We start from the raw sequence: 70,819 nt of genomic DNA, 5'->3' as shown, positions 1-70,819 counted from the left end.
CAAGGCTGAGGAAGTGGCAAAAAGGGAAGAAATGCCGTAGCATAACTTTGGGATGGCAGGTGAGGTTTCCATCAGTGTTCCTCAAACGTAGCAGCCTCATTTGGTTTGCGGATGTGGTATTGAACTCAAACTGCGAGACTGGTTTCCTTTATTGCGGGTGGTACTGTAGCGCACGTACCTTTCATGTCCCAAGGAAGTTGCCAAGGCTGTAGTTAACCTTCCGCAGAACCACCTCAAATTTTCCGTAGCGCGTGATTTCCTTCAACAGTCAAGTCCAGGTCTGTGGCATACAATAACCCCTACCCCGTTTGGGATCTGGATGTGGTTGATTTTTAATTCAGACTTATCTGCTGTTAGAGATGTTTGGGTTTTGGTCCAAATAGGGAAATGCTGATTGTGTGCATTCTTTTGCTTTTTCCATAGTGTTGTTCCATGTTTAGTCATTTGTTCCTTACAAAAATAATGTATGGGTGTCTATGAAGCTGGAGGTGTTTACGTTCTTGTGGCTGAATGTAGCAGTGGAGCTATCTTGCTGTATTTAAAGCAAGAGCAGCTTAATGTAACTTCACTTAAAATCTGGTCTTGGTAGGCAAATCCTACCCTGATAAGCATTTAAAACAAGCAAACAAAAAATTCAAACCTGTGACAAGGTATAGGTGGAGCACCTGAACTGGTGCAAGGCAGCAGTTCTCTCGCTGATACCCACACATTGCAGGTTGCCATCACGACCTTGAAATAGTGCGCCATTAATGTTAACTACTAGCAGCGACCTTGAAATAGTGCGCCATTAATGTTAACTACTAGCAGCGACCTTGAAATAGTGCGCCATTAATGTTAACTACTAGCAGCTTGTGAACCTAACAGTCAAGGTAGAAAATAATTTCCCACTGCCACCTTTTTTTAGTTTTCTTTTATGTTTTAAAGTGTCTGATTTGATACTTTCTGATGTATTTGAAACCTGTGTCATATCCTACGTAGTTTGTGACAAGTGTGTGGCAGATGGGACTTTTCTGCTTGGAGAGGTGGTGAGATGGAGAGTGGAGAATGGTTATATGGCACAAGCGCAGAAGTATAAAAAGGGATTAAGAGGCTTGTGTACCTTGCTGCCAGTTCAGTGGCATGAGAATTCCTGTAACAGACACATGCATTATGGTTTGTGATGCAATATTTACTTGATTCTTAAGCCGTACTGTGCAGTGCTCTTCTGGGCTTGTCGTAGTCCTTTGAAACACAGCCCTGTGCATCAAGGGGGCAAGCTGTGTCACCTGCTTTCCCCCACAACATAGAGCAATGTAACTGTCATGGCTGAACAAAACTAGTTGAGGCTGCTGTTCAAATCATGGTGGGCCAGGAATCAGCCCATGCTTACTAGTAAGTTTAATTATCCTATGCCACCTGAGGGGCAGGACAGTGTCAGGGCACTTTCCCAGGGAATAAAACTGGACGTGTCTGCTTCTCTCCGAGGGTCCCCTATGTACAAAGCATCCTTCAGCACAATCTGGGTGCCTGGTGTTCTCAAAAGGACCCAAAGGGATGAAGTTCACTCCCGCTGCCTGCGTGACAGCAGGAATTATGTCTGCAGCTGTGCTTCTGTGCACTTTGAAACTGCCTCCGTTTCTTTGCTTAGCCAACCAGAGAAAAAAGCCCAAAAAAAACCCTAAGCTTAGTTGGCAACAGTGTCTTGCTGTCCTCTCTGAAGGAAGTAATTTACCATCATCTCGCAACTTGTCAAACGTGCACCAAGTGTGAAGAAGAACATGACGTGCACTGTCCTAAGCTCTCAGCAGGTCAGGTTTTGCTGTCCTCTGGAAACTGTCTAGCTCTTCAGTTTTTCTCCACAAAGGACACATTGTTTGGGGTAGTGATGAGGTGGCCCCCCAGATGCCCCAGCTTTGTTTCTAAGTGCTATTAAAGTATTTTGCCTCCTGGAGAGACTGTGTTCCTCATGAGGAACGGTTACTTCGAAATAAAGTGACCCCCTTTCCGTCTAAAGGGATGGAGCTTGAGACTGTGGCGGTGGAGGTGCTTGGTGAGGGAGGCAGTCAGGCAGGGCCAGTCTGGGGTGCGCAGCTGCGCAGGGCAGTGACGGCACCTGTCTGCCTGGCGAACGCTTCTCTCGCTGTGTCGCAGGGAGAAGGTGTGAGGGTGCTGGGAGAGAGCCGGCGCCCCTGGGAATGACAGCAGCTAACGGTGAGGGCTGGCTGCGTGGGCAGCAAAGGGTGAGCCAGCCACTCCCTTTGCAAATGCAGTGGAGAGGGAGGGAGCCCCTCCATCAGCACAGCAACGTCTGCTGGGGCAGGGCCAGAGGCACCAGCGCCCAGGGCAGGGCTGGCAGGGGGTCTGAGAGAGCCACTCCGCCACCGCCTTGCTTACTGACCCTGTGGGGAAATCACTTTGGGGGCAGCGATTAAAAAGTGCGAGCAAAGTTTTTAGGTCCAATTGGAACACTGAGAAGGGGTTCGGGGCCTTTCTCAGAGCGCCACACGTTGCATAGTCATGTGTCATACACAGGTTTGGTGGCTGGTTTCTGGCTTCTAATGCAAACGCGTACGCATCCTCAGTAGCACTGCTGAAGTGTTTTAGGGACTACACATGCTCCCCAAGTGGGATTTTGGCCTCTTTGGGGCAGAACTATTTCAGTTAGAGGTCACCATCTCCCACTGCCACAGTTATCTTTGTCCTATTTTAAACTCATTTTCTGTTGATGTCAGTGGATCCCAAGACCTGATCAGCTTGTGTTCTCTTGCAGCCAGAACTTTCCTCATTGGAAGTCTTCTTCCTGCGCAACTTAGATAATGGTGCTCTTTTCACTACCTGCTCTTTGTTTCTCACCCCTGCCAAGGCTGCCTCCCTTGATGAGAAGTCCCTTCATTTGTAAATACTTTAGAGAGTGGGTCAGCTCGGTGGAGGTGTCACCTTGACAGAGGGGAAGGTGGAGCGTCAGATCTCTGCATGTGGCAGGGGCTGCATTAACCCTCATCTCCCGCTGCGTGAATGACCGCAGGCAGAGGCACTGTGCAAGGAACATCAAACCTTTAATGAATTAAGACAGACAGATCTGGTAGAGGGCCGGGGCTGCAGTGGGCAGGTGCAGGTCACACATCAGAGGGATCTGTGCTCCACACCTTCTCTATCAATATATCAACGGTGACTGGGGCAGCGTGGAGCACCTTGTCTCCTGGTGTTCCTCAGGGTTCTGGCTCGCTTGGTGGGCACATAGTTGCTATTGGATGCCCTCTGCTTGCTGCTGCCCCAGTGGCATCCCTGTGTGGCTTCCCCTCCCAGAGGGTTTTGGAGCTTTTTGCCACCGGGCACACCACCATCTTCTTGCTCTTCTTGGGTGGCATGCTGCCCCATGGGGACATCTCTGGCATCCCGAGGGTGTCAGCCAATGTGGGGCGCTTGGCCTGTTTACCAGCAGCCTTGCCTGATCTGGGCACCACCCGGCAGGAGGAGATGCCCGGTGGTGGTGGCAGGCGGGTCAGAATGACCCGGGGCTGCCTCCGCAGCACCTCCTCCACCAGCTGGGCCATGCGGGGCGGATGATGCTGGGGTGCAGTCAGGGGGCTGGCCAGGGGACTATTCAGCAGGATCTGCTGAGGACACTCTGGGAGACCCTTGTGGGGACCCTCTGAGCATCCCTTCAAGGGGCTCTCCTCTGAAGTGTCCATAGGACCCTCCTGAGAGGGCTCCATGGGGCTCTCTGGCAGCCGGGTGGGGAAGACCGCTGCCAGCCCACCCTGCTTGCCTTTGGCGTCCAGCAAGGGGGATGTTGCCACCCTCTGCCAGGAGGGGTTGGTGTCCTCCTGCATTGCAGCCACCACTTGGTCCTTGGGACAGTCGCCCTCCATCATGCACTCCAAGAGGTCAGGGATCCTGTTGAGGGTGGTGGTCAAGACAGGGACATCAGGGACACGACGGTCGGTGTCCTCGCTGTCCCCCAGCCCTGCCACCAGCGATTGCTCCTTGGAGCAGCCACCCTTTGCCACGTACTCTGAGAACTCCGGGAACTTGTTGAGGAGGGTGGTCAAGCAGGAGCCGCTGAGAACTTCAGGGAGCTCCAGGATGCTGTCGAGCCAGGCGAGCGGGTCACTGCTGTCCATGGCGGACGAATGCTCATCCTGAAACTGCAGATTGTCCTCTGCCAGCTCAGGAAAGGCCTCGTTGAAGGCATCTGGCCCCAGCTCAGGCAGGTCCAGGAGATTCTCTGGGCTTGGTGGGGTGGTCACCGCTTCTGAAAAAGCAAACGAAGCCAAGCCACCCCCAGGGTGATGCAAGCCTTCCTTGGTGCAGGTCACCCCCTATGGGCTCTGCCACCCTGCAGACCTCACCTTGGTGCTTGGTCCTGCTTCTGCCAGAGAGCATATCCAGGGCGGGCTGGCAGGGGGTGGCAGCAGGGATGCCATCCTCACTGGCCACCACGTCGTTGTTAAAGGCCTCCAACAGCTTCTGGGCGCTGCCAGGATGGGTGCGGAGCACAGGGGAGACCTGCACGCAGTGCTGAGCCGCAGGGTGTTGGGGTGGCAGGGGCCCAGCATGGGCAGGGACGTTCAGCACAGTGCAGCCCGTAGGGTAGAGGGGCTGCCCCTGGCCCACGTCCCATGGGCCCAGCCCCGCTGGCTGGTGGGGCACAAGTGTCCCCATTACCACTTGCTTTCCCCGGCCATAGGCAGGGGGACAAGGAGCAGGCAGAGGGGGCAGCTGCACACCGCTGGGGAGCTGCAGCACGTGTGGCAGCTGCACGACCTGCCCCGAGTGCCCCAGGGGCCCCTGCACCCCCTGCCAGGTTGCCTGGGCGGGCTGGTGGGTGATGGTGTGGAGCTGGGAAGGCCGAACGGTGATCAGCAGCCCCGGGACAGAGGGCAGCACACCAGCAGTGACCGGTGGCGGCATGGTCAGGGTGGTGAAGCTCATGCTGGGCACCTCTGGTCCTGTCGGCAGCTGGAGGGGGAACCTCTCTGTGGGCAGAAGTGAAGGGGGGTGATGGGGTGAGATGCTGGCCGGCACAGCTGGTTGGGGGTTACCCGAAGGGCAGGAGCACCACGAGGAGCGTGCTGCTCTGTGCCGCGGCAGTTGGCCAGTGTGGCGTTTGTTGGGGCAAACAGTGTTCTGGGGTTCCGTCTCCATGGCGATCATTATGCCAGCACCTGGGTCAGCCAGCGTTGTGACAGTTTGACTTTTAATGACAGAACAACTTCCCAACTCAATGGTTTCCCATCCTGCTGATGCTTTCCTGCCCTCAGCGCTGATTTCCCACCCCCACCATAGTTTCCCATCACAACTGTTTTTTGGTTTGGGAGTTGAGTTTCATGTCAAAGGGGAGTTTTCACCTAAATTTCTGTTGATGTCAGTGGATCCCAAGACCTGGTCAGCTTGTAATCTCTTGCAGCCAGAACTTCCCTCATTTGAAGGCTTCTTTCTGCCTTCTTTCAGCCAGGGCAGGGCTGGGAGGGAGTTTGAGAGAGCCACTCCTCTACTGCCTTGCTTAGGGACCCTGTGGGGAAATTGCTTTGGGGTGGGGGCAATTCGAGAAACCTGGGACCTCAGAGAAGCACAGTATTACAGGAAACTTTTTAGGGTAAAAGACAGCTATCGCTTTCAGGATGGCCGGCATTCACCATCCTAAATGTGTGCTGCCACGGCTCCCTAAGCAGCGCAGCCTGCAACCTCAGCACGTGCTGACAGGAGTAACGGGGGCTGGAGCGGAGTGGAGACCCTGCGGCCAGGCTCTGTTATGCTCCTGCAGGAAGGGGAACTTGACGCTACCACAGAGCTGATGAGATGTCCACTGCCATGATTTTCCCTTTTATAACAAATCCTACCAGGGACGAGCAATGACGGAAAAGGCAGGAATGTGGTTACGCCAGTACTTCACAGTCCCTTGAACTTGTTGTAGTTCCAGCGTACTGGGTGGATTGTGCCCAGATTCTTTCTTTTCCAGTGTGTCTGGTGGAAGAGAGGCAGCTCCTGCAACCCTCCAGACTCCTTGGAATTTAGCTTCTCGTGCTGGCCCTTGGCACTTTGACTCTGGGACTTCCAGTCCCAACTTGATTAGTGTTGCCCAAATGGTTTTCATTGCATCTGTAATGCTTTCTGGCCCTTCTGCCCCGCTGAGGATGCCATCAATGTATCGATACACTGTGAGGCCAGGTGGAATGGTGATCTGTGCTAAGGCTGTGGCCGGAGCATTGTGAGCGATAGTGGGGCAGTGTTTGTATCCTTGCGGAAAACTGTTTGAAAACATACTGAGTCCCGCTCCAGGCAAAGGCAAGCCGGGCTTTTTCTTGTGCGTGGAGCAGAATCACGAGGAATGCATCTCTAACATGTAAAGCATCTAAAGCTAACCTAACATCTATGCTAACCCTAATGTCCCACAAAGATCACTGGGTTACTGACAATGAAAGGAGAGGAAACAGCACTGTGAGAACGAAAATATCCCACTAAGTCAATTTTTTTGTCTACCTATACAGCAGAAGTGTTCTTTCGTGTTAAAGTCAGAGTATGTTCTGATTTGCACTGCCCCACTAAATGGTTTTATGCTGTAAAGGTTTACTAAGAAATAATTGTTAGTGTTCTTCCTGGTTATGCACCCACATCTTATAAAGAAAAAATTAGATGATAACGTCTTTGCTGTGCTACACTGTTCTATAACTGAGAGTTAGGTTGTGTTTCATTTTAAGCATTCTCAAAAAAATACGGAGAGTTACAGCTTTTACTAACAGCACTGCGGCAAATGTGAATTCACACGTGGGCTTTTAAGCCTCACCTCAGCATGTTTGGTGTAGGAACAAACATTACAAGTACTCTAGTATTTTTGCCAGTGCTTTCCTGCACAAATTGTATTAAAAGCATAGATTCTTCTGGTCTTCCATGCAGAAAGTATGGTGAGAATAAATCTGATATTAAAATGTCAGATGTCAGAGGTTTATTTAGAAATGTCCACTACCTGTATTTTTTCTTATTTACTTGCAGCGGGTCGTAACAACCTGCAGAGAAGATATGCAAAGTATGTCATCCCTATTATTTCCATTCCTGGGTTATGACAGAATTTGGCACAGAATTTTAGATCAGTTGCAAAAAGTAGTGCTGGGCCACGCATATTCAGATTGATCCATGATCCCAGGCAGCTGTATGGGATTTGGTAATTTTCTTTAATAAGTAAAGGAAAACTGCATGTATTATAGAAATGAGAATTTAGTGAGACAAAGGGCAGGTCCAGTTCCTTTTCGGCTACTACACAGAGATATTCTAACACATCAAATGAAAAGAATTTCTAAAAAGTAGACCTTTCTGAGCTGGAGAAGAGGTAGATGAAATAGAAAAGATAGAACTAAAATCTGCAGCAAAATATTGCCTCTAAAGGAAGATGTGTTGGGGTTTTTTTCTTTCACAGAAACAAACGAGCAATTACTCTGCAATTCTCCAGACTGGAAATTTGCAAAAAGCTGTGTAGTGTGGTTTTCAGTAGTATAAAAAGCAAAAGCTTTCAGGGTTTCAAGTACATCTTTGCAACAGCTGTTAAAAAAATGCAAGCATGCAGATTGTTCCATTGTATGAAAACACCTTCATTTACTACTTATTTGTCATACAGGGAATAAACTAGCAGTGACAACTGTTGGAAAGTTTTAGGTGAATAAAAAAATCCTCCAAACCAGGAAAAATACTGTGCTATCAGGTAGCTGCAGCTTTGCTGTGTGAGCTTAATATTCACGTAGAGACTTTTTCTAAATGTGTCACTTAAGGCAGGGATGGCTTCTAATTCTAAAAAGCCATTTGCCTAGAGCAGTCGCTCATGTGCCACAGACAGGATTTTTATGCTAACACTATTAAAAAATTGCCCTAGAAAATTTTCCACCTCCTTCGAGTAAATACAACCGATGTCCCTGACTGTCTCAGTTTCCTATTCCACCATAGGTTGCTGTATTTCAAAGACAAAGTTAACCAACGGCTGGTTACTAACCGAGAGCTCAAACCAATTTTTGGAGCAGTCAGGTAGAGTGTGGCCATTTAGTCTGGACCCACTGAAGTGCCAATGTAAATATAAACAAAATAAGGTCTATCAAACTTTAGATTCTCTAGCAAAACAACGGAAAGGATATGAAGAACTACGTCTTGTCTACTGTCTGTTTCCCATATGTGTGGTGATCGGCTCCCTGGAAAACAAGAGGCTGGGCTGGTCCTGGCTGTGCCCATGAACTTGCCAGCTGAGTGCTAGGTGGTAGCAAGGAGAGCACTAGAGAAAAGCACAGACCCATTGACCCAGCACCACCGTTCTCATGTTCTTCATGCATGTGAGGCCTGTTAGCCATTGTACATGTATTTATTCTAACACGGGACATCAGTCAACAGTCACAACACCGGTGGATTACCAGCACTTCCGTCATATGCTTCACATATAGTGTTACAGGAGAAATTTACACAGACGTGGGTACCACTAGGTTTGCTTTAATCGCCCCTCAGAGCTGGGCCACCACCCCAGCAAGTGGCAGAGAGCAAAGGGATACAGCACGGCTTATATACACTTATCAAATCATTAGTCAATGCCCGAAGTTTTTAGAAGTTTCCTTTGGTCTTGTCCATTCTGCAAATCCATCACCTGACCCTGTCCCTGTTGATTCATCTATTTGCTTCCAGTCTCTGCCTCGGTTCCAAGCTCCTCCTCGGATCGTGATCTTTCTGCCTGCTTTAACTCACACACTCCTTCAAGCACACTTAGTCTTTGAGCAATTCCTATTCACATATACTGATTTTTTTTTCTTGAAACACCTGCGTTTCTGCGAGCACCTGTGTGCACAAGGTGATCATCTGTTGTTTCTCTGTTCTCCCACTGATTAACTGGACTGGGTGTTAAACCAGCCTTGGATTAGGGCTACACTAGGGACAAGGCCTGGTTCTGCCACTTAGCTGCTTTAGCACTTTAAATTTCTGAATTCAAAACACATTTTCTTTAACAAGCAATAACATAACAATGGAGAACAATTAACAAGGGTTTGGTCACTGCTGTGACAAAATAATGACAATTATTATTTCTGGTGTAGGTTGCTGTATGTCATATTTATGAAACTAGGATTTACCCGAAGAAAAATGTTCTATTTCACACCCACAGATGAGCTCACTGAGATGAGCATCCACGTTTTAACAAGCCTTTACATCAAAGGCTGTAAACGAGTGTCAGTCTGCCCAACCAGCTGGGAATCTTGTGTTGTTCCAGGCACATCTTTTTGTCCCATTCAATACCTTGTCTGTGTGATTTGCCTTTGGTCTGTCCTGTGCTCTCCTGCTAAAGATTTATAGGCTTCAGTCTTCTGACACTGCTCCAGCTCCCGCGTCTAATGCTCCTTATCTCTATCTGCTCCATCAAGGTGTTGCTGAAACAAAGAAGTCCAAGAGTACCAGGGAGTTGCCTCCCCTTCAGGAGGAAGGGAAGCAAAACCACTTGCCAGATGAAGTGCTGATCCATTTCACCTATGCAAACAGGAAAGGAGTGAAGAAACAATGAGAATGTACGTGAGATGCAAAGACACAGGATTTCTGGATAATATTACTGTATTCTGGTGTGTGTCGTGTCCGTGTCTCCCCACCCCCCACCGCTTTTTTTTTTAATTCAAATCACTATTCTGTTAACTCTTTTTTTTTTTAGATCAAGCTTTAACGTTCAGATCTGTAACAGCAGGGTTCCAATAAGCCCTTGTTTTCGTGCCCCACAGACAAAAAGGCACTACCATTCTACAACCACCCACTTTTCCCATCTGAGAGGTGAACAAAACATCATGGCTATTGGAAAAGAGTAGCATAAAGATAAAAGAGCCTAGGTGATATCAATTTAAGCTATCTACGTTTAGGTTAAAAGAAAACTTCAGGCTAGGAAGAAAAAAAAATATTTCACATGTGCATAATAGAATGAGCTCAACTGGAGAACCCTTTGGGGGGACCAATGAACTGAAAACCATTTAAGGAGTGGTCACAACACTTGCTAAAGGGATCCTTTCCAGAAAGAAGTTGTTTTCCCAAGTTTTTACTTGGGAAAAGTAGGAGGCAGGAGGAGGAAAGACCCCGCTCCCTTGTCCCACCTTTCAGCCCTGCCGCGTGCTCTGCACCCCTTCACTCCGGTAACGGCTCACTTTCCCGTCGCAGGGAGCGGCTATGAACACAAGAGCTCGTAATGGCTTAGTGGTGCAAGGGGAAACCTAGTGGGAGCTTCTCCTAAGCCACATATTTACACCGCTCGTTTTTCCCTACTCAAAAAGGGCAGTCTTGCAAAGTCTCTTCTCTTTTGTAAAAAAATAATTTAAAGGTGCTGTTACTAACAGCTGCTTCCAAATGCAAACAGAGCAAATGCACCCGTTCCCCACAGCGAAACAGAGCGCATCATACGCAAAGGACTGAAATGCTTGAGGCACGTAGATGCTTTTGCATACGGAGGCAATAAGTATGAGTGCCCGGGCTGCGAGTGGGCAGAGGGCAGAGCGCAGGGAACCCCGCAGCCGCAGCGAGCACTCCCGGGGCCCGGTGGTGTAAACTGGGCCGAGACCCGGCCCAGTGCTCGCCCGGCCAGTGCTCAGCACGGGGCTGGTGGGGACCTGCTGCCACCTGGCGACCAAACGTGGGTACTGCACCCGCCCGGACCTAGACCCCTGGGACCGGGACCCCCGCGGCTCGGGACCGGGACCTCCGCGGCTCGCGACCGGGACCTCCGCGGCTCGCGACTGGGATAGGGACCCTGGGGACTGGGACCCTCGTGGCTCGGGATGGCGAACGAGACCCCGGGGACCGGGACCCCCGCGGCTCGGGACTGGGACCCCCGCGGCTTGAACCGGGACTGGGACCCCCGCGGCTCGGACCGGGTCTGGGGCCAAGACCCCGGGACCGGACCCCCGCGCCTCGGACAAGGGACCGGGAACGGGACCCCCACGGCTCGGAACCGGGACCTCCGGACCCCGGGGACCGGGACCCCCGCGGATCTGACCGGGACTGGGATTCTCGCAGCTCAGGACCGGGTCCTGGACCGCTGGGACCCGTGACCCCCGCGGCTCGGGACCGGGACCCCGGGGACACGGACCCTAGCGGTTCGAGACCGGGACCGGCACCCCCGGGACCTTGACCCTCGTGGCTAGAGACCGGCACCCTCGGGATCGGGACCCCCCGCAGCTCGGACCGGGACCAGGTCTGTGACCTCCGGGGCCGGGACCCCCGCAGCTTGGGACCGGGACCGGAATCCCTGGGCCGGGACCCCTGCGGCTTGGATCAGGGACCAGGACTGGGACCCCCTGCGGCTCAGGACCCTCTGCGTCTCGCAGCGAGACCAAGACCTGGAGCCCTGGGACCGTGACCCCTGCGGCTGACGGCTCGAACGGGGACCGAAACCCCCGTGGCCGGGACCCCTGCGGCTTGTGACCGGGACCGGGACCGCCGGAACCGTGACCCACGCGGCTCGGGACCGGGTCTGGGACCGGCACCCCCGCAGCTCAGGCTGGTTCTGAAACCAGGACCACCGGGACCACCGCGGCTTGGGACAGGGACCGGGACCCCCGCGGCTTTGATAAATGAATTGTAAAGGCAAACCAGCTCGTTTTATCATGACTTGTGGAAATGCATCCGTATCCTGTGCTGACGTGCCGTTTTGTTTTGCTACAAACCACACACGTCTGCATCTAGAGAGGACAACGTATCAGTCATCACCAGTGTCCTTACACAGCCTCTTCACAGCCTCACTGCCGGGACCGCAGGCGTGCTCTTGCCTTTTCCAGGCATCCGAGTGATGGGTTTTGCCTCAATATTGCCTCCACAATATTTTATTTTTCCTCAGTATACTTTTTCAGGTGACTCCTAATACAGTTTCACATATGAAGCACTTCACTCACTTGCGTAGATCATTCAAAACAAAAAACCCCCACCCACCATGAACAGTGTATCTACGTATTTTGCCACAATGCAGGTATGTTTTTTAATTATAATTTCCAATTCAGTACCAGGGTTAGTTTAAATAATTTAATTCTTCTTCTAAATGCTTTACCAAAACACGTAACAAATTCTCCCTCTATGAATGCTCTGCCAGCGCATGCTATAAGCTTGGCAATTGATCGCTTGCTCAAAGTGATGATATATTGAGCTGCTTTTGCTTCACAAAAGTATTTTGCTGAGTTTTCAACCCATGTTTCAGTCTTAGTATTTTAACTTTTCTCACTTGTCCGACCAAAGAATCATATTTGTCTTTATGCTGAGTTTCGTAGTGTTGACGCAAATTGTATTCCTTGAACGCAGACACTGAATTCTGGCATATCAGACAAACAGCTCGCTCTTTGTACTCCGTGAAAAAATAATCAGAAGTCCACTTTTCTTGGAATACCCCGCACTTGGAGTCAATTTTTCTTTTTTTTTGACATGATGGTGTGCACGCTTCCCACTGGTGCTGGCTTGCTTGTCCTGCCCGGGAGCTGGAGGGAGGGAGGGAGGGAGAGACGGGGGAGCCGCCCCCCTCCTCAGCCCGGCCGCGCAGTCCGGACAGGGTGGCCAGAAGGGACTGAAGGGACTTTGCCGCGCCGGGGCTCTGGCGACTCGCCCGAGTTGGCTGGGCCTCGCAGTGCAGAGGCTGCCGGCTGAGCTTGCCCGGCAGAGGAGATGCCCGCACCTCTCGCCCGCTGCGCACCGCAGAGGAGGAGGAGGAGGAGGGGGAGGAGGGGGGGGAAAGGAAAAAGCTCCTTTCTTGAAAGTGGAATGGCAGAAGGTGCCATCGTGTTTTAACATATGTGGACAAAATTAATCTTTAGAGAGCTTCAGTTTACTTTTAATGACTCAAGAACCCAAAGCCAGAGTATGCGGTGCATTTGTAGTTTATCAGTTGAGTTTTTACTCCCAGATTCGTTTGGAGCACAAGGCTGAAGTGCATCTGATACCATCAGTACATGCCATTTAGCCCACAGCAATCATCCAGAAAGCATCAAGTAACCTCTCTGTTACTTTCTGGCCGTAAAAGTGCTCATCCACAACGCAAAGCCAAACAGCTTAGCCTGAAACAAGAAAAAGCCGAGAGAGGGTTTACACAGCTGTCACCTAAAGGTTCCCAGCTGAGAGGCACGTCTACAAGTGCTTTCGCTTCTCAAGTCTCAGCTAAACTCCTGGCTCACTCTGGCGTGATCTGAAGAGCCCGAGACTGAGCGCTCAGCCACGGTGCTGGAGCAACGCCCGCTGGTTTCCCGCTGCTGCCCCGACAGCCACTGCAGCATGAACAAGGCAAGGTGGTGCTGAGCGTCTGTGAGGAGCTCTCTCGCTAACATAGTCCCAAGGTCTTCTCAAGGTGGCTGTGCAGACAGAGAGTAGTAACGAGGAGCGGCTGGCATACAGTGCCCGTCTGCCTCTGCAGTCAGCTGAATAGTTAACTGCATCCTTGGCGTTGTTTTACACAACTCACTGTTGTGCCTGGAGGCTCCTGCATCTCTGCTGTACATCTCCACTGAGGACCCAGAGATGGAGGCCTGAACTTCTGCTTTGCCTAACAGCTAAATTACACTTTGTATAGAAAACTGATCACCTTTGGTGGCAAGTTGTATAGATCTGTGACCCAATGAATTCAGAGCTGCTCTCCCAAAGCTCTGAAGTCTACCAGCCTTACGGTTACAGAGTCCCTACAGGGATGCACACACCCCAGCTGGGTTCTCCGCTCTCTCCTGAACTATGAGCAAGGAGGAGGAGGAACTGAGCGTAGGGCTTCTCATCTCTTCCCCTTTCATGCAGCACAAGGCACTCCAGAAGCAGCCACGGCCTCACAGAGCCTCCTGGCCAAAAGACTTCGATCTTGAGGGCAAAGGCTGAAGAGTGCATGAAAGTGAGAGAGACACAGGGGCAAGCACTTGTCCCACCTTGCAACATCACTTGTCGGCATCTTCTCATCTGATCCCAGGCTGCAAAGGGTTGCAGCTCCACTTGTGAATTACTGGGTACCCTTACAGCGGTATTATCAAGCAAGGAACAGCGTTAGAGTAGCACAAAGACACGGCTCTGCCCTGCGCTGGGGAGGCACACTGGGACAGCCTCCAGCGCCAGACCATTTTTAGCAAAAGCAATCACAAATACAGTTAACTTCTTAGCTGACTTGTCTACAAAGAGGGAAAGGCTCCATACGATAAGCAGCACCCATTATTACTCTGCTGCAGAATTTAGTTCTTCCAGAAGTAATACACTCTGTTTTGCCAGCATCTAACAGCAAACCATGTAACACGAAGATGCAGAGTTAAGGTACCTGTAAATGCACTGGTTTTGTTTCCCGGCTTTTGTGCTTCCCAGGGCTGTCCTTTGTTGTGCAGCTCTGGCATTTTCCAATTTTTTTATATTTGGATATAGTAATTGCTAACACAGAGCCTAAGGCTAGCAATCGTAACATCTGTTTACAACACGCACACTGGCTGTGTGCACCTGTTCCACCAGCCTCCCGTTTGCTTCAAACATGTCAGTCTCCCTGAGGACACGTTTAATGAGAAACCACCCCCCACCCTGCAAAGCCCTGCTTTACTTGCTGCCAAGCCTCCTGCATCCTCCTGGACAGATAAGGCTGACCAGGGAATATTTACCAGCTATTGAATCAACAAAGTTCAGCCACATGCCAACATTTCACGCTGTTACCTAAACGGTGTCAGCACTCTCAGAACTCCATCAAAACAGAACTGCTTTGCACTTTGGTATTAAAAGTTATGTCCAGGCCTGAACACCTCGTTGAGAGCTGGGCCACACAGCAGGCTCCTCTGGGCAAAGATTTCTTTTCTAAGCAGCCGTTATGCAAGTACCAATCTGTGAAAAAAGTCTGAAACTCAAAGAGAGAGAACCTTGATTTGACATAGTGCTCTTGCTGCATGTTCCGTAGAAGGGAAGTCACCCACATCTTTAGATCTAACGGAAAGTAGGAAAGAAGCACCAAGTGCAAGGTTCTGCATGTGGGCTGGGGCAACACCAAGCACAAGCACAGGCTGGGCAGAGAACGGATGGAGAGCAGCCCTGAGGAGAAGGACTGTGGGGTGTTGGTGGATGAGAAGCTCAACTTGGCCCAGCAACATATGCTTGCAGCCCGGGAAGCCCAGGGCCGGGGCGGGTGGAAACTGGGCTGTAAATCCTGGGCCAGAGTTATTTCCTGCAGCTTAAGAAAACTGCGTGGGTCTGGTGATGTCTGGTCACTGTCTTTAAAACACACACACACACCCCCGAGTCGGTATTTCTAATAACAAAGGGTTAAAAGCCAGCAGGCAGTCCCCGCAGCGCGCAGGCAGCAGGCAGGTGCGAGCAGAGCCCAGAGCCCCCAGCAGCATCAAGGGCAGCACCGCTGCAGGCACGCACGGGCCGGCGCGGCGCTGGGAGCCACCGCCACTGCCGCGGGTCCCGGAGAAGGGCCAGGGGCCGGGGCGGCTCGCTGCCGCGCAGCCAGGCTCGCCCCTGCAGCCGCCCCGCAGGAACGGGGACATGGCACAAAGGAAGAGCGGCCGCCGGCCTGGGAACTGCTCCGCCGGGCAGCGGCCGCTGGGTGATACACGTGTCAGCGAGAACCGCTGGAACAGGAAGCAGCTGTTTCTTCCAGCTGTGACACGCTCACCCCTGGTCATCGAGAACACGGAGAGAACACCGATGCGACACCCGTTGCCGTGCCAAAGCTCCATTTCTTGCAACACCGCTACACGTCTGACAAGGGAAGCCAGCTGGCAGCTGCTGCACATCTGTCACCGCCAGAAAGCACCCCCGCTTCCAAGGGGCGTCCACCAGCAGACGGAGATCTGGGAAGAAAAGGGAACGCTGAGTACACAGCAGGGCCCGGGTATGTTTCCCTCGGCAGCGTACAGAGCAACCGCATTTCTGTCGGGCACTACAACATACGCTTCCAACGGCAGACTAGAACCTGATCACCTGAGGCCCACCCTGCCTGGGCAGGGGTACAACAGGGCACACACGGGAAACCACATCCCACCCTGCTCCCGGTAACAAGACTATCGGTAAAAACACCTTTATTACAGAAGGTGCTACTTATTTAAAATACCTTATTACAAAACATCTTATTACAAAAGTTAATTTTAAAAAAGTAGTATCTTGTTACAAACCACCTTATTACAGAAGTTACTACTGGTTAAGAAAGATCTTATTACAGAAGCTGTAAGGAAAGGTTTCGCCTCAGTTCATCTTACTGCCCGGTGCTCCCTTAGCACGTCCCGGCCACAGCTGGGAGCCACACAAGCCGAGGCGGTCCTGACAGCTTCTCTGCTCCCTTCTCGTGCGTTTGGCTCAGGGCTGGCTCGTATGAACACGCATGAAGCCATTACATGGATGGTTTAGGTGCTCTTCCACATGGATCTCCTGAACACCACAAGTAGAGGATGTGCCCCCTTTATCCTTCAAACAGTATTTTAACATGAACACAAATGTATAGCTATTAAAAACTTAAGATCTGCTGTCAACATAAGTACAATCTTCCTCTAAAAGTTTAAAAAATATTTTCAAGACATAATTAGAACAGAGTACTAGAATAATAAATAACTTATCATTACAGATACCATTAGCATCAAAAGGAAATTATTAAACCAGAAGAATTCCCCAGGAACGTAAAAGATCAGCAGCTGTGACATACATCCACTTGCTGGTGAACCAGAGCTGGTTCAGGAAGGAAGAAGGTTTCCTGGTTAATCACTTAGAAAATTAGCTCATCTTTCCTTTAGCTGCTCTCCTGAAATCTCTGACCCATTCAGACCCAGAATCTTGCGACTTTCCAATGCTTTTGTTTCATACACGATCCCCAGTAAAGGGCCACGGTACGACTGCAAGCAAAGACGGCGAGAGCACCAACCACCACCTCTGCCGAGCATACTGCAGCTCCCAACAACGTTAAACAGATAAATAAATAAGTGAAACAGATTCCTAACAGAGCACTAAAACCCATTTGCTTCCCAGTAAGGGTGTCTCAAGAAAGTGTTTAAGGGTTCCTGTAAAGTTCAGACTTTCCAAATCTAAAGAATACAAACAGCTAAGGAATTACTTCATATTAATTACTCTGACCACTCGGTGCTTTATAACTTGACAGGTAGAAAATGTAATGAAAGAGGCCTACTAAACAACACCCTACCAAGTTAAAAAGAAAGCAAAAAATAAGTGTGGTGTGGGGCTGGTTTTGTTGTTGGTTTTTTGTTGTTTTGTTTTGGGCTTTTTTGTGTGTAGTCTTTGGTGTTTTGTTGGAGGTTTTTTGGTTTGATTTTTTTTTTTTTTTTAAACACAGCTGAAATGATCCAAAGTGGCTGTTGTGGGCAAAGCTCCACTGCTGCTGGAGTCTGACAGGGGAATCCAGCTGGCAGCTGCTGCACATTTGTCACCCACTTCTCACTCGCTTATTTCGTCCTCCAGAAAGCACCCCTGCTTCCGAGGTACATCCACCAGCAGATGGAGATCTAGGAAGAAAAGGGAACACCGAGTACGTATCAGTGCTTGGATATGTTTCCCTTGGCAGCATACAGAGCAATTGCATTTCTATCAGGTACTATAAAATATGCTTTCAATGTCAGACTATAACCTGATCACCTGAGGCCTACTGTTTAAAGAAACAGGTATTCTTCCAATTTTTCAAAAATTTAAATATAAAACCCCAAAGCAGATTATAAGAAAAGTGCTCCCATTCTTCAGTATGTATTATTTAGAAATGCCTTTGCCACCATGGATACCAAAAGCCAAACATTAATTACTATAAGCCCTATCTACAGAAAGGCCTGACCTGCTTGTGCCATATCCCTTTGTTTACCCAGAAAAGGCACAATCGCCTCAAAGCACACCACAGCCAGCGCCAGGATCCCATGGCGTCACAGAGAGGACAGACAAGAGGCTCCTTTTTGACAGTTACCTCGATCCACAGCAAAACAGAGATACTTCCCACGTATGGCCAGATCTTGCAGGTCAAGAAAGCGAACAAGTACCCCGATAAAGTCACAACAGCGCTACCACTGCAAACATCACCCACAAGAAATTTAACCTCTAAACAAACACATTCACATCTTCCAGCCTCTGTTCGTTCTCTGTACTACAAAGTTCCTGCAATAGGCACCACTTTTGCACTTTCTGACACCTGCCTCCTGCCAAAGCAGACTGTTGGGAACACATCTTGAAAACGCATAGGGATGGAGAAATGAGGGGGCTTGTAACAATGCACCTCTAAATTATGGCAAGTTAAGACACAGGGTATGACACCCACTCATCCCAAAGAGCAGACTGCCAGGACAGGCAATTTGAAATGCCTTCAATGAATATATAATGACGTCAAGGTAATGGCAACTGAGCTGGAGCAAGCAGCTGCCGCTCGGACTCCCGAGAGCAACTTCGCTTTGGGCTTCACACAGATGTTCAAGAGCTCAGGGCCAGGCCTGTCCCCACATTAACTCTTAACACCTTTGTAGGAAGAGATCTCACTGTGACCGGATAGGAAAACTAAATGAACATTAACAATATTTTTGGCTGGAAGGTGCAGGAAACAGTTCAAGGGAACAGATGACAGCATGGGAGAGCTTGCCTGAATGAAGATTTGCCCTTAGCAATTGCACCCAGAAATCTATTTACCTTGGAGGGAATGAGAGAGAACACACAGTGACACAACTGCAGCGGCATGGGAGTGGGTGGTAAATGTCTAGGGCACCTTGCAGCATAAAAAAGAAAAAAAGTCAGAGACAGTCATCAGATTATTTGCAGGACTAGACGACTCACAGAAAAGATATGGTCAGCCATCGAGAAAGAAAGTTTTTTTCCTTAATGTCTCAGCATCAGCTTAAATGCTTCAGTCCAGAAGTAACAAATTCCCCCTGCTCCATTCCGAGATGCCTATTTCCAGAAAGACGGGCTGCAAACAAAAATTCCTCCCATCAGAATCTGGTCCTTCTCCCGTGCTCTTTTAGAAGAGGAAGCACAAGCCACAGATATTAGGTCCAGTACAGCTGTGCTCACTAGCTGAGTGTGCCTGTGCAGCACAATGCAGAGGAGATGGGGAAGGAGACTCAAAGTATGTACAGACTTCCTCTCAATCCTTTGTGAAGTCCAAAAGGACTCCTGTTGCAAGTGTGTATGCTGCCAACAAAAGCGGACAGATTTATTTCAAAACTCCCATTTTAACAGACGAGCTCAGCTAGAAAGTAGTGGGAAAGGCAGATGCATCATCAGCACCTTCAAATCTATGTCCTAAGAGCGAGCTTGGGGCTGAAAAAAAGCAGTCCCTGGAAGGTGAACTATTCCTTGCACTTCTGTGTGATAAACACGGCAGGAGCTAGAGCACCATACCATACCCATCGCCTCTCAAGAAAAAGAGTGGGAAGGGAACAGACGACACGGCCTGTAATCATTTGCAATGATGTATCTTAGCGCCGAGTTAAGTTCTGCACCCTTTGTAGCAGACTCTGGCTCCCGGGAGGACTCAGAAGTAGTTGAAGAGGAGGGTTCTTCACCCGCTGTGTAGTTAATCTGCATTAATGACATTAACTTACAAAAACCACAGTGGGTGCTAAATGTTTGCACAGCTTCAAAAAGGGACTCTAAAAATCAACTGAAGGTTACTGAGGCCTTTTCTGCTTAATGGTACAGAAATGCCGAAGACACTGTTGGAGACAGGACAATGAACTAGAGACACCTTTCATCTTGATTCGTCTGGGCAGAATGTTCTTAAAACTGGTAAACTAGAATTTAGCTGAGAAGGCTGGTTAAATACATTGGTTTTCCATCTGAAGGAAGCAGATAACCTATCTCAGTGATTTATGGTGCTGCAGAGATGGGCTGGCAGCTATGGAGGGAAACCCTGGGGACGCTGTTTTAGGGAAAGGACACTCGTCTTTTCTTGCTACAGAACAGCTGTGAAATGCAAAGAAGTCCAGTCCAGCTCTTTGGAGGGAAGCAATGCCTTCTCCACAAAGGCGGGTTTGATTCTTGGTGCGTTTTTACAGATTAACACCTTGGGTTGGGCTCAGAGCTGCTCCCAGTCACTGAAATGTACCACATTATATTGGCTCTCGCTGTGTGGTATCTACAACTTGGTGTCACCGCGTAAAAAGAAAAGTGATGTTAAAGAAATGTGACATTAACAAAGAAAGTTAACATAAAAAAAAAAAACCAGCCTACTGAAATAGATGGAAGAAGAGCCTTTTTCACAGCAGGGTGCGTGTATCAAAGTGCAGGCTCAGAAAACTTGCAAAGGAGTGCCCAAAGGAAAACAGGAAAACAGAGAGGACTCCATCACACTCAGAGGGCAAGTTGCCAAGAAACACCTGGAAATCATCGTGATGCATTTTAGCACAGAGAGATTAAAAAAGAAGTTGTTTCCAAAGTCGCACAGAGGACAGGAGGTGCTGACAGACAAAGGTGTAGTCAGAGCAGCAGAAGTCAGCTCGCACTTGAGCCTGCCTGCTTCAGGCTTACAGCTGACATGCAGCCGACAGGCTATGCCAGCTTGGAGGCTTCTATCACGCACCCAACTGACTTTGGGCTAGCTTGAGCCTGATCACGTTGGGCTCAGGTGTGCTGTCTATCTCTACCCTTAACACGCACACCAAGCCCCAAAGGTACAACAGTGGAGATGCAGGCCTGGATGACCATCACATTTCCCAGAGAGCAGACTATGCCAATCGTTGCTAATTAGCGTTAGCATAACAGTGTTTCATCCCTGTGGAACAATCCCATGGGAACGCTTTCCAACATGTTCCTGTACATAACTTTACAACTGGCACGTTAAGCAAATGTTTTGCTTCAGATATGAAAGCTGAGAAGTTTGCTAGTTATCTGTGATACCAGGAAGTAACTGAACAAGAGCTCTCGATTCTGTGTTTTAAACAAAAGCTTGTCTTTTTTCAAGGTGGCATCCCACCTTTTTTCTCAGCTTCCTGACAGAAAGACTTTATTCCTTACTTAAATGTTTGAAACTGATGGGCATTATGAGCTGAACTATTAACCAGCATCATGATCTGGAATCTAGAAACCACCCTTTGAAGTGAGCAACGGCTCTTCAAACCCCACCATCGGCTCTTTGATGAACAGCTGTGAGGGAAACAGCTTCTTAGAGACTTGCAGGCTGAACCAAATTCCCCTCTAGAATGGATCCCAAGTACTTTTTGTGTCCTCTTAGGTCTCTCTAATCTGTGGACATTTCTGTTTTCCCTTCAGTTACTAGATTTGTGAAGTTTTTAGCCTCAGATACTCTGCGGCTTGTTTTTCTCGTGTGCTTCAGGACGCTACCAGACTGGTACAATGTGTTCAGTGATCTGAGACAAAGCGTTCAGACTTCTACACTAGCTTCATCAGTTTGGTGGGTTTTGCCCCTGGAACTTCCATAGTTACCTCATTACTCAGTGTCTCCTTCACAGCACTGTCGCCCTCCAGCGAACACGTCTATGGACTTAATCTCAATATTGTGACATCCAGGTTTCTGGCACAACTCCCAGAACTCCAAGTTTTATTTACTTACATAATTTATACCCTTTCCCACATCAGAGTAATTAGCATAAGTGTCTCTATTGAAGTGTGTTGGTAAGTACACTAAGAGGTTGTACAGTTTAATATTTTAACTGAAGGAACAATGAGGTACTTACACGGCAGACAACAAGTAAATTCTCCTACTCTCCCCTTTCTGTAATAGTTAGTTTCAGAGTAGCTGTCACCGTAATCTCTGAGAAAACATAGAATCTTTCTTACCGAGAGAGTTGCCTGTGTCTGAACTGCGTCTTTTCCGGGAGAAAGATTTTACAGATGAATCTGTCTGTTCTACAGATTCGTTCACAGGCTCAGCTCCTGAAGTGAATTGTCTCTCTTCTGTCTCCGGTGTCCTGGATTCACTTTTAACACTACTATTCTCCTTAAAAAAACACAACACAACACCAAAAGAAATAAAACCAAAGATCACTCAATGTTATCTTATAATAAAACTAATATATAACCAATAAAACAAAATAAAAGCTATTCTTCTCCACTCCAAAAGGGCATCTAACAGGTGGTGAACACTGCCTAGACAGTTGACACAGTAAGTGTTTTTAACTCAGAATTAAGGTTGCTAAATTGAAACAACCTCTTACAAAACATCATATTAAGCAAAATATGAGATCAGAAAACTAGAATACACAAAGTTAGGGTACATGTCCCCACAGTCTGAACTTTTCCCTCAGTTATTAAACTAGCTAGAAGAAATAAGCCAGAAGAAATACAGGTGCACTCATTCTTACCAGCACGTGTAATAGTAACGACAGATCTAGCTCAAACAACTTGACAGAGCTGTGTGATGCAGAACCACACGTGAACCACACATTTCTGGTTGGGAATCTCACCCCACCCCATCCAGTCGTTAAGACATTAAGTTATAACGTGTTGCTTGCTTTTTAGAGCCCTCTGCTGCTGCTCTACATGTATTTTGCAGGCAACCATTTGGCAAACTGGTACATTTCCATGATCATGTGGCAAAAACCTGTGGCTAAAAAAAAAAAAAAAGAAGGCCCGAACAACCAAGTTCTATTTCACTGAGGCAGTACAGGCCCAAAGTTAAGCACCTGGAATCTACCTTTAGACAGAAAAATTTTCACAGTATCACCTGTTCTAGAATAGTCATCTCTTCTGCAAATATCTTATCCATCAATAACCTAAAGATGAATGACTGCTCAGAGCCTGCAATGTTTCCTTATATTAAGGGGAAAAAAAGCTTTTGAAAACCATTATGTGTGAGTTTACAGAAGACAAGAGGTCACACTTGGTAATAAGATAGGCTTTCCAAAAATCACGCTCACCACCTTGAGTCTGTCATTACTCAATGTTGAGTATATAACAGGCTATGTGTATATGTATCAATAGAAACACACATACATAATTACATTCAAAAAGGCCTGTGCAAATACAGTAATGGAGTACTCCAGGGAGAACTAGTTCCCTCCCACACACCTCCTGCACTTGCTGGATACCCATTTGACTTGTTTTTTCCTCTTTGAAATGTGCTGTCTGGATGTATTGCTTTAGTACTGTTAACAAGGCCACATGAAAAACACGTGGCTAGCAGTGCCTTTTGTCTGATGTCTGAACCACAACTCCTTCCCAGGCACAAAAACAAAGAAGGCAGGCAGGCTGTAGGTCACTACCTTCACCAGCTAGAATCCAAGTCTCACGAGTGATGATGACTTCTCTATTCCTGGTGACATTTCCATAATAGCAAGTTCTAGAAAAATCAGTGAGCAGCCTTCATCAAGTAGTGAGAGAAGGGAAGATTTCTCAGGTAAGCATTCTAAACCGGATATTCCACCGGACAACTGCTCTAGAAACAGTTCTGCAAACTTCATTATTTAAAAAGAAGGGACTAATGAAAAGCAATACCAGGCAGGGGATGTAGAAACCAAATTGCAGTGTTTGATAAAGAAAAAACAAATAACATGCATATTGGGATCACCGTTATTAAGAAACTGTTACTAGCCTACGTGGTGAAAGTAGTCTAGACACTCTAACTAGCAGTTCTGCAAAGGACGTGGGGATGCTGCAGTGCCCAGCAAGGCTAATGACACCTTGGGCTACACCGGGACGAGCGTGGCCAGCAAACTGAGGAAATTTCATTCCCCCTCACTGGTGAACCTGTACTTCCAACGCTGTGTCCAATTTTAACCCTTACAGCTGCGTGTGTGGAAACTGAAGAGCAGTCATACTGCACAGCACCCCTTTCAGATTTCTTTTTATCACTGTGTTTATAGACTCTTACACACCAACTCTTCAGTAATCTAATGTAATAGGTAATAATACCATTTTCAGCCTAACAGCATCAGCCTAGCCCACACAAGTCTGGTTCCCAAGCTATCCCTTTTTTTTTTGTTTGGTCTTTTAAGCGAACATGTTTCTGACCATGGATTCACTGCACCTGTGGACAGGCCCTCCACTCAGGTCTAATACTTCTGCAACTTCAGAGTCCAAAACATTGTTTGGCGGAGAATCAAGCAAAGCTACCAAAGCTGACAGACGTGAAAGTTTTGCCTTTTCACTTCAGTTACTGAAAAACGCCAAAACTGCTGCATCTCACTACTTACACGACTTACGAGACACTGACTGGACTATACCTATACCCAGCTGGAACCATGATGGGAAGCTGAGGTACCAAAATTAGCAACTCGCATGAACGGGGTTTGCTGGATTCACCTTCCCCAAAGAAAGCAAGCGTTTCAGCCTTCACAGAGGTATGCGGCCAAGGAGACTGAATGAAATCGGGGGCAAACTCCTCTTGATCAAGCATTACAGAAATGTTCTATTTCCACTTTAAGAAGAAAATAAAACATTTCTTAGGAGTAGGAGTGGAATAAGAGATGCCCATTGAAGGCCAAAGCCTCTAAAAGTCTAGGACAGAAATTCACTGAGGCTAAGAGGACAACGCTGGATCTGAACTGTTGAATGTACTAACTCTTTTCATGTAAAGAGCTGCTCTTTAATTTGCTGTCTTTTAGGAAATCGGGAAAGCAGAATAAAGCAGGTTTCTACTAAACTGTTACTTCTACGAGGAAGACAGTTCAAGGCGCAGTGCTGGTCACAAGAGTAATTAAATGCTGGGAAATACTGTGAACGAAACAGAAAACAAAACAGTACCAGCTTGGTCAAAGGGTCCCGTATGCTAAAACCGACAGTTTCAAGGGCTGACTTCAGTCCACAGAGCAGAAACCCAAGATGAAGTACACAGCATCATCGCAAGTCTTCCGGCTGAAAGTAGCTGGAAAGTATAAGCAGGAATGCCCTGCTCTGTTTGCGGGCCTTGTTCTTGCTCTTCCCTACACATCAGGTTACAGCGGTTGTTTTGAGACTTGACGCTGGGCAAGACAAACCTTTGTTCTGACCCAGCAGAGCTGTTCTGATGCTCTTGTACGAACAGTGGGGGAATTTGCTCCCCCTCTGCTCGTATAGAGAGGAACAGAGCGGTCTTCTGTGCACGCCCACTATTCTGTCACAAGCTTGCTCTAAAACACATGGTACCAACAGCCGCTGAAAGCCTGAGTGCTTCCAGACTCAGGGATGAGGAAGAAAACTGTGCTGGAGCCTGATGTGAGGAGTACAGGCACCGAAGCCTCCTCTGGAGAGTTCTGCACCTGCCATGACCCCAGGCTCTGGACAAGTAGGGTGTTAAGTTAGCCTTCCCTCTCCCGAGTTTGGGAGGAGGAGACTAGTTGAAGAGGAGTTCTAACAGAAAGAGGGAATCTGTCAAACAAAACGCTGAACAGTCCCTGAATTGCTCTTCAATTGCTCAAAAAATGAGGCCAGTTATTTAACCAGTTACGGTCCAGGACCAACATCAGGATTCTCACAAATATACAAAACCTCCCTCCCAAACAACTACGTGGTTCGTGTGCTTAATTCCCCCAGTTCTTGACAAGGAAGTTCAGGTCACGGACTCCAAAGGCCTTCAACAAGGGACAACCTACCATTCTAAAAATGCAGTTCAAAAATTCTCAAAACTGACAACATTTAAAGTGCGGTCAACACTTAATATAATGAGTGGGCACCAATTAAGGAGTACTGCCAACTCCATGCACTAGCACAGGGATGTGCTCTTCCCTACACGGTACTGAGCAGAACAGTCTAGTCTAGGCTTGAGCTACGCAGAGGCTTGATCAGAATACACAGCCCTTTCTAGAACGATACCCAAGAGGAAGATGACTAATCTTTATAACGCTGAAAGCAACAACGGGAGGTTTGTGCCAGCTGATGATTCCTGATCTAGAAACTTCAGTGAAGGCATCAAGCTACCGACAGAACAATAAAACAGTAGCTTCAATGCACACACAAAAATGAGATTGAGTGCCTACATGCAAGGTAGGTCTCATGCAGCAGAAACAGATGCAGTCAATCTCCTGAGCTTACCTTGTTTTCAAAACAAAACAAAAAAAAAAAAGCAGAGCACACATTTGCTGCCTTAACAGAGTAACACCTAGAATGCCCCTCACTCCTCATGAGACTTACAATTTTACATACCAGGAAGACCAGGTACAGGTAGACCGAAGTACCATTACAACTTGTTGTACACCACAAGGTATAAGCCAATGAAGATGCTTTATACCAGTCAAATGTCAATAAACTATACTTTCCACAGAAAACAGAACTTAACAACTATTTACCAGAAACAATCTAACCGTTTATCTAAATTTAAGCAAAAATCTGCCTCCAGTGGCAATTCTCAAAATATTCTTCTTCGTTGGAGATTAAAGATGGTATGTTACAACCTAAAAAAGCATCCACTTCATCACCACGAATACACCTGCACTACGCATGTTTCCCATGCAAATGAGCACCCTAACTTGGCCAACAGGCTGACACGTCATGCTCATTAACATGGGAAACAGGGGATACTTTTTCATTCCGTCTTCTTTTTTATATCTTGCTTTACCAACCAAACCCTTCACTGTCCATTAAAAGCTTAATTAAAGAAGCCTTCAGTTCTTAAGCAGGCAAGAATATTGAAAAGCTATCGGTCCAGGCCCTAGCATTACTATCAAATATAGTTAGCTCAAGAAAGATGTTGGTTTACCTCCCCTTACCCCTTACCTGCTCTGGACTGAACAATTCTTCCTGAAAAAACATGAGGGAGAGCTCAGCTGCGCGGTGATGTGGTTCTTTGCTCCGTTTTTCACCTGCTTCCTGTGTGGTCAGAAGTTCTTGTAGTATTTTAGCAGCAGCAGCAGCTTCTATAGACAGAGTGGTATCGGCAGCACAAAGAATGTCAGAAGGCTGCAATGGAGACAAATCCAGTGCTCCATCTGCTGCCACCAGAAACGACGTGTCTGAAGTTACAGGAGTGAGACGTTCCAGCTGGCTTTCCTCAGTTGAAGAAGGTGCGTAACTATTAACAGGCGGTGCCTGATTTCCATTAAGCTCCAGGATTGAATTCTGGCTCTCTACAGGTGCCACTCCCACCTTTTCAGCTTCGCATGATGAATGCACCTCAGCGGCAACCTGAAACATGGCTTCAAGACCGACTTCTGCCTTATTGTTTTCTTCAGATATATTACATAGCCAGTCAGATGGCATCAGTTCAGCTTCGTAAGATGACTGCATTGGAGGATTCTGGAAAAAACAAAATACAGTGAACTTTTGTATAAAAAATTACCATGACAGGATGTGTATTGATTCTGTTTATCCATTTATCCAAAAGCTTGAAAGATTGTCCGTTATTCTCAGTTAAATAGCAAGTTTAACCAGAAGAAAAAAGAAAAAAAGCTACTGCTTTGTCTTGGTTTTCATTAACCACCTTACTCTTGGCACGCTTCCTTTCTACTATTCATGGTCTATCCTGGAGAGAAGGTTACTTACCAGGAGCTGGTGTATGCCTGCAGATGCACTGTCTGCACACCCTTTGCACCGCAGGTGTTAAATATACCCAAGCATTCAAATCAGAGACTTCTGGTCTTAGTAGAACCTGTGGGGGTACATCAGAACCACCCTCTTCACGTGCCACATACGTAATAGAAAATGAGAGAGAAAATCCACCCGCCTTCAGTTCCTTCTAAAACTCAAGCATTCCTGTTGCTGTTGTATAAAAAAATCAGTATAAACCACAACATTTTTAAGCAAAAGAAAAAGGTCCATATGCTGTAAATGTGCATATGGACAACACAACTTGAGGAACTCACCGCTTCTTAACCAATAATACCATTTTCCTCCTCAAGTGATTGTCCCTATATAGGCACATCTACACAAGGGGTGCCCCCCAGGGATGCCCCAGTCCCAGGAAGAGTGGGAGTTCAAATACCGATGACAGCAAATACTGTAAAACTGCCCTGCCTGTCACAGCCTCACATCTGGACTCTCCGGTCATGACAGTGTCCCACAGAGGCACAACCCAAAGTCTGCATCGATCTGCATAAAAACCCGACAGAATTTCAGGTCAGAAACACTTCTTGTAGAACCTACAGAGACTGCCTTTGCCATCACAGATCAGGTCTGAACAGTACTAAAATTTTTCACTGTAATGACATCACAGGATGACAGGACACAATCAGCAATCCAGTGATGATTTTTTTAGTAGCATTCATATATATCGAGTAACCTTTAAAACAGAATGAAGACAATTAAAGAGTTTTTCCAAAGCAGCAAGTCCTACCCAAGTGAAATGATAGATGGCATTTTAACAGCCAGTGTCTGTACTGCTACTTCTTCCGGAGGTGACTCTGTCAAAGGACACTAGAAGGGTCATTTCTTCTGACAAATACAAGTCATACAATGATGTTGAACAGAAACTCAGGTCTATTTAAAATACAGCCTTCTTTTGGAAGAGATCCAGTATGAAGGAGTAGTCCTTAGTGCCTGACTATCCTTAGACCTTCTAGCTGAGGTCATGGTTAATGAAAAGCTACTTCCAGAGACGAGTAAATTAGAGAACAGGAAGCTGCAGGATCACCTACTAGGAAAGCCGTATCAGATCAAATGCCAGTGAAGGACTTGGTCTCTCCCTGATGGAGATACCACAAAGAGATGAGATCCTGTCTCCTGGGTGTGTGAAGGCAAGTCCTGGTGTGGATTCGTGTAGATGTGCCAGTTTGTAGATAGCCACAAACTGTGGAGGGTGGGGGGAAATGGAGGGGGAAATAAAACCTGGAATTTGAGAAATTTAAGTTAAGTTAAGCTAAGTAAAGGCTAAGCCACCTTTATGTTTTTATGAGATAGGTTCAAACACTATTCCTCTCATTTGATTTTTTTTTTTCAGTTCTATTTTTTTAAAATGTTAACAAGGTGTTTCATTTCTGTTGCATTGCTTGTTTACTGTCATAAGTAGTCAGGATTTTAAGTAAGATCTGGGTTACCAAACCGTCCAGGAATAAGATCATCCCTGCCAAAAACCAATGAACCAACCTACCCATACTGAAGCTTTTTCTGCCTCTTCTTAAGGGACCTCAGCTTGAAGCTGTTACAGCACATATTGTCCTCTTGGATGCACTACAGGATCTCGTATGTATTTCCAACAGGAGAAAGGGGCCACGCAAAGGTACAATTTAAATCCTTTTAGTTCACCTGGAGAAGGATGGGGGGAGACAGCAACAAAACAAGGAAAACCGATAAAAGATTGAGAAGTCAGGGCCTGGAAGACTAATAGCTTGCTGGTCATTCAAGCTCAAGAGGAAAAATGGTCTAACTTAGCAGAAGTGGTGAAAGAGAAGACGGGCATTTCACTTATAAGATTAGCGTAGCGTGTGCAGGAATTAAAGCACAACCACACCTTTTCAGGGACTGCTAGCACTACACAAATCTGGCTTGAGTGCTTGGGCAATCGGAATTAGTTCAGACTTGATTTCTTTTTGAAATAACATGGCTGATTATCATTCCTTATTACAAATAAAAGCAAACTACTTCGGACTGCTTTTAAGGTCAGAAAGTTGTTCTTCTTTTTTCTTGCACGTTTATTTCTTCCATTTCCCGTTACCTCTTGCTTCAGATCCACAAGGAAATACTGACAGCTTAATAACCATGGTAATGGCAATAATCAAACAGCAGGGCTGCTATTAAAAAAAGACAAAACGAGGTGGGGGCAGGAAAAAAAAAATTAAAAATCCAATATGTAGCCTCAGTTCACATCTATGATAAAGCAGCGGGGAAGTATTGAGCTAATGGTTGTGAGCTGCCAGCACTGCTGTTGCAGAAGATAGCAGGAGGTCTCTCAAAAGACTCATTCCTACCCAAGGATACTGATTCATCACACTAATCCAAACCCCACTTAAGAGAACCCAAATGAAAAATGGGTAAGAAGTTGTACCTGAGCTCCCTGTTTTGTAACCAACCGTGATGAGAGTGTAATAGAAACCTCTGAAACCCCAGTTTCAGAAACCTGGTGAGATACACCATCATCAGCCACCGTGTCTGGGTATAACCACCTATGTCCCCTTGCCATTCCACGCAGAAATTCTCTGTAGCTTTTCCTGGAGAGCAAACTGCAGCCAACCAACCAGTTAGTTACCGGCCTGGTCTGCCCGTGTTCCAGGCAGGGGCACCTAACACTTTCAGCAGCTCAGGTGCGTACTGTACAAGCCCAGCAGCTGGCCTCCAAGACCCAGAAACTCCACCTGTCTTAATCTCTCCTAAACTTAAAAAGTGATGCTCTCTGCAAGACCCAGTAAGGAACAGCACAAGGTTTAGGCTTCCTTGTCCGAGAGTGCCCGCTTTTCCTTCTGAGACCACAAAGCACCGTCTGGATCCAACAGAAACGGGGCTGGTAACCAGCTTGCTGACTGCTAGTGCGCCGATACGGTTCGCTGTCTTCGGGACTGGTCCGGCAGTTTCGTATAGGCTTTGCCACTCCTACCTAGCAGCACACAGCGGGACCAAACAGCCTAAAACGCCCCGCAAACCACGCTTCAACAGCATCGCACTGAATTCCTGCAACTGGTGGAAGGTATTGAGTGGAACAATAGGAAATATACCATGCAATAGGTCAATTTTTTGTGAAGAACAATAAAAATGCTTAGTCAGCCAGGGCTGATGAATTTTACCGCTTTTGAGGATTTGTGCAAGTGGTTACTGATGGATGATCAATACACCAGCCGGGCAGGATGCTCAATACTGCAGCTTGCCACATCCCCCAGCAGACGTTTGGGGAAGTATATGCCCCAGAACACACAAAAGGCAAACTGATTATTCCCCACAGCTCAGCAAGAACCGCAGGCAAACTGCTGTCTTCTGTACCACCTGCACAGCCTGTCACCACGTTCCAGGAGAAATGACCTAGGCTATGCTAAGACTCAGAAATCTCAAGAAGTCCCGTTGATCCACGCGGTACGATAGCTGCGTTACCCTGCTCAGAGACAGCCGGTTACTGACCTGGTGGAACTGATACAGGGCACCGCTCGCCTTTGGCCTTCTCACGCAGAGGATCGCCTTCCCGCAGTCCGCCCAGATGCTCGGCAGCTTTTTGCTGGGGGTTTCCAGGAAACAAAGCAACCACTAGCAAGTGGCCTAAAGCTCTTCTGACTCCACACACTGCCCACGGACTTGCTTCTCCAAACAACTGATTTTTACTAGACCCTTTGGACACTGTATATTATCCTTCAATCTAGCCACAACGCCACCTTTGACAACTCCTTTGGAATGATTTACTATCCCATGGATCTCGGCCTTCCGAGATAAGCTATTTAATTGTGACTTCCCATCGCTCAGACGGATCCTCATGTCCTGGATGAAAAAAGCAGCTCACAATTAAAGTGAGAGGACAAAGATGCACTGTGCGAAAAATAAATACTACAATATCGACAGCATGACTGGCTGTTGGCTATTTATAGCCTTACACCAACGTGTTATCCTGGCCATAACCTGCCCATCTTGGATAAGCTTATTTTTTAAAAGAAGTCACGAATAAAAGACAAAGGTTGATATTTGCAAGACAGGAAACTGGATGATCAAGCTTGGGTAGGTCAACCCTTTTTCAACATACATAAGCATAACTTGCTTCGCTTGTCCTCTGTGAGGGGAAAAAAGTATATGCGTTATGCTGTAATAAAAAAGGAAGCTCTTGCATTTTTACTTCAGATCTTCTGGTATCTGATAAGCCAGGCCCTCCAAATAAGGTGCAGTTTCCACTAAAATTACATAAAGCGTTTACAGGAAGTACTGGAGTTATCTTTAATAAGAGATCTCTGAGGTGGGGCCCATTCCGAAAAGTCACCTTAGTTTTTCTCGTTCATCAAATCAAACTCAGGACTGCAGGAAGCTGTCCGGGACAAAGAAGTGGAGCTGCTTCTCAGTATTTTCATAATATTAAAGAATCTCTTTTTGTCCAGGCAAGAGCATTCTTCCAATACAAATGCAGGCTCATTAACTAAAAGTGATTCTGGTGAAGTCAAGCAAAAACACTCCACTGATGAGGACACCCACTATGCTGCTACCCTGAAACCTAACCTGAATTACAAAACTACCCGTTTAACATTCAGTGGTTCTTTGAAATAGGTATTCGTAAACCACATCACTTTCACTTTATCAAGCAGATCAATTTTCAAATTTATATCCTTAATTTCACAAGTGTATAAACCTGCAGCTCATTCATACAGTCTCCTTCGCTTTCACCTCCTTTCAGTAGGCTACGCTCACCTGGAGAAAGCTGTCGTGGGTGCACGCTGAAGCAGCAGGACCAGCACAGCCAGCCAGAGGATCTGTGTGGGCTGCTGCTGAACAGCTCTGTGGTGTGGCTGCAAGAATTCAAACACAGCTATCAGACTGCCGGGACTTGTGTCTGGTGTGCAGAGTTCTATTGCTTACTTTGATTAAACATTTCAATAATCACACAGTAAACGACATTCCAGAAATTTATTGTTACCTCCCAAGTCATTTTAAGACCAATTTCTTAATCTTAAAAATATTTAAGATATGTATAGATATATTAAAAACATATATTGTAAAATTGGTAACACACACATACATGCAGAAACTTCATCATCAGAGTCTTTTGTGTCTTAGTATCACCTCTCTGATTTGGCTGCTTGAGTTTCTTGTCACAATACACCACAGAAAGCGTATTCACATAGCTGAGCCTAGGTGTTCATACACACTTGTGACCACGTGAATTTTAAGACTTACAAAGAAAATGAATTCTCTTAACCGAGAGTGTATCATTCCGAAGAATATCATGACTACTCCTAAAGTACCACTCACCAGAAAGGTCTTCATATGTAAATGAACCCTACAGGCACAGATGCATTCAAAAGGCGCGACTGGACTTGCACTGTCAGGTGGCAGCAATAACTAATATTTCTCACATGGTCTCCACGACTGATTTTTCATTATTACACACTCTCGGATAATAAAGCTTCAACGCATTTCATTGACGCGATTCTACTGCTGTCAAAGGTTTGGCAGATAGTTGAAAGTAAACAGAACTAAATCCTTAAACTAATTATGGTCTAAGGCTAGTGGGGAAAAAAAGACTTAGATGAGCATATTTTATGTTACTGACCTTTCAATAAGAATCATAATGAAAAACGAGGGAAATCTTTTTGTCACGGAAGTTAACAAACAAGTTTGAATACACACAAAATGAAATCTTTTGACAAAGTTCTACTTTGATTTCATTTAATGGGACTTCAAAAGTGAAATGAATAGAGTCAAGAATAAGATTGAACATACATTCTTTAGTTCTCTCACTTACTAAATATGTATCTTAAGGTTAACTATCACTTTCCAAACAAACTAATCTTGCTGCTGTGCTCTCATGATGAAGGAAACCAGAGTTTTTCATGTGGACATATGACGAAACACGCTTTCAGCATGCTGTATGTTATAATATATAGAAGAAAGGATAGCGGAGAGATTAAGAGATACACAGGCACAGAAGTAAAACCGCTGAGACAGTCCTAGAGTGACAGTGAAAATTAGAAGATTTATCATACTCCACTGAAATGTCACTTACACTCTCAGAAACGCTGATTAATTCCCTGGAGTTTTCAAACGCCTCAGATTCCCCAAGTTTCTGTATTTTAGTTTTGATTACACCTTGCAAAATTTGATATGTTTTCACTGTGTTCTCACACCCACCTCCCACCCCAGAAGATTCTACCTGAGCAACATAGCCAAGTTATCCTTTAAACTTAAAGCAAAAGGAGCGTCATCCAGTGAGAGAGATCTCCATATTCATGTCTAAATCTACGCTGGTCTCCCTCAGCTCCCCTACAGGCAGTACTTCAAAACAGGCACTTCCAGGACACCAGTAATCTTACCCAAGACAAACTCTAAACTGAGCTACGTGAAATCGCACCCGAGACGCCCCTTTCCTTCCCTTGACTACGGGAGAGGGCTGGGGCCTTAGCTGAGACAGAGAAACTACAATTCATCATGATGAGTTTCAGCCTATGCTCTGTAACCAATAGAAACGCAAAGCAGGGACCACCTCCCACCTTAATGAAGCAAGTATTCTGGATGAGGCTTGGAGCTACCTGGTCTAATAGAAGGTGTCCCTGCCCACGGAGGGGGGTGGGAACTTGCTGATCTTTAAGGTCCCTTCCAACCCAAACCATTCTGTGATTCTCAGGACACCTGCTCCAGGGAGAAGACTTAATAGTTAGCAGCTGGTAAGGCAGGCTCCACACTCTGGCCACCACAGAAATCTTTGCATAAGGAGCACGTGGCAGAAGTTGCCTGTCTCTTAAACATTCAAGTGTGTCTACAAGAAATGCCCAGCTCCTCAGAACCCTTCCTTGACAAAAATGACGTTATGGGAACTGTTGATTATTGTCTGAAATGTTCTCAGCAGAGGTCTCAGAAGAGATGCACAAAAGATGTAATGATTTCACTGTGTAGGATTTCTAAACAGGGATAGCTAGCTGTCTTTGTGAAGGCGCGGCTGCCAAAGGAGGAGCAGGCAGAAGGAAAGAATAATAACTGAGCTTTAGTTTGTTCAAGGCAAGAGTCACTGTTCTGAATTTCCGAAGTTTTAGGGAAATTAAAAAAAACACCACAAACCCACAACAAATACACCACCACTCCCCAGAAAATACCCTGTCATGTGATTTTTCCCATTCAAGGTAAGGGCAAGGAAAAGAACAGTAATTTGCTTCAACTCCTCTTCTGAGGAATAAAAACACTGAAGTGAGACTGATTTATTTTGTAATTGAGTGATTAAGTGAGACTGACAATTGTGGCAGAAATAATTTAGAAAAAAGAAAGGAGCCAAGACTATTGTACTTTCTAGTCTTCAGTGCATAAAAAAATACAACATAAAGAAGCTAAGCAAGAAAAAAAAATCAGATACAAAAATAGTACGAGCAGAATGAAATATTCTACACCAGGAGTCCTCAAACTACCGCCCACGGGCCGGATATGGCCCCCCAGGGTCCTCAAACCGCCCCCCGTATTTACAGAACCCCCACACCACCCCCAGCCCCGCCGGGGGTTGGAGGGGGAAACCAAGCAGACGCAGATGACTTCCTGCCATCTAATCTGCGCGCCGGCCCCCTGTTTAGAAAGTTTGAGGACCCCTGTTCTGCACAATACTTTTGACTAATCTTTGAGTTTAAAACCTTAACCTGGAAAAACATGAGACCAAGGCCTAGGATACTACTTCTTAACAAGGTCTCAGTGCTTTAATATCATTGTCCAAGTTTTGCTTAATTAAAAAAAAACAAAAATGAAAGTTAGCCTCACACCGACTAGTATTGGACAAATGTTCTTCTCCTCGGCCTTTCACCTCAACAGAAAGGCTATCCAGAAAATCACCAGGGGACACACAAAATCTGGAGGAAGGACACGAATACCAAACAGAAACTCCTTTTGCTTTAGGTCCATCTTCCTTTTAGACTTGACACTTTCTAATTCTCACTTGAGATATACGCATGGCAGAGTATTGTAGAAAAATATTTGAAAGTCTCACTTTAAAATCTGTTTTTGAAAAGCAAATGCAGAAAATTTTTTCCTACCTGTTGGATAGCAGGCTTGTGAGTACGGCACTGAAGATGCAGAGCTGCTGCAATTTGCAATGGATGCGGCAACGCTTTGAGTCCCTTGCTGAAGTGGCGGAAGAGAAGCCGCAGGCTGGAGTGTGTACGTGGCTCCCGTTGGAAGCGTCTGGAGTACCGGAAAGGCAGCCCCTTTATCTGGAAAAGCTGGGGAAGCCCCTTGCCCTGGCAGCAACCCAAGTGGTCCCTGCTGGATCCAAGTGGAAGGGACTGGAGTCGGATCTAATCTTTGTGCCGGTGAAGTGCTGGGGGCTCGGCACGAGGTTGCCGTGTAGGAGTAAGGAGGGAAAACACCTTGACCGTAAAGTTGATGAAACTGCCTCCAGTCAGCAGTCCTGCAGTGGGTGCAAAATAAAGCGAAACAAGTGTTAAGGAAAGGAGTTTTCACAGGCAAAGAAAGGCAATATGAGGAGCCAAGGCTCTACAACGTTATTTGGGAAGACTACCTTTGCTCCAGCATACTTAACCCAGAAAGGAGACTGTACTCTTAGCCCCGAGCATGCAGGAACTGCTGTGTGGCACACGAGTGAAGCGCCAACACAGAGGTGTCTGCGTAGCATTCAATCTCCTTCAACTGGCAGTAACGAGTTACCCATATTTAGAAACGTGCTATAAATCAAAATGTGTAGTAACTTACCAAACAAAAGCAATTTTGAAAGTACAGTGTGTTAAATCAGACAATACATTTTAAAAAAGGGACATCATAAAGCAAGATTTGACCAAACTCCACTACTGACAGCTCACAAACAGCTAAGGGAAGGGCAATGTCAAAATCCTCCAAAGGACTTTGCAAGTACTTTATGACAAGTCATTTATTTGGTCAAGAAAAAAATTTCAAAGCCATTTTTTTCTCAGTCAGCTCAACTAGTTCAGTGCAGACTAAAATATCCCAGACTTTGCCATTTTGTTATTTCCTAGAGAGTCCTTTTATTCTTCTCTATTATTTTATAGTTTCCTCTCTCGGACAGTTACTGTTTCATGAAATGGCATTTGCTTTTATACCATGACAGCTCAATTTCTGTTTCGGTGACTTTGTGGAAACACTGACAGTAACACCGCAAACGCCTGTGCTCATTGATTTCTGCAAGAACTACTGCATTTGTGACTCCCCTGCAGGACTGCATTTAGCCATGAGAATTACGAGTTTCAGGATGGTTCACGTCAATAGGGTTGATCTAGAAGCCAGGCTTTCTCAGACCTGTAGTTTCCAATTCTCACTCAAAAGGACTTTTTTTAAAAATAGCCTCACATTTACCTCTTGCACTCCTCTGATGAAAACTAATTCAAGAAATCAGTAACATACAGTCATTATTCTGCAAGTTCACATTTAACCGTTAAGAATCACTAAATAAATACCAGCTGACCCTGAAGATTTGCTAAGACTTAATGTATAGGACCGTTTATTTCCTGTTCAGTACTTTCACCATTTATAAACAGAGAAGGAACAGGGGTATGAAAATTCTTTTGTTTATATTTTACCTTTGGATAGGGACGTGAAGATTATCTAGTTCTAACACGTAAACAAGACACGACAGGATGCCAAGTTACCCACCTCCCGTTGCTGTACAGGAATTGCTCCTGAATGTTTAACAGAGCGTTACACCCTGCAAGACACTGGGAACAGACGTGCCCCTAAACAGTCAGTACAGAGCGCACAGTGCATTGTCAGCCTGTCAGAACTTGACTGCATAGAAACCCCAGTGTTTTCCTTGTTCTGTCTTTCTAGAAAATGAGACTCCTAGAGCAAAAACTCTGAAACTGCAGCCATCAAAACAGAGGACAAAAAATGAACAGGTCATCTCTTTCTCATAATTTCCTTTACCAGTGGTCTGCATTACATCAGACAAACCACATGTCACTGAAGTCTGCTATGACTCACCTTAGCCTTAACAAGGTTAACATCAAATCATTAATTTAAATGCTTCCTAGCCTCCCTACTGAAATAAGTTCCATCCCTTCTCCGATGCTTCATTTTGTCGTCTTGGTATTGCACGTGCAGTTCCACACACATCACGGAAAACACCACTTGAATTAGATGAAGTTCCTACCCTGACACAGTAACCAAGAGCATGGTGATACCCTACTCTGCTCTAAATGCCAGCCGGTGCTGCAGAGAGCAGTACCGTCAACTGCTTCTCCCCTTCTCCTGCTCGCACAGTCCTGCCGCTTCTCCTACACCGCGCCTTACAGCTCTGCACCCATGGGGTGCATCACCCGGGTCCAAGAGCCAGCCACAAAAAGGCTGTTAAAGTCTTCTCCGATCACTGCGCTGAACCAACACGTTGCTGTATCAGCTGCAAGGAAGATGACAGTTAACACGCCACCAAGGGAATGGGAAGCCGGAGTGCTCTTCTGGCAGCAGCCCAAGAGCACTGCAAAGCAAGATATTCACATCTGCCTTACACAGCACCAACTACAAAGCTTTAGGGCCGATACAAAATGTGTGGAATAATCCTGAGGGCTCACACTTGTCTTGGGAAAATTCAGATCCTCTCAAAGAGGGTTAGAAAGAAAGAAAACACGTTCTAGGGCTTTTCAGCAGTATTATTTTCTCATTAGCTCTCACCTACTCATTCAATCCATTTTAAAAACTACGTAGCTTGTGAATTCTTTTTCAGGAGACAACTGACAAAAATCTTACTACCAGGTCTTGTCTCCTTTGCACAAAACTAACAGGATGCTCTAGTTATCACTTCACATGACTCACTGTTTCACACACATTTAATGACAGCTTATTAAGCACCCCTACTGATGGGCATCCTTACTGACGGGCAAGAAGCAGTAACGTTCATCTGGTAGAGCTGTGCCAGCTCCAGAGATCGAGCAAGGGTGTTCTTAGTGTAGCACGCAATGGAGACTGTACTGTAGTCTACAGGCAGCCTGAAATACATGTGAACCATGCTACTCATGCTTACTGGCAGCAGATCTACCTGCATAAACAACAGCTTCCCTACACCAGGTGAACTGAGATGCCACCGGCAAGGACAGGTAACCCTTCTCCCTCAGGGGAGTGCTGATTTTCAAATCCCATGCCACCCAGCGCTTCTCAAAAACCCACCAAGGCCCCACACGGCCCACTCCGACTCACCAGGCCTGCTGAGCGTCGAGGGCGGAGGCAGCGGCTGCCCGTTCAGTGGCGTGCCGAGCAAGCGCTGGAAGCGGTTGGGTGGGCGGCTGGTCACATCCAGGCCCGCTGCCATCTTCGCCTTGTTGCCTTTCGTCAGGCGCTTCAGGTGGACGAGGAGGTCGGGGCGGTCGCGGCGAAAGTGGGGGCTGCAGAAGCGATGCAGGGGCCCGGTGCCGTTGCCACCGTTGCCTTGTCCACCCTCTGGGCCCGGCCCCAGCACACTGCTCCCCGGCAACACCCCCACCTTGCGGAAGCCATAGAGACCGAGCTGTCGCATGAAGCTGCTGAAGTTCGTGGTCTTGAAGAAACCGGCGGCTGCCGCTGCCCCACGGCCACCCGGCTGCGCGGCGACGGCCGGCCCGGCGCCCAGCAGCTCGCACTCACAGCGCGGCTGGTTGATGACCAGCCCCCGGCCGGAGGCGCCCCAGCGAACGGAGCGGCAGCGCGGGCTGTTGACCAGCCGCCGCAGCCTGGCGGGGAAGGTGTCGGCACTGACGGGGCCGGGCTGCTGCGACGCGTCCGTGTCGGTAGGTGGCACCAACGCCGCGCTCAACCGCCGCCCCGCTCCTCCGCTTCCCCCGCGGCCCCCGGCCCTCAGCCCCGCCGCGGCGCTGGTCCGCGCAGCGCCCCGGTCCCTCGGCTCCCCGGTGCCCTCAGCCCCCCCTCAGCCCCGCCGTCCCCCTCGGCTCCCCGGTGCCCTCAGCCCCGCCGCCCCCCTCAGCTCGCCGGTGCCCTCAGCCCCGCCGCCCCCCTCAGATCCCCGGTGCCCTCAGCCCCGCCATCCCCCTCAGATCCCCGGTGCCCTCAGCCCCGCCACCCCCCTCAGCTCCCCCTCAGCCCCGCCACCCCCCCTCAGCCCCGCCACCCCCCTCAGCTCCCCCTCAGCCCCGCCACCCCCCTCAGCCCCGCCACCCCCCTCAGCTCCCCCTCAGCCCCGCCACCCCCCCTCAGCCCCGCCACCCCCCTCAGCTCCCCCTCAGCCCCGCCACCCCCCTCAGCCCCGCCACCCCCCCTCAGCTCCCCCTCACCTCCCCCGTCCATTCAGCTCCCCAAGTCCCCTCAGCCGGGCCATGTCCCTCAGCCTCCCCATCCCCCTCGGCCCCACCGGTCCCCTCGGCCACCCCCTCCGCCCCGCCGGTCCCCTCACCCCGCCGGCCCCTCAGCTCCGCTCCCACCAGCATCTCCCGTAGCTTCTGTGAGCGACCGGGCGGCTGAGGCCCGGGGCCGAAAGCTGCCGCTCGGGGCGGCCCCGCCGCCAGCCCGGAGCCGTCCCGGCGGCAGCCTGGAGGTCCTTGAACCACGGCGCGGGTGGGCGCCGGGCCGTGGAAAGCGGCTGCAGGCGGGGCAGAGCGGGGAGCACGCGTTCCGCAGCCCCGCGCCCCGCCATGGCTGCCCGCCGCACCGGGACCGCGCGCGGGAAAGGGGGCGGGGCCGCAGGGCCACGTGACACCTCGCATCCCAGGGAGGGGCGGTCTCGGGAGGGGCGGGGCGATCTCGGGAGGGGAGGGGCGGTCTCGGGAGGGGCGGGGCGATCTCGGGAGGGGCGGGGCGGGGCGGGGGCGGGTTCTGCTGAGCAGCCGGGCCTGCCCGGGCCGCTGCGCTGTCGCGGGGTGCGGGCGGCGGGACGGAGGGGACGGACGGGGGCGCGGGTGGCGGGGGCTGGGGAGCTGCTCCGTGTGCCGGGGGCACCCCCGGCTGGCGCGTACCCCGCCGGGAGGAATGCAGCCGGCAGAGCAGGTGTTGCAAAGTGTCGGCTTAAAAACCTCTGGCAGTTCACAAAAGGAAAAGCAAATTTATAAAGAGTGCAGAGGAACGCGGAACAAATCGGGAATTGTGTCACATTTGCCCTAAACCCAGCCCAGACCTGTGCAGCTCTGATCCCCATGCCAGAACAGATCAGGTGGAGTTAAAATGGGGCAGAGAAAATCAGCAGCGAGGGTAAGAACTAGCTTCAGCGGAAGGAAATACTGAAGAAGGAATCTTCAGAGGGGCGGTTATTGTATAAAAAGATAGGTAGTAAAGTTGTAGTTAGTGTAAAGGAGGCAAGCGTCGTGCTAATGGAGGATTTCAAATAGGAGAAATCAAATCACAGGGAAACCGGGGAACTGATTGCCACAGGATGTGTTGGGTACCGTAATGTTACTTGGCTAAGGGAGGGTGTTGGGGGGTGCGTGCGTGTGAAGAAAAGAGAGAGGAAAAAAGAACAAGATTAGCTACATTCACAAAGACTAGAACTCTTAAAGCGGCACCTTTGTCACTGCGAGTGCTTGCACTGAGCGCTGGCACAGCTCTGAGGCGGTGCCTGAGCTGCACTGGTGCAGATCTGCCCTCTCCTCAGCCTTGTGCTGCCAGCTGTGACTGCAGGCAGACTGCAGGAACCAGCAGAACCATCCTTACCGCTGCAGAACAGGAATCTGCTACGAACCAACAGGCAAAGAAGAGCAGGGAGCCGGGGAAGGAAGAGTGCGGTGATCTCTCTCTGCTTGCATCTTGCCTACAGGTCACCAGCAGTGGCGGAAGAAAATGACATTCCTCTGTCTTGGCTGCCCTCAAAGCAAGGCAGTAGTGAGAAGACTGAGCACCTGTGTGTTTCGTGACCTCAAATACATTATCTTGGAGTTGTTGTAAGATTTCTTAGCAAGAAGGTACAAACCCAAACCTCTTCCTTAACTAAAGTCGTCCTTATTGCTTTGGTTTACAGCACAGCCCCTAACCACCAAGGCAAGTAAAAGCGCAGTAAGTTCCAGAAAGGGGGCAAAATTGAATAAACTGATGGGAAACTGTTCCTCTTTTTAAACTGAAAGTAATATCCCTCTGCTCTTCTGCATAGCTGAAGTGAGGAAAATGATGTTTGGGTGGGGTTGCTAACAGTGTTTCACACTTCAAATTAAACCAGAAGCAGAAATTTTGTCAATGTTGTCATCAAAGCTGAAATCCAGCACCACAGAAGGATGCTGCTTTACCCAAGGAATTAATGGCCTACGATTCTAGTAAGCTCATGCTGTCATCTTCTCAAGAGGCTTTGCATTTTTTGTCCCCTCTGTAATAATTTATTCAGAATTACGTTGCTCAGTGTAAACAGCCAAAACTTAAGTAAAGCAAATCTGAAAAATCCAGAAAAATGTCCACAAAAAAATGCTTCTCGGCATTCCTGAGGTTGTCTTTTGCATTACTTCAGTGAAATGAATTTGGGTTTCTTTCTCCCTGTGCAGCAAGAGTGCCAGAAGACCATGACTACCTGATGGTGGGACAGGTGAGGTTTTTAGTGTATCATCCATAAATCAGGGCAGAGCCAGCCATACGTAGTCCATAACTGAAATGCAGAGCATGATTCCCTAAAACTAACACACAGAAACATCGGTCCCTTTGGTACCACTGGCCATTCTTGACTTCAGCCACAAGAGTGGGCTCATTTGCCACTTCTTGGTCAGTGGGTTAAATTTGGTGCTGAGGACTTTAATCGTTACTTTGCTGTCAAAGATTGTTATTAGCCAAAGGTGATGGGAGCTGCAAGAAGAAATAGCTTATTACTAATTTGTGTCATTGACATATGAACTCAGTGCTTTCCTTCTTTTTCACCCATGTGAACTCAAATTGCTGTTAGCCCGCACGCCCCTGTTTGCCATGTACCATGGCAGTTTTCTCTGGTGTCTGCCTCTCTCACAGCTGTGCCTTTCTCTGCAGCTAGCTTTCTTCCTCCTTCCCTGCTGCGGGACACCAGCGATGTGTCCATTGTACAGACGAGAAGGTGGGCCTTTGCCAGAGATTCATAATCCTCTTCTGCCAGTGCTTAACCTCCATTCCAACCTTTTGTAGTAACCTCCTAGTTTTCTACATTTCCCTTGCTTATACATATATATATAGTAAAAACCCCTACCAACTGAACGATGTAAATTACACATTTTGCAAACTGATTCTGCAGAGCTGAACAAAAATGTTATTGTTAGCTTGTCTACTGTATGTCAGGGCAAGGACAGCTGCATTTCCATGCGGTGTGCTGACCCTGACTACCATCCAAGGACATACCACTGTTAGTAAAGGCAGCACTTAATCCCTGGAAGGTTTTACAAGGTTATGTGGAGGATTTTTCATCACTTGGAAAATGTAAATCAATGTGTGCTTTTGTTCAGCTACCAGTTAGTTGAGGAAGTGACCAGTTTACGTTATCAAGCCTGTAATTTGCAGAAGGCCAGACACGCTACGTACAGTCACCCTTCCTGGGCTGAAAATGTCCACCTCTAAATGCATAAAAGGAATGTACATATATAATACAAAGCTGGAAAATAACTGTTCTTACCATGATTATATGCATGTTAGATTTGTGAGTGGTAAGAAGTGTTGCTGTAATTATTTTCAGTTTTGTTAGGAAGATAACAAAGAACCGTTGAGAAACATTCCCTAGAGAATTAACATTTTGGAAGAAAAGTGATTTTTCTTACATTTTTTTTCTAGCTAAAGAAATAATTAGCTAGTACAGAAGGATGGGTATTATTTTCTTATTGAATGTATAGCAGTACAAATCTTTGAGCTCCAGACCTCTTGTAATGCAGCTAAGACAGAGTCTCATACTACTACATTTTAATTTGTTCTGAATCAACATAAGTAGACATTGAGTATTTCTATCCATTTCATCTTAGTTAGGAAGGAAAGAAGGACCTAGATGCTTTGCTAATAAGTCAGATAAGACTAAACTCAAAACTGTTTTCAGATCTGACAAATTTTGGCAAATAATCTCTATTTTTAATTACGGATGGGATTAGGTCCGGAAGCACAAGCACAGTACAAGACAACCAACTTTCCTACTCAGCTGACTCATCTGAAACTATGGAACATGACAATTTTAGAACAGAAGCCTAAGAACATATCATCAGCCCATTTTTCTCAGTTCTGTTTTAAGTGATCTTTGAGAAGCATAGCTAACCTCTGTTTCATGTGTTAATACCGTATTAAATTGCCTTATTGCTTTGTGATGTAGAGAAACTTTGCTGTTGATTTCTCTGATTCATTTCAAGAATGTTTTTTTCTTGTAAGCTTGAAAAAAGAATATTCCACTGAAATAAGTTGATTGCAAGGAGTTTCAGTAATTGAATCCCTAGACAGTTGTCTTTATGCTGGGAGGTTTTGTCCCACTTCTAATGGATTTTCAATGCTGAAACAGTTTCATTTAAAACTGTTGCCATAAAACATGTTAGAATTTTCTAATTTTGTTGCAGGATTTTTTTTCCCCAAAAACCTTTTTAAAAGCTGAGGTTGAAGATGATATTATTACACTAAGAAATACTGTAAAATATATTCTGAGAAATTAGAAAGATTTCTACAAGATAGACCTGTTAAGACTATCATGCTGTCAGTCTGTTGCGGAGTGTTCACCAGCACTAAAACGACTGCATTTAAATACTATTATAAGTTACTGGGGTGTTTTTTCAGTGGGAAGAAAAGTCCTTTGTGACCAAAATGTAAACCAAAGACCTATCTTCCACAAAGTTCAGAAGTCTGTGGCTATCCAACTGCACAGCAGTTCTGTCATCAGAGCAGCTTACCTAAACTCACCACCTGTTAAAGGGGGATGATGAACTTCTTTCTTCCTTTAATTGCACCCTCTATAAAACCGGTTTCACTTCACTCCCTGCTTTTCCCTGGTGTGGGGTCAGCAGGATGCAGACAGCACCCTTCTGTGCTGTGAATTGGGGTCTGATGGGTGAGCAGTCTGCGGGGGTGGGGGTGGGGGGGGGCAGGAAGGGTACCGAGGTGACACCCCCAAGCCCAGGGCACACTCGCTCCAAGGACAGGCAGCCCCCCTAAGTCAGCATTTGAGAACCAGAAGATGCTGGTGAGGGCTCCCAGCATAGGGCTCTGCTCCATTGTCTGTGGAGGAAAGAGGGTTGATGACTTTGATGTTTATCAAGATGAGTGCTCTATAAATTCATGCTCCCAAAAATTCATGTACTACTATCGTGGTTTTGGGGTGCAGAGCGCAGGAATTTAGTCGGTGGTCCTAATCCACCAAGCTAATGCATCTTAATAAAGTACTATCTGTCAGCTGAGCTACAGCAGCAACAGGTGTGTTCTGGTCAGCCTGAGTTGCAAAGCAATTTGGCTAGATAAGCATCTTCTGATACAAAAAGTTTTAAGGGTAGGACAAGCCTTACATGACTGTTTCTTGTAATTATTCATTCACACAGATCATCTTTTTTGACATTTTGACAATTTTGGAAAAATTTTGAGGTGTTCCCAAGATGTAGGACAAGTGGCTGGATCGTAAGAGCATAGATATTTCAGATCCAGGTGGGTAAATATCTGAACTACCTCAGGCAAGATAAACCCAAAGTTTTGTTCCTCACAAACCAATCACAGAAATGAAAAATTACCATTCTTTTAATATGACAATATGTAAAATGACAAACAAAATATGACAATAGGGAAGTCAGTGGCTTTGTTACATACTCTCATAATCTGGTCCTTAAAAGCTATCTCCTGGCTACATCATTGTTGCAGTGAAATTCATTGCTCTCTTTACGCATCTTTGGAACTCTCATGTATCAATGACTATAAGATCAGAGTATGATCATCTTCAAGGAAGAGCTGGTAGCTCACTCTTCGCCGAGGTTGTAGAATGACCAAATCTGGACTTCTGCACACATTGTCAGGAATTTTGTCTGATTTTCTATTTTGAGGGATGTGGGGTGGGGGTGGGGGTGTGTCGCGCAGAATGTGCTCTTAAGTTCCTGTATTCAGTTAATCCTGTGATCATGCTCAGGAAGGTCCTCCACTGAAGTCAGGGCAGGTACAACAAAACGAGAATTCTGGATTTGGCTTCATTGTCCAAATTCACAGTGTCTGGGAGATGAATACGCCAGGCTGATACTTACAATGATGCGTAGCCATTCTCAGACAGTTTAGCATAATACGTTATTCCAAAAATCTTTTAAACATGCCAGCATTTGGACATTCATAAGGTTTTTAACAAAGAACTCTCTAAATGCATTTAAAACCATTTTAAGCCTTGTATCACTAACAAGAAGACTGGAAGAATTAAGTTGCTGTGGCTTTGCATTAGTGGCCATGACAGCATACATTCAGTTCTGACATTTACTGTTATTCCCATGACACCCATAAATACTGCAGACAGCTAGCTGCCTGATCACACATTGCTTGGTTTAGCTGCTTCTATAATTTAGGGGGGGTTAAGTTAGCATTTGAAAAATAGAAACTTTTTTACATTTCATATTTATTACTTTGCAATCTTCAAGCTGAAAATCACCCCCCCACACCCCATGTTCTGATCCATCCAGTGAAAAGTTCCTCAAGGACCAATAATTCCTATTGTTGTTAGTCAGTTCTCTAATATTACAGATTAATGTGGAATATCTTTTTCTGACTCCTGTTTGTGGCCTTGCCCATATGATTTCCTTCATCATATTTTGGGATGTATCATTTAATCATTCAAGGTCATCACAGATATTTTGCCTCCTGCAGCAGTGAATCCCACAGTTTACTTACACATGTTAAATATATTTCCCAATAATTGTAAAACATGCCGCTTCTTTCCTTTTCTTTCTCTCCATTCACACTGCCAAATGTTACAGTAAAAGGAACTCTAAAGCTTATTTTTCCTGCTACCATTTCAGCTAGTCCCTGTGTCTTAAAATCTTTGCTTTAGCAAAGCATTTCAAATACAACAGTAGCATTGAAGAATATAAAGATGTCATATGTTTGATTTTCCTCTGCTCATTTAAAAAATGTGTTATCTGTACTTTCTGTAATTTCTGATGGAGGCTGGGCAGAAATCGATATTGCTATTTATGTTTGCTCCTACGGAGAGGTTCTGCCTACTCAGAGCACAGTAATTGTGCTCAGTAATTGAAGTATGAGATTATTTTAGGCTAATGTGTGTTTACTTACTCCAAGTTAAATTTCATCACTGCTACTTCTATTTCCCTCTGAAATATTTCTTAATCCTCCATAATTTTTCACCATCTCTGCTGAAGCACTTCTCCAATAGTATTACTGACTGCCCTGTTTCTGTCTTCTTCCTTCCGCACATCAAATGTCTGGGATTTTTTGGTGTTATCTTAGAAGTTTAATTTGTATCTAATGCGGGTTTGGACCATTATATCAGATACTGAGCCAGAGTCGTGTGGCTTTTGTGATGAGCAGTCCTGACTCACCAACCTGCAGGTTCTAGGAGTTGACAAGCATATTGATACGGGCTTGACTGCTGGTTTTCCAGAAGGCTTTTGGCAAGATCCTTCACCAAAGGCTCTTAAGGAAATTCAGACATTATAAGGAGGAAGGCAGTTGCATGGTTAAATAACTGGGTAAAAGACAGGGAACAGAAGATAAGGGTAAACGTTCAGTAAATGGTCAGAAGGCTGTTTTTCACCTTCATGAGCAACTTAGGAGTAGGTATCAATGACAGATGAGGTATCAATCTTTACAAATAATATGAGGTTATTCAGGATGGAGCAACTGTCAAGGACTGCAGAAGCTGCTAACAAAACTGAGAAACTGTTTAGATGTATTTTGCACCCAGTTATTAAATGTGTTGCTTTATTTGCCTCATCTCATAAAGACAGAGTGGGAATAAGCTCATAGGAGAACAGCAAAGATCACGGGTATGGAGTATCTTCCATGTGAAGGAAGACTGTGCAGACCAGGACTCTTCAGCCCAGAAAAGCTCCAATATGTGACAGAGGCATATAAAAGCATAAATAGCCAGAGAAGTTGTTTGTTTATTTTCTTTCCCTGTGGGACAATTAGGGTTCAGCCAATGAAGCTCGCAGGAGGCAAGTTCACACTGAACAAAACAGGGTGAATCTTTATACAATATGTAGTTAAACTGGTGGAAAGCCTTGCTGTAGGATGCTATGAATGATGGCCATTTACACGATCTCAAGAGGACACTGTGTAAAAGCCTGGACAGGAAATCCTGTTGAGCTATTAAATGCAAAGATTTTCCTGAATCCCTCTGGAGAGGTCCATAAGCTGCACATTCGTGGCAAGAGTGCATACCAGGAGGTGTCACTGGAGGCTTTGCATCCCCAGGCACCTGCTGGTGGCCACGACTGGCAACAGGACACAGGGTTAGACACCGTGCAGCCATTTCTTATGGTCTGCTCCCCTCAGGACACTTGGAACAGCTTCTCTTCTTAAGCGACAGCAGATGTTGTGCCTAACTGATGATATCCCAGTCAGCAAAGTTACAAAAAGACCCATCAGCTGTATATTGAGGCCAAGAAAGTTCAGGCTGAGACACAGGTTTTAAACACGTAAGGTCATTTCTGTTTGGAAGCTTTAGTCCAGCCGCAGCACGCTCCTGCTCACTGAAAGCTTTGGAAGCAGCTAAGATTTCCCTGTGGCTGCTGAGCTCAGCAGAACGGGAACGGTTTGCATTAAGCCAAATGGAAGACAGCATTAGTTTTTGGACTGTCACTGTCTTTAAGCACCAGCAAGAAAAGAGGAGTTTGTTTTCCTGCTTCAGATACTACAGATTCTGTGGGACGTTGACATTTTCTTACAAGCCGTCTGTGAACTTACTCAAGAGAAGGGCAAGTTAATGAGGCAAACGTTGTTTGCCTTAAGTGTCTGTTTCTCCTGTGTGTCTGGGGGCTGTGACACAGTCCTGCAGACTAAAATGCAACCCCCACAAACACTAACGATAAAAAAGGAAAGCAAACAGAAAAATACCTTACTGTCTCAGAGATTTGCTTTTCCTTGCTCTTTCTTCTTACTTCCTCGGTGTTTTCCACATGAAATCCCGTGGCTTGACTGTCACACCATGGGCAAACAAGCAGGGCCGGTCTTTCGCGTTCCTGCACTCAGCATGGTCCCCAAAGCTATTTTGATGAGAGTTGTGGGTGGGCGAGAGGGGTGAACTGAGCTTGGGTGGCCGCTCTGGCTTCCAGATGAAGCTGGATCTCCCTGGTACAAGAGGCAGTCGGCGGCTGCAGAGCCTGGACAACTGACAGACCACCCTGAGCCCCTCACCAGAGAGCTCCAGCCATGGGAGGGATAATAACAGACGCCCAGTTGCCTCCCTCTGGAAAACTAAAGGAAGAGGAAAGGCTAGCGCAAAGTTTCTGGAGGTCATAATCCAAGAGCTCTGGGGCATCCTGCTGTCAGTGGGAAGAATTAGTGGCTGCAGAAAAAAAGGATAAATGCAGAGGTCAAGAGTAATGTGGAGAGCTACACACACAGAGGGGAGAGGAGGGAGGGCAGACAGCCTGGAACGTGCCTGGGTCATAGATGAGCATGAACCAGGTTTTGGTTCGGCCTTGTGGACATCAAGAAAATGATGTGGCCCTGTTGTATCCTACACTGGCACAGCGTGTTGTCGGTTTTGTGCGTTGCCTGTGCTGCACCTCTCTGGCCCTGGCTGAGTTAGTGCACAGGCAGAGACCCCCTCTCCTGTCTGGCACGCCACATCCAGCACAGCCCCGACACAGCCTGCCTGCTTCTGGTTCTGCAGAAGCCCGTCTCTTGCCTGTGTGAGACCCTCTTGGGAAGCTGGCCACCAGAAAAGGCCGTTTCCTAACCTGGGGAAGAAGCTGACAGAGCAGGGCCCTGCAGGTAACTTCAGTCAGCTTTGCATAGTCCTACTCAGCTTCTCCTCCAGCCCAGGGTGAGGATGCACAGCAAGGTAAAGAGAGAGAACACAGAGCTCAGAACAGATAGGATGGGCTACCTATGTAGCTGTTTGTGCCTTAATGGCATTTGTCACCGTGCAGGTGGCTGGAGAACCCAGATGGTGTGTAAGGCACCTTCTGACCTTCTTTAGTGCTGTGCGTGTCAGCTCAGCCACATGCACACAGTCATGCTTGCAGAAGTGGCAGGTTGACATCCAACACAGAAGTACTGTGTAGTATCATTCTGAGCAAAGCCCATGGGTGAAATACTGGTATTTTGCCATTCTGGTATGTATCTTAGTGACATAGTTCTGCACAGTTGCAAACAGAATTATAAAACGGGTTTCTTTCTACCTTTTTCTTTTTTTTTTTTTTTTTTTTTTTTTTCCCTAAAGGTGTGAAGAAAGAAGTACAAAAAGATCAGGATGCTAACAGGCCTGTTGTCTCATCCCCTAAGAGATCAGCGGTAACAACCACCAGGCTCCGTTCACCAGGTAATTATGAACCAAAACCCACTGCTCAGGGAAGATTTAAACTTGTTGACTGCATCTCTTGTCAACACACTAAAGGGAGACCTGCTATTAAGTGAGGACTGATTGTGTCCAAGGTTCATTAAGCTGACTCTGAGTACAGCAGGCTTTATCATACCAACGCATGAGCTGAACAGACTTTTGTTTTCTTTGTTACAACCGCGAAGTCATCTCTCCGTCAAAACAAAGAGTTGTTGCTATTACATCTTTAAGGTCACGGGAACGTTTATGTTTATCATTACAATTTTCTTTTCTAACAAGAGAACAGATAGGTATAGTGAAATAAAAGACACCTCAGCTACCTGGAATGAGAGTATACTGTATATTGCCTGGGATCTACTCTCACTGTTTGCAGAGGCGCTGAATTTCCTGGGCTGTTTCCGTGCATGACTGGAAAAGGGGTTATCTATAGAAATAACCTTCGGAGTGCTATTGGGGCATTGTCAGCTTAGCCCTCAGCATTGCGTACAAACACATGGTTTTAGCATTTCTGAAGAATACCTTGGCTTATTTACTAAAATGAAGGGAATTTCTTTCTATTTATGTTTCCTACGTGTACATCAACAGATGTATAAGGTACCTAAAGGCTTTTCTAAGGCTGGCCTTTGGCTGATAACGCTTCTGAAATGCGTGGGCATGGTCCCAATGATTTCTCTGTGCTTGCAGTTTATCTCCTGTTCTGTTGCCTCAGTTTTTAGACTCTACTTAAACACTTCAAATGTCATCTCTACAGCTATATGATGCTTGAGTTGTTACTATTATGGGGGGCAGAACCCCATGTTTCTTCATTTGATGGTAAAGTAAAAAAATGTAGAACAGCTCTTTGGCTTCTAGAACATTCATCAAGGGTCTCTTCATGTTTACTAAACTCAAACTCTTCTTCCTCCTTCACGCCCAAAAAAATCCAGAAAATGGGAGGTTAAATTTAATCTTCCCAGGCACCAACAGGTTTCAGAATTCTCCTCACGAAGCTACTAGGGTAAAAACATGAACTTACCACTGTCTTCTGAATCATACAATTTTTAGGCTGTTTTGCAACTGGTGAGATCACCAAGAGAGATCCAAAGAAAAATTTGTTGTGCAGAGTGCCTGACCAGCAGCTCACCAGCATTTATAACGGTGGGACTCCAGTTTAAGCACCAGAACTGATTGTGGTGGTAGCAGCACGTTACAGAACAGCTGATTTGCTTCCACTAGAACTGGAAAGCAAAATGAAACATAGGCGTATTTGTACTGCGTATTTCTGTTGTCCTAAGGAGGCCTGCATTTCCACAGGTCACTTAATGGCTTTCAAGGCTGAAATTTTTGGCATATCCAATTCGTAAGTCCTCAAATATTGCTTCATTGTCATGACAGGTTGAGTAAGTGCCCTCTCTCCCACTGCACAGACTGATTTAGGATTTCTTAAGCTTGGTTGTCTGAAATTATGACAACCTAAAATTGTTTATCACTGTAAGGATCAAATAGGAAGGTAAACCTCATCTTTATTTTTTGAGAGTAGCCTTTAGCATTCTATGAAATGACAACAGCAATAACAGAAATAACAAACAGACAATGTTTTCACCTATTTAACAATTCCAAAAAACAATCAAAGCAGCCATTAAACAGGACAAGGCGTGAGTGTAGCTGGGGCTAAGGGGCAGTAGCACAGCCTTTCCTCCATCAGGATCACAAACTTGTGAGGCATTTACTCTTTGTGATAGGAGAGCAGGTGTCCTCCAGGTAACTGCCACACCTACATGTGGCCATGAAACAGGCTGTAAAACTTTAGAGTGCTGTCTTTAGGTTGTGTTCCCTCTGTTACTGGCCTCCTCACGTACAATTCTTTTAAATCAGTGCTGGTCTTTGACTGTCATGCAAATTTTTTTTAGCCTTGAATCTGATCTTTAGACTTTTGGTCAGTCCTCCTGCAGACTTGCAAGGAGTTTTGAGATGCAGAGTCTCATAGCGATACCTATTTTATCTATTGATGCAATCCCCTTCCTGAAATATGTGTATAGGAACAGGTGTACATAGATGCAGGTGCTCTGCATCCACTCCATTTTAGGATGGTGCCGTCTGTTTCTGACATCTGTCACTCTACAAATTGCTTGTTATCAGTCCTCTGAAAGTAATTTTCTCTTTTTCCTTATGAAAATGTCCAAAATTGGACGGTTAAAGGGCAAATAAATTGCATTCCCCATCTAAATCCTCAGGGACTGTGTTAATTGTGAGTATATACTTGTCAAGTCCCCTAGTTCAAACACAAGTAGATAAAAAAGACCTGCGAGTTTTGAAGTGGATCAAAGGGGTTTGGTGATTATTTCAGCATACACGAGGTCTCCCCCCTGGTCCCACCATCAGCAAAAAGGACATTCAGGATCAGGGCCAGCATCATTAATACATACCCTGTTTTGTGCAGAGCAACAGAAGGGAGACACGAATGGCAGAGTAAGCTTAGTAAGCTGCTTTTCAGACCCAAATGAACTGAGAAGTTCAGATTCACCCCTGAGGAGAATAGCACAATTTCATTTACAAGGACAGCTTATAACACTGACAAGGACAACACAGAGATGTGTGCTTCAAGTGTTCCAGTGAACAGGAAAGCTAGAAAGATATAAGACAAAGCAACCTGATGGGTTTCTGTTTTCATTAAAACTGGACTGATTTCAAGAGCTTCCCTTTACACTTCTCCCTATGCCTTTTGTTGTAACATCACCACGCTGCCTCAACAACCCAAGATTTCTACACTAGAAAGACAGATATTTGTGGCCGTTGCTCCTATGAATCTCTTATTTTGTGATAATACCTACTGCCTACTGCCCAGCTGAGAGCCCCTTTACATGAATGGAAGAATCTGTAAGAAAATAGCATTCCTGAGTAAAAAGGCGTACAGGCTTAAACTGACATGAAAATGGATGGAGGGCAATGGCTGTGCTGGTTGAACTCTCTTGATGACAGAAAGTCCTCTCTCTCTCATCCCGCATTGTAGTATTTAGGACTTGCAACATCGTAAAGTTAGTTTTGACATGTTGGGAAACCTGGTATTCCTCCTTACAAATGCCAGTCATGGGCACAAATTGTGTCAAAGGCTGTTTTGCACTCGTGGCTCTCTGCGGTTGCAGCACGAGATACTTGGGGTCATGAGGGAGCATCTCTGGAGCTAGTTCCCTGTAAGCTTAGCCTGGAGCCAGGACACAGTCCAGCAAATTGGAAGACATGCTCCCAGTGGCTCCACGCAAGTCTGGGATCTAAAAAAGCAGGAATATGCTCCTGGTGTATTGTTCTGGAAAAGCTATGCTGCTTCCCTGCCTGATGTAGTAAAATTGCCCTAAGGGTCTGTTTGCACACCCAGGCCACAGTCTTAAAAATCTAAAATATCTAAAGCACATCTAACAAAATTGGTTCTAACTCATACCGTTAGATGCATCTCTGTGGAAAGATTCTTCTGGGTTTTGGGAAAGGGGTAGGTAGCATCCACAGTGGAAGACTGTCCCCTGTTACCTTCATTGCTGACAACTAGTTGGAGACATTGTTCCTGTGTTGTTTTGCGGGAAATCCGTGCTACAAGACTGTAAGACCACAAGATACTCTTTTTTTTTTTTTCTTCCTTTTCTTTTTTCCCAGATTCTTCCGTACCCAACCCTTGCTGCCAGCACAGCAGTGTTCGTTTTTCATCTATCCAGACCAATGTCCTCCATTTCTAGTAACGCATGGGAACAAGGTGTCTGGCTGTTTTCTGCCTCTTTCTTACTGACTCGAGCTCCTCAGCTAAAAGCTTGATACTAGTGGGAGGAGCTCAAGAAGTGAACCAGGAATTCCTGGCCAGTATTCAGGAATGAGCTAGAAAGCAACAACTGAGGAGACACAAGGGTAGCAACAAGAACCGTTAAATCAAAGGTGTTGCCCCAGCCTGATGTTTGCAGAGAGTTCTCAGGAAGCTGAGAAGATAAAGACAAAACAGATGGTCCAAGCAGTGGCTTGAGCAACCTGGCACTACCAGAACACTGCCCTTTCTTGCTTCATCCTCCCGAGTATCTCCAGAGAAAGGAGTAGCTGACCCAGGCAGGAAATGAACTTAAATTAGGATAAAAGCCTCACTTCCCCGAAGGGGCTTATCATGAGCGAGCTTTAGCTCCTGAGCCATTCACGTGAATATGACACTGTGTTTGAGCTGATATCCTGAACACAAGCTACACCAGTGGTTCCACATCTTTATACAGGATCAGACTTGCTTCAAGCCAACCTGGAGCACGTCAGAGGAGCCAGAGTCGGTCGGGGCCCATTTCTGCGGGCAAACCGTACAGCGCTGCTGCTGTGACCGACGGTGCAGAGAGAGCAGCCATGCAGGGCCAGTGGTGTAACGGTCATCACCATGTGGCACCTGGGGGCATTTCTGTACAGATCTGTTTTGTGCTGCAACTTTAGAAGTGTTACAAAGGGCAGAGCAAGGGGGACTGGCAAGGTAGACTGCAGTATTGCTGAGAAAAAGAAGTCGCGAATCCCAATAGCAAGCAACCCATGCTGTGTTTGCATTCAGGGAAGGACAACTCCAGTCCCACATTGTCCTATTTGGAGGCAAAAGGAAATCTACAAAGGCCATCTGGGACCTCTGTCAAGTCACCAGACTTGGGGTTGAGGTGGCCAAAGAAATCATGTGTACCATGTAGACATCATCTTACTGTTTCCCACATCCACAAGGGGATAAGCTGAATCTCAGTCCGGACGTGCCCATTTCTCTCACTGTTATCCAAGGGGGTCCAGCATCACGCATCAAGATGCAGACCTCTGTTGTTGTCGATGTCTAACATAGGTGAGAGGGAACCTTCCTCTAACAACCTCAGTTCTCAGTAAGACGTTCTTAGGAGAGCTCTCCCCAGCTCATAGCAGACCTTCAGGCTCAGAGCCTGAGGTGAGATGACTGTTACAAAGGTTTGAGCTTTGGCCCCTACAGAAACATATTGCGCTGTGCTCTTGCTTTTTTTGAAAGTCATTACAGATCTGTGTGAATGCTACAGACCTTTTTTTCTTTTATAGGGCTGAGTCCCAAGGGCCTTAGAAACACAGGAAGGTCATATCCATACATATAAAGGGACCCTGATGGTCTTTTCTTCTCTCCTTTGTAGGACATCCCAAGCAAAGGCCAACCACCCCAAAGAGGGTATTCTCCCCCAAACCGGGAGAGAGTCGAGATGCTGAAAAGCAGTTCATTCAGACACTGAAGGAAGAGGGTGATGAGCAGTCCCAGCAATTAAGCAATATTCAAGGTGACCTTAAAAGGGCCAGCTGCGGCTTTGATGTCTTTGTTATAACAACACAGCACTTTTTCAGGCAGGTAGGTGCGATGAGTATTTTCTACCATTGGAAAGATACTTTGCCTTTACACCAGCCACTTGCCCAGATTTATTCCACAGTTGTTAAAACTTTGCTCTTGGGAGAAAAGCATGTAATTTCTTTGCAACAATTATTATGATGAGGGAATCGTAATTTGATGCCATGTATTTGAAAATCAAGGTTCAGGAACTTGGAAGAGGAAGAATTGTGACTGAAGTATTTCTCATGGAGGGGTTTCAGGATGTTTTTAGGAGTAAAGCAGATGCACAAACTTAGAAGTACAAGTCCCTGACTGCTACAGCTGGAATGGAAAGTATAGCTGAGATCTTGATACTTGTGACCAAATGCAAAAACAATCCATGCATTTAGTCAACCAAAGGTGTTGGATGAAGGAAGAGATTTGCTTTCTCACAGTGCTTACCTACTCCTGCTGTTCACCACAGATCAGTCAGTGTCCCTGTTACAGAGGTGCCAGTTCCTGAAGACGTTAGAATAACATTATCTTAGCATTTAGATTACATTCAGCAGGTATAGAGAACATTAAAGGAAATGTTGCCACTAATTAGAGAAGCTTATTTATTCACTAAACCTGAGACAAAATGAGCAAATTTTAAGACAACCCTGAAGGACTTGTAGGTAGTGCTTGTTTCAAAAGCCATTTACTGATCTGGGAAATCTAGCTGGGCTCTGAGGTCCAGACCTGGTTCACCTGATGCCCATGTGTTTTGTACCGTCCCGGGTTAACCTGGTGTTCCAAGTACTTTGTAAAACAGGCAGACAGTCACCAGCAGTGGGACCCAAGGTCTGGAGAATATCCCTGATTGCCTGTTTGGCTACTTCTGGAAGAGGCAAGAGTAAACTTTCAGTGTTAACCAGGATGAAAGAAACCAACAAAACCCGAAGCACAGATTCAAACAGTCTTTACAACTTCTGAAATACTTGGTTCAGTTATTTTTTTTTTTATATTAGTGGGAAAGGTTACCTTTGCACAAATAACCACAGTTCATACTTTTCCCTAAGCAGGAGCTGATCTTGCTAGGGGGAGCTTCAGTGAACTTAAAAAAAGGGAAGTTTTTTTAATATGTACTGAATATTTTAAATACCTTCTCAAGGGGTTTTCCCCATCCATTTTTCTATAGTCTTGACACTTTTGGGCTTGATGGGCATTTGTAAAGGGCTTTTTTTTTTTCATTCGAGCTGACTGTGGAGTGTCCTTGATTAAAGCAGAGGCAAACAAAAAAGGGAAGGGCAGTGTATGCTGAGCTTTGTCTGTGTGTTGTCCACTGGGGAGAGATTTTTCATCTCATGCCTCATTCACAACTTGCTGAAGGAATTCTGGAAGCTTGGGCATACCTCCTGTGTCTCCTCTGGATACGTTTTCAGTGAGAACGGCTGCTGCAGCTGAGCTTTCGGATGACTCTCATCCAGCTGGTGCATGTTAGATCTGTCCTGAGAATGGCTACTGAACTGAACACCTCAGGGGACTTTATTTAACAGAGTCCTCTCCAAGTCCTGCCGGGCGTAGCTGTGCCTCGTGTTTCCAGCTCCCCTGCACCATCAGGCCGGCTGGGGGTTTGCAGTGACACTCCTCTGAATGCCCGGGGCTCTTGCAGGTGAAAAAGAATATACTTCTGGAATTTAAGCACCTTCCGGCTTGGGCAGGATTAGGTGTAGATTTTTTCCAGATCCACCGCTGGGCTCGTTTACCTGTGTTCAGCCTGAGCGTCAGTTTCTTCTGGCCTTGCCTGGTCGCCCTGGAGATATATATGTGCACATCATCATTCACTGCAGTGCCAGACACCTGTATCTTGCCGCTCGCTGCTGGGAGCCATGTAACACGGACCCCTCCCAGGCAAAGAGACCCCCGGCTTCCCCGGGTGGTGAGCTGCACAGTCAGCGTGAGCCCAACAGTTACCCATTAGCCACTTAGGTGTGGTACCTACATTAGGAGTATGGTTGCTTTAGGCTCCAGTTTTAGGGAATGGAGGCAGGTGAGCACTTCCAGGAGACCGTTTTCAGCACCAAAGATCTGAATTTCTGCTTGAGGTACCTGCCTGTACTGTGGCCTCCAGGGATGCCTAAAGCTGCTGCACTTTTAAATTCAATGCTGAAGCTGAGAGCCTACATGTGATGGGATGATCTGGGAGTATTCAAGCAATCGTGTAACTGGGCAGTCTGTTCTCCTGCAACGTAGACACAGGCTTCCAAGTTTTGGAGTCATTCAAAAATACAATCTGTAGACATTTTCTGAGATGGCATTATTGTTTGAAAGCTTGAGCAAAATTGCATTGGCTGGCTTTGAGTTAGGGCAGCATGAAAAAAGAAACTTTCCCCATTATAAAAATAATACTTATGTTTGTTCCCGAGAAGCCTGCAGGCAGAATGTTGAGGTCTGAGCAGAACTGCAGTTTGGGAAGGGAATAATACTCATTCAGGAAAAATGTGGGGCCTTATTCCAGAGAAGTTTGAGCTTGAGTTGTCCAACTGGCAGTTCTGCTCAGCTTAGCAGAGGACCCAACCCTACTTTGGTGCTAGGGAGCCTCTTTGGGCTGATAACCAGCCATAGCCTAATTTTAGTGTGTGTGTCTCTCTCTCCTTACACCACATCAAAATAACGCCCAAAACATAGGCTTTTATCTGAACTGGAGTTGAATTCTGTTGGAAAACGTGCTCCAGGCAGTGAGGACTGGGCTGAGTCTTAAAAGCAACCCAAGGGCCAGTGTTTTGCACACAGGTGGGAGCCTCCCTGTGCCCGTGGCTCTCTTGCCTTGCTCACACCGTTTCTGTTCTCTCTCCAAAGCTGGGGAAAGCACCAATGCAAGTGGTCCAACAGACGTGTTTAGCTGAAGAAAGAGCGTGTCAATACGTAGTAAACAGTGTTGGCCCACACCCAGGGTTTCTTTGAGTGCTTTCTAATTGTAAGCACCTGCTGTAGCAACCTTAAGGCGGCATGACCATTTTCATTGGGTTTCGTTGGATTTGTTCAATTGCTGCTCCAGACCACTGCTGAACGTCATCCTGAAATCATCTCTTTTTCTCAGTTGTAATAGGCAAGGGTCATTAAATAGGCATCAAGGAGTTCACAGCATGTAGTGGTACTTAGCACAGACCCATTAAATGCAGCTAAACCAATTTTCTGCCTTGGTGAAGAGCCTAGGCAGTCAAAGCAAGCGGTGGCTGAGGCAGCGGACAAAAAAAAAATTGAAGCAGTGGCTCTGACTTACACGTTTAGCTAATTATGAAAAGTAATGATTGCAGTGCATGTGGACAGCATGGCTTTTAATTATTATTTAATTAGCAGATGGATTAATGAAGACCCTCAGATATGCACACATGACTCCTATTGACTTTGGGAACCACTTTAAACTTCTCCTGAAGAGGAGCAGATGGAGTTTGCCCCTAACGTCGGATGTTCATCATGTCGATACAACCCTTGTGCTGTGAGGCACCAAACTGCACCAAGGCCCTGGAAACTGGACTGATGCCTTTCTGCCAGTCCCGCATGCCCAGGCAGCTGGACTGTTGGAGCCCCGCTCATAAGTTCTGCCCCTGAAATTTCAAATGAGGACTCCAGAGCTGCAGGGCACGTGAGGGGAAGGGATCGTTTCTGAGCTGCAGACCCCAAGGGTGGGAGGAGGTAAGGGAAGGGGCTGTGCTGTGGTAGTCTGTCCCGTACTCTGCTGGGGCATGGAGGGGTTTCCAGACTTGCGGCACAGCCTTGTGCTGCACTTTCTATCACAGGGGAAAAACTGCTCTGGACAGGTCCTGGCATGTGGGCGCGAGCAGATCAGCTGGGAATGGGGGAACCACACAGATGTGCTGGACGAGAGCAGGTGCAGGAGGGGGCCTGGGAAGCAGGACCACAAGTAACAATCAGTTAGTTGAAAGGAATGTGCTCGAGCTTGTGGGTCACAAGCCCTGGTGAAAGGGACATGAGAAATTACTGAAGGGTATAGAAACAGGGACTAATCATCAAGTTGAGACTATACAAGGAATAAGGCGGTCGGTTTGTCAGCTTGCTCAAAGACGTGGTGCAAGAGCTGCAGACATTGTTGTCTTTATTGCTGAATTGCTAAATAGGTAGTGTGAGATCCTCGCGGGAGTTGCCACATAGTTATTGAATAAGCAAGTTTTTGAACCGATCAGAATTAGATGTAACAATTGCTTGTGTGTATATAATCATGATATTCAGCTAATTAAAGTGACGTTTGCTTGCATCAAGCTGCGTCCCGTCTCTCAGTTGCAGCAAGCAGGGACAGCACTGCAGTACCTGACAGCATCCCAACAGTTTGTGTCTACCAACACTGGGAAAGACCTGTCACCAGTAACCCGTGTGTGTGTTTGTCTCCACACCGGAGTGTGAGTTACTTTTGGGTGGGTATACAAGGCACATCTTCCAGACAAGTAAACACACATAGCGGTGTCCTGGAAAATCTGGGATGGACAAGAGAAACCTTTTCCCCCATTCAAATAACTGAGATATGTGTGTGCTTTTGTGTATTCTTCAAAGCAAGGTTTCTGCCTGTGAAGTGTCATGTCACTACCTTGTTCAAATGCTAATGACCTCTTGTGTAAGAGGCAGAACTGGTTGCACTAGTTCCAAGTCACTTGGCGCTTCCCACCATTGCCTCCGAAACAGTAATTTGGGATAACATTTCAAGTGCTCATCTCAGGCTGGGCTGACAATGGTTTATTTCCACAGCTGCCTCTGAGAGTTAGTTTAGGAGAAATATATGTATTGTTTGTGCCTGGTGGTGGCACAGTGGTAAGAAGCCAGCACTCATCAGAAAGACTGACCTTCTGGCTTTCAGGGGTACTACTTTCCCAGTATTTGCAAAATATATTAGAATTTAGCCCAAGAATAGCTGTTAGGAAAGTGCCGCTTCACTTCTCCCTCATCATTATTACAGCTGGGCTAGATTTCCTGTATGGAGCAAGTTCGGTCTTTTCTTTGCTCCTCCTGGAGACCAGAGCAGTGAGAACAACTCAATCTTTTCATTCCGTATCCTGGAAGAAATCCATTTTGTATTCACCAAGCCCTGACAGTTTTGGGATATGAATCAAAAACATTTTATTGCAAGACAAACAAAACACTTTGTTTACTTGGGAGCAAAAAATTAGAAAGAAACTTTGTCATCATTTAGGGCTTTCTAAACTGCTTTTCAAGTAGAAACGCACAAGATTTGGTGCTGGGGACAACTAGTTATGGTAAAACAGTGCAGTAAGAATTGAGAGGTGCTCCTTTCCTTGCAAGCATTGCAGTGAAGGCTCTACAATGCAGCTGCTCTGGGACTCAGGGACACTCATTCATGCTCGATCTGCCCAAGGAATGGGTCAGGGTTTGTAAACTGAAGGAAGGTGCCTTCTGCGGGTGCCCTGCTTATTTGCTGTGGGTGCTAGATGACAGGCAGTGAGAAGATAAGGTGCTGTAGAATAGAAACCTTAAAGCAGCTGAATATCTTTCCCCTCCTCATGCTCTTGAATGATGAATGATGCACCACTTATCTATAGGATAATGTACTTATGTTTATCTAAAAGCTGGGAAACGTGCAAGGACCCTTATTGCTAACATGACGGATGTACTAATTGCGAAGTCCTTGGATTTGTCATCTTTAAAAAGGCTATCTGGTCCTAAGTTCCTGTTGTTTATGAAAGGTGGCAAAGACAAGGACTTAAATCATGGTCACTAGTTTAGTGAGATATGTAAATGAGTTCCTGGCATTGTAATGAATATGTAAACGATTTCCTGGAAAGTTAATGAATAGGTCCGAGTTGCTTGTATAAAGAGGGGACTGAAAAATCCCCTCGGTGTGCATGACTTTGGTGGAGCGATCCCCCATGCACCCAGCGCTGGCGAATAAAGATAACCTCCTCCGCTCACTCGAATCTTGGTGACTGACTCTTTAAATCAATTTGGCGACCCAGACGGGACCTCCTCTGCTCGGCTGCGGGACCCATTGAGAGCGAGCGGGGACTCCCTAGGGTACCCCCGGGGATTTTCCCGGAGGGGCTCCTTGTCTCATCTGGATCACCGCAGGAGCAGACAAGGACTCCATCTTGCGGAGCAAAGGTACTATCTTTATTCAAATATTATATTAATTGTAAATATTATATTAATATTATATTTTGAACAGTACTGTTTCAGATATTTCTGTTCTGGGACCACTCCATCTGTAAAGCTGTCCGTAAGGTGTAAGATCATTGTATTCTTATGCAGGATGGCGTGTGCCGGTTAGCTAGCACCGCAGGTATACACCTGATTCTGTTCTGGTATTCGTTCCGGTATTAAGGTAATATCGGAACTCTGATTCTGTTCTGGTATTTGTTCTGATATTGAGGTAATATCGGAACTCTGATTCTGTTTTGGTTGGAAGACTGACACGTTTGATGATTTGAAGTCAATCTGTGTATATAGGATTAATAATTATAGGCTTACTAATAATAATTGTTATACTCATTTTATGCTGGAAATGTGAGAACATTTCTGTATTAGGTATATTATGAATGTTGACATGTGGTTATTGTCTTGAACATCTGAGGGGTGAGTGTAAACCTCTATATGTTTTAAAGCGCATATAGTGTAAAGAATTAGTGAGTATATGGTGGGAGTTGCTGCTTAAAGACAAAATTTGTCTCTGAGCAGTTACTCTGTGCTGTTTTGGCATTGATTTGGCGAGCCAGCCAGGAGAACTCTCCACCAGTGCTGGAATCCAGGGGCCTGGGGACCCTCAGGGCCCCCGACTGCATCTTCTGTCGGCAAGACTCCCCTGCCTCTCGGCTTCTCACACAGGTGGACAAGGACTTCTGCACAACATAAAAGGTATTTATATTTATTCTTTGTTTTGAATATTTGATTGTCTTAAGATTTGTTTTTACCCCATAAGACAAAAGACAGGGCGCCGTCTTGCAGGGTTGAGAAGAAGGGACGCCTTCTGAAAAGGGTAATAGCCCTATTTGATTATCTTAAGATTTGGGAAGCTAAAAACTACCTTTAGGTTGTCTTAAGATTTGAGGAATTCCTAGAATATAACAACTGAAATAGCGCTCTGTGTCTTGTTTGTTCTATATATTGTCTTGTTACATGTTCAAAATTGGAGTTATGAAATGTATGTTGAAAAAAAAATATTCTGGTAATTCTAGGCAAATAACTGAAAACTTAACACTCTGCTTAAGGCCAGAAAAAAATGAGAATCTGTTTTTTGGCAATTGTTCATTGAAATGCGTACTTTGTGTGATAACGTGAACTGTCAGCGTTCCTAGAGTTGTATGGAAGTGCAGGGTACCGTGTAACATACTGCCTGTGTGACTGAGGGCTGCCCGGAGAGTGTGATGTGTGTGAGAGACGCGGTGTCACTGCGAAGCGAGTGGGGAGCCCCGATCTGTGTGTCCGTGTTCCCCGCGAGGGGCCGGCCAGTGACAGACGGAGCGATTGAAAAATCAATTTATGAAGTGTTGGAATGCATAATGAGAAATTAGAGCGGGAGACTGTGGACAAAACATTAGAACTAACATCATTGGAAAAAGCACGAACTAGCCTCTGCCCTTAGTGTCGTAGGTGCTGTCTGTATACTAGAGCAAAAGGTTGCAGGTGTCTAAGATGTATTATCTCCTCGCAAAAAAACCCCAATAATAATAGTAATAAGAAAAATAATGAGACCAAGAAATAAGGCTAAATAGAGGTCTGGAACTGTGGTGTGTGTTCTGAGATAAGTATGGTACCTCCAGTAATAACTAACACATTGTAGACAAATGCCAGACTTATTAGGACGATGGGGGGCAGACCAAGCCAATAAATAAATAACAAAACACCCCTGGGATGTATTTTGAAGCATTAGAAAGAATTTGGCAGAATTCCCAGTGGAAATTTGAACAAAAAGACATATTTAAAGTATTGTCAGAATTGGTGGCCTTTGTATACATTAGGTGATGGTGAAAGATGGCCACTCGAAGGAAGTCTTATATTACAACACAATTTTACACCTTATGCTGTTTCTTCATAGAGAACAAAAGTGGAATTAACACCACCTGATCTTTGATTGTGGCTCTAGAAAAGGATAAGGGAAAAACTGAGACCTAAACTAGAAAGATGTTCTTGTTGAAATTTTTTGGGGGGAGGGGGGGGGGGAAAGAGAGAGAAGAGCTCGGGTTGTGGTTCCTTCTGTGGAGCAACCAGAATGAAGCACGTTGTAAGGTAAAAACTTGCACTAACGTATGTAAGACCTAAAGCGGGGTGTGGAGAGTCAAAGACCCTGTGAAAGTGTTAAAGTATCGGGGTGAGTTTGTACAAACCCGCGTACCCCCTCGAAGGTGTGACTGAATCATGCTGGGACGCATGGCAGGGTGTTTGCTGTTTGCCTGCGAAGGCATGGTATGTAAGAACGCAGACTTAAAGCAACAAGGAGCAGATTTGCATGCAGGGTCAGAAAGAGTTAAAACAGAAGTGCTGCTGCAGAGGCAGGCTTGTGTAACCTGCAGAGCAGGAAGAGCATCTCCTGCCCCGAACCCTTCTGCTGGTGGGGAGGAGGGGGTTGCTGTTGCTGACGATTGAGCAGAAGGACCTGACAATGTCACCCCGATTGCTGCAGCATTTGCAGTACAACGGGACCGGTAACGGCCCCTCTAGGGCAGGCGGTGGGTCTGAGGAGAGTAAAGGTGAGTCTTTGATGGGGAAATTTAGATGTTTGAAAGTTGGTTGTGAAAGACTTATCAGGATGATCTAAGAGGACTAGGTAAAGGTTCGAGTTGATTGTTATTAGGTAATTGTGATGTAGAAAAGTTGATAGAAGGAACAGGGAACGTGTACAGAAGGTAAGAGAAGAGCTGGGTCGTGCTGAACTGGTAGAGGAGACGAGGCAGAGACAGGAGGAATGTCAGGCAGAAGTGAAAAGTGAATCCCTCTCCTATGGGATCGGATCACTGTGCATGTTGTAGGGAAAGTGGACACTGGAAGCGAGATTGCCCTAAGCTAAAGAACCAGCAAGGGGTTCTGGTGAACTAGGGACTAGGAAAAATGAGGTGGAATTTTTAGTGAATACAAAACCAACTTACTTGGCGTTAAACTTCAGTGAACAGAATTTGTTACAGTTGTGGGAGCTGCTGGCCACCAGGAAAACATCCTGAAACCTTTAAAGTACAAACTAAGAAAACAAATAAGAATGCCAAATTCACCAAAATCTTTGTTGGGATGAGATTTATTAGAACATCTAGATGTTTAAAGAAGGAGAAATGAAACAAAAATTTAAAAATAATCAATTAATTGAAATCTTGAGCTTATCTTTAATTCAACAGAAAAGTGGAAAAGAGGATCTCCCTAAAGCAAAAGAAATCTTTAACCAGGTATATCCGGGAGTAAATTCCAGGTAAGGCAAAAAATGCTTTACCTGTTACAGTAAAAATGATAAGCAGGAGGCCTGCCTAGTTCAGGTAAAACAATATCCCTTGGTCAGCAGGGCTGTGGGGGATATTGGCATAAAAACTGAAATAAAACGCACTGTGTAGTAGTTCTACAACCAATGTAAATCTGTGTGTTTTACCACGACACAGACTTGTTATGGGATGCGCAGATGAAACTGCATTGACAACGAAGTGCTGAATGATGAATGATGCACCACTTATCTATAGGATAATGTACTTATGTTTATCTAAAAGCTGGGAAACGTGCAAGGACCCTTATTGCTAACATGATGGATGTACTAATTGCGAAGTCCTTGGATTTGTCATCTTTAAAAAGGCTGTCTGGTCCTAAGTTCCTGTTGTTTATGAAAGGTGGCAAAGACAAGGACTTAAATCATGGTCACTAGTTTAGTGAGATATGTAAATGAGTTCCTGGCATTGTAATGAATATGTAAACGATTTCCTGGAAAGTTAATGAATAGGTCTGAGTTGCTTGTATAAAGAGGGGACTGAAAAATCCCCTCGGTGTGCATGACTTTGGTGGAGCGATCCCCCATGCACCCAGCGCTGGCGAATAAAGATAACCTCCTCCGCTCACTCGAATATTGGTGACTTGACTCTTTAAATCACTCTGGGTAACTGAATGTTACTGGCGGAGGCTACACAGGGCCTATAGGAAGATCATTTCATCCAGTCTCTCCACCGCCGTGCCAGGGTGCGTCCCTCATTTTCCACTGGCACAGCACCTCTTGGTGCTCAGCGCTCCGCTGCTGTGGCTGCAGAGCCAGATACTCACTGCACTGCACACTTCGGGTCTGCCAGCAAAACCCACGGCTCACCTGGCCCAGGATCTAAGGAATGTTTGTAATTTCCCCGTGCCTCAGTGCCTAGCTGTTAGACAGGGATGCCAGGGAACTGCCCTCACATTAAGAGGCCACAGAGGAAAAAAATTGTTACTTCTGATGCACTCTGATGTCAGGGGTGAGATGAGAAAACAACAGCCTGCGAGGAAGATCCACACTGCTGTCAGTGCAGAGGATAGCATGGGTGATAAATAAGGCCTTGGGCTACAGAATGCATTAAAAAGGTCAGCAAATTCAGAAATGAGTACTGACATGCCTGTTCACCGGGCACAGTGGGAGTGCTGTGCTGTAGCTGTGTGACGGATCTGCCCCACGGAGGGGGCATCCACCCACCTGGGTACTGCACCACTTCACTGTGCTGCTGCTGGGCTGCGGATGCAATTGCACACCCATCGAAGGGGCATGGGGGTGTGAACTGGCTGGAGTGGAGGTGATGATGGGGATACTGGGTATTGCGAGAAAACAGGGGAATTCCCCACTGAGGGCTCCTGAGGCAGGCACTGTGTGATGTGGGAGCAGGACCAGGCAGTGCAGTATCCCACTCTCCGTACATTTTAGCTGTGTGCTCCTGGGTAGCCCAGGTCCTGTGGCAGGATTTTGCTCTGTGATGTGGACTCACTTGCACAAGCTACTTCCTCACTGCAAACGGGGCAATTAGAGCCCCTCTGCCTCTGAGATGCACCCCTTCCCCCAGGCCTGGCTGGGTACCCCTGCTCCAGGCTGGTGCCTCGTGGCCCTACGGCTGAGGTGGGAAGCAGGATCAGGAAAGCAATGTACAGAGGAGGCAGAGACTTGCCGGGCTGTAATGCGGTGGATTTCTCTGTCCTGCAGGGCAATGGGTGGGAGTGAGCCATCACCCCCCCGCCCCCATCCCCCCCCCGGGAAGCAGGCAGTGAGCAGCAGGAGCAAAGGCATCTGGAGGGGCAGGAGAGGAGCAGCAGCAAACTGCTCTCCCTGCCTGAAATCCTGAGGCTGCAGAGCAGGCACAGAGGCTCTGCAGAAGAGTTTTACTGCAGGTCGATGTTTGAGCGTATTCAGGTGAGAGAGTGGCTGGGGAAATGGTAAGTGAAGAACTAATTGCTTAGTAAAAACGCTGCTTATTCTGTCTGACGTGCGGAATTAAACTCTGTAACTCAGGGTAAGTTATAAAGCAGGTGTGTTTATTGCGGTGCCGGCTGCAAAGGGGGGTCGCTCCTCCTGACTTGCACACGTAGTTTTACTCACAATACATGTTTACACAGTGAAGTTGGTTAGTTCTGCCCGAAGTCTACACCTACGAGCTAATTATTGGTTAGTTGCATTCTCGCTTCAATTTAAAGGTAGAGTTCATTTAAAATTTACTCCCTGTGCTCCCCGGGTGGGGGGATTCACCCTCTTCGGGGGGCCCATTTGAGTAGGAGGTCGGGATCTCCCCCTACCACAGTGATTTTACCCTGGTGTCCTTGAGTCTTACCCCTTCAGCAGCCTGTTTTCTTTCAGCAGCTCGCAGGCCCTTGCCAGCAGGCTCCGTATTCCCACGCCGGTGGGCTCAGCTCCCCCTGCCCTGGCTGCCCCCCGAGGCGCTGAGCGGGCCGAGCCCCAGCCCTTCTCTGCAGACAGGGAGGCTCCTGCCCGCCTGCCGATGGCTGCTGGCCCCGGGGTGGCTCCTGCCTGCGGCCCGGCTTTCGGGGGGCACCGCGCTGACTCGCATCAAGTCCCCCCCTTTTCTTTTCCCTTAGCAAATTCTTTTGCTTAAACAATACCATTCTTAGTATGGATTCTGGTAAAATATTTCCCATCTTCTAGGCTTTGTCTTAGCCCTTGTTTCTTCCATTCTTCATAACTGCTATCATTTTTTTTTCACATGCACAGAAAGCATCGTAACGTAATACAAATCAATAATTCTAATAAAATAATTATGATAACTACAACAAAGGGCTGCTTCAGCCACATAAAATGAGGTAGGCAAGAAGTAAACTTTTCCCAGAGGTCAGAAAATCCAAAGGAAGTGTCATCTAGGGATACTTGATGTAGTATTTTGGGGGTTATCCAAATTTGTTGCAAATCCTTTTCAATACGTTTTTCTTGGTTAACATAGACACAGCAAGTTTGATTAATAACCATACACAATCCTCTTTCTTTTGCTAAAAGTCTCTTCAGACCCATTCAGTTTTGAAGTACTACATTTCTTAATGAAGAAATTTTGTAGGACTCCCTGTACAGCGCCTATGGTGAGTTTTTCCATTTGTTCTATTGTGGCAGAAATATTTATTATTGCTTTTTCTAACTCACCCCTAATGAAAGAAGATGCCATCTTGCAAAACTATGGAATACTGAGGGGCTTTTGGGTCATCAGGGGGTTATTAGTTCCTCATTTAACCAGTTTCCATGGGGATCTCAAAACACCCAGTGGAGGATGCGAATGATTAAATATCCTGCCTTGGGGAACTGGGTATCCTACCCCAGATTCACCTTGCCGTCACTTAGGTATGTTTTTCCTGGCCCTGCCATCTCCACATAACCACCATAATACTTGATGTAAGCAACTATAGGTCTGATTAGCGAGCATATCTAGATGCACTTTCCCACATTTCGGGGTAATACTATATTTTCCTTTTGTATTAGTTGGTGTTAGAATTGGCGGGCCACATACACTCCAGTTCAGAGCAGTATAGTTTAAACTGAGCCATCCTGTCAGTGGAGCATTCATTCCCATCATTCCCTCTAATTATCGTAGAATTTCCTGATTTCTGTACTTCATATCAGGGTCCCGCTGTACTATTTGGAGATTTGTAACAACCAAATCCTTTATGATTAAATGGCCAGCTCCAATTTGCCTGTGATACCATTACACCGTATAATGGAAGTTCTGTACTACCTCTGGAAAACGCTGAACATACCCAGCAATCTGCCAGATTCAAAGCATTCGTTACATTATGGGTTAACTGTACAAACAGATTCTGGTGCCAAGAATGAGTTCCTACTGTACAGAACATTGTTAACATACAAACGATCAACGGTCTTTCCGTTGGATCCGAAGCCGCAGAGGTCTGGTAGGTGTTGATTCCCATCGCGACTTAGGGGCTGCCTTCGCTCTGGTGTGGCGGATCCAGGATGCTTGTTCCTTAACTCTGACTGCGGTATGGGATGTAAGCAGTATTTGGAAAGGACCTTCCCACTTCTGTTCCAGAGGTGAACCTGAAAGAGGTCTGACACATACATAATCTCCTGGCTCCATGTTATGCACAGGTCCATCAAGACCTCGAGCTCCAGTTCCTAAAACTACGTCTCGAAGCTGTTTCTGCATGCTTCTTCCATAATCAGTAAGTACTTCATTCTCAACTCGGGCTGACGCTCTGCTCCTGTTTGTATAATATAAGGTCTCCTATACAATATCTCAAAAGGACTTAGCCCTTCTTTAGCTCTGGGCTTGGTTCTAATTCTCAGGCGCGTCAGAGGCAATGACTGAGGCCAAGATAAACCAGCCTCCTGTCCAGGTTTTACAATTTGCGGCTTAATTAGGTGGTTCATTTTCCACTTGACCACTTGCTTGTGGATTATATGGGGTGTGTAACTGCCAGTCTATTCCTAAAAATTTAATAACTTGCAGAATGACTTTTTCAATGAAGTGTGGCCCCCAGTCTGATGAGATTACTGCTGGAACCCCAAATCTCTGTACTCTTTCTTGTAATAGTACTTTGGTTACTTCTTTAGCTTTGTTGGTTCGGCAAGGGCGTGCTTCGGGCCACCCTGAAAAGGCATCCTCAATACCTCCTGCATGACCAGCAGGTATTAGGACCCCCCTTTTGGGGTCGGTGAGCCTGGATTGCGATGACGGTGCCACCTTGTCCCGCGGCCCCACGGGGATTTCAGGAGTTCACCTGGCTCCCGGTTCCCCCTTCAGCTGAGCTGCCCCCTGCCCCGCCCCCGCCCCAGCCCCTCCGCGCCCCGCTGGGGTCCCCTTCATGTGCCCGCATGCCGGGGGGGGGCGGGTCTGGGGCCGGGGGCGTCCGTGCCCTGGGGAGCCCGTCCCGGCGCGGGCACGGAGGGGAGCGTCGCAGAGCCCCCCGGAACGGCGAGCGCGGCTCGGGGAACGCCGGCCGAGGCGTCCCGGGGCAGGGGGGGCGCGGGGGCCCCCAGCCCCGCAGCGGGCTCGCTCCCGGGGCTCGCTCCCCGTGCGCCGAGTAACCCCCCGCCGCCCCCCCCGGCTGCGTCCGCGCCCCCTCGGCGCCGGGCGAGGGGCTGCGAGGGAGCCCGGGGGAGGGGTCGGGCCAGGGCCCCTTTCCCCGCGGGGCTCCGGCTGAGGGCCGGGGCGGGGGGACCCCGGGGCGGGCAGCGGGGCCGGCGGCGGCGGCCCCTCCCTGTAGCGGGGCGGCTGCCGGCGGCGGGGCCGGGGCGGGGAGCGGAGCGGCCGCGCCGGGGCAGGTGAGCGGGGGCCGGGGCGCCGAGCGGCGGGCGCGGGGGAGAGCGCCGGGGGGGCGGCGGGGCCCGGGCCGGGGAGAGGGGCCGGGGGGGCCGGAGCCGCGCGGGGGGGCGCGGGGCTGCGCTGCCGGGGGGCGGCCGCGCTGTGCCGGGAGCGCCGGGCGGTGCCGGCTGCCGGCACTCGGCTGCGGCCGCGCTGCCCGGGCCGTGCCGGGGGCTGGCGGCGCTGCGGGCCGGAGCGGCGGGGCCCGGGCTGCCGGCGCGGCGCGGGGGGCGAGCGGGCCCGAGGGGGGGCTCCTTCCGCCGCGCCCCCGGGGGGCGGCCCGGGGGTCCCGAGAGCCGGGGGGGCGGCGGCTGGCGCCTCCCCAGAGCCCCCCCGAGCCTGCCGCGGCCCCGCTCGCCCCGCGCAGCCGCCCCCCGCCCCAGCCCCTCCCCCGCAGCCGGGCCCGCAGCGCCCCCCGCCCCCGGCCCTGCCGTGACGGCTCAGCCGGGCCCGGTGCGCCGGGCGCTGCCTTGGCGCGGGTGCCGGTAGCCCCGGTGCGGGCAGGGAGCGGCGCCTGCGGAGCCCCCGCGGCAGGGGGGGGTCGGCCGGGCACGGGGGGAGACTGCTCCGCGGGGGATTAGAGAGAACGGGCCCCTCACGGGAGCGCACATGCTGCAGGAGGCTTCTTTCGGGTAAAATGCAGCTGCCGCTGTCAGGGTGGCTGCCAGGCAGGGCATCGACGGTTCAAGGGTTTTGCTGTTCGGGCTTTGTCAGACGAGCTCGTTCGGTGGTGGAACTTGACAGTCAGTGAATAACCCACGTTGGGCGGAGGAGCTGTCCCAGGTTCGGCAGCTGCAGAATGAGCCCTCTGATCCTGCTGGAAACGCTGAGCAGAAGCCCGAGGAGGGGAGATGAAGTAACAGTGAGTTCTCAACGAAGCAAAAGCATGGAGTTTTGTCCTTGAAGTATGCCTTACCTACTCAGATTTTTTGGGATAGGATCACAAATTTTCATCCATTTGCTGTTTTCATCTCTGGAGTGCTTCTGGTTTTCTCCTGTGTTGCACAGCTGCACGCAGCTGGCTGGGGAGAGCTGGCTGGCCTCGTGTACAGAGAGCAGCACGCGTCCCTCCAGTCAGCCAGCCCCGTCCGCAGGCTGGTGCTGCATTCCGTCTTTTTC

The 70,819-nt window shown here is 47.2% G+C and overlaps 2 protein-coding genes across 5 annotated transcripts; both read right to left on the bottom strand.

Moving 5' to 3' along the window:
• Positions 1 to 15,428: 15,428 nt before the first annotated feature.
• LOC129783528 (heat shock factor protein 5-like) lies at positions 15,429 to 35,716 on the bottom strand. Of its 4 annotated transcripts, XM_055793478.1 has the most exons (5): positions 35,367 to 35,716; positions 26,524 to 27,042; positions 21,673 to 21,832; positions 18,565 to 18,640; positions 15,760 to 17,408 (listed from the first exon to the last, which is right to left on the bottom strand). In XM_055793478.1, the coding sequence occupies exons 2-5, from the start codon at positions 27,031 to 27,033 to the stop codon at positions 17,330 to 17,332; spliced, it is 825 nt and encodes a 274-aa protein (XP_055649453.1). In that variant the 5' UTR covers positions 27,034 to 27,042; positions 35,367 to 35,716; the 3' UTR covers positions 15,760 to 17,329. The 4 variants fall into 4 exon arrangements, 3 of the variants coding, with proteins under 3 accessions (XP_055649452.1, XP_055649453.1, XP_055649454.1); XM_055793477.1 differs by lacking the exons at positions 15,760 to 17,408; positions 18,565 to 18,640 and adding an exon at positions 15,429 to 15,752; XM_055793479.1 differs by lacking the exon at positions 18,565 to 18,640.
• A 2,676-nt stretch (positions 35,717 to 38,392) lies between these two features.
• On the bottom strand, positions 38,393 to 68,306 carry LOC129783560 (uncharacterized). Its single transcript, XM_055793515.1, has 3 exons — positions 68,243 to 68,306; positions 39,680 to 40,025; positions 38,393 to 38,678 (listed from the first exon to the last, which is right to left on the bottom strand). Exons 1-3 carry the CDS (start codon positions 68,304 to 68,306, stop codon positions 38,426 to 38,428), a joined length of 663 nt encoding a protein of 220 aa, XP_055649490.1. The 3' UTR covers positions 38,393 to 38,425.
• Between the last annotated feature and the right edge of the window lie 2,513 nt (positions 68,307 to 70,819).

The sequence above is a fragment of the Falco peregrinus genome, unplaced genomic scaffold, assembly GCF_023634155.1.
Source record: "Falco peregrinus isolate bFalPer1 unplaced genomic scaffold, bFalPer1.pri scaffold_51, whole genome shotgun sequence".
NCBI classification, from domain to species: Eukaryota; Metazoa; Chordata; class Aves; order Falconiformes; family Falconidae; genus Falco; species Falco peregrinus.
The sequence above is the reverse complement of the archived record's forward strand: the minus strand, read 5'-3'. Positions and strand labels throughout refer to the sequence as shown.

Excerpts from the sequence above, each read along its gene's own strand:
- LOC129783560 (XM_055793515.1), bottom strand. The coding sequence starts at position 68,306 with ATGGGAATCAACACCTACCAGACCTCTGCGGCTTCGGATCCAACGGAA. Across the intron at positions 40,026-68,242 it reads GGAAAGACCGTTGATCGTTT|ATCGCCCCGCCCCTCCCGAG; the intron begins GTATGTTAACAA and ends TCCCCTCCCGAG. Across the intron at positions 38,679-39,679 it reads GGAGCTGAGGGGCCGGCGGG|CCCCCACTTTCGCCGCGACC; the intron begins GTGAGGGGACCG and ends TCGCTTCTGCAG.
- LOC129783528 (XM_055793477.1), bottom strand. The coding sequence starts at position 27,033 with ATGCAGTCATCTTACGAAGCTGAACTGATGCCATCTGACTGGCTATGT. Across the intron at positions 21,833-26,523 it reads AATTGTTCAGTCCAGAGCAG|GAGAATAGTAGTGTTAAAAG; the intron begins GTAAGGGGTAAG and ends TGTTTTTTTAAG. Across the intron at positions 15,753-21,672 it reads AGACACAGGCAACTCTCTCG|ATCTCCGTCTGCTGGTGGAC; the intron begins GTAAGAAAGATT and ends TTTTCTTCCCAG.